General features: G+C 34.0%; 5 protein-coding genes across 6 annotated transcripts; 3 read left to right on the top strand and 2 right to left on the bottom strand.

The window, feature by feature from the left end:
* Window positions 1–7,788: 7,788 nt before the first annotated feature.
* LOC132068350 (uncharacterized) lies at window positions 7,789–11,182 on the bottom strand. Its single transcript, XM_059461925.1, has 4 exons — window positions 10,537–11,182; window positions 9,767–10,044; window positions 8,563–8,719; window positions 7,789–7,859 (listed from the first exon to the last, which is right to left on the bottom strand). The coding sequence occupies exons 1-3, from the start codon at window positions 10,811–10,813 to the stop codon at window positions 8,618–8,620; spliced, it is 657 nt and encodes a 218-aa protein (XP_059317908.1). The 5' UTR covers window positions 10,814–11,182; the 3' UTR covers window positions 7,789–7,859; window positions 8,563–8,617.
* Window positions 11,183–31,889: 20,707 nt separating this feature from the next.
* On the top strand, window positions 31,890–39,129 carry LOC132068348 (phosphoinositide phospholipase C 2-like). The gene is made up of 9 exons (XM_059461923.1): window positions 31,890–32,301; window positions 33,470–33,666; window positions 34,603–34,738; window positions 34,812–35,039; window positions 35,139–35,362; window positions 36,631–36,748; window positions 37,988–38,140; window positions 38,238–38,324; window positions 38,557–39,129. Exons 1-9 carry the CDS (start codon window positions 31,984–31,986, stop codon window positions 38,848–38,850), a joined length of 1,755 nt encoding a protein of 584 aa, XP_059317906.1. The 5' UTR covers window positions 31,890–31,983; the 3' UTR covers window positions 38,851–39,129.
* An 802-nt stretch (window positions 39,130–39,931) lies between these two features.
* On the top strand, window positions 39,932–40,839 carry LOC132068349 (tyrosine-protein phosphatase DSP3-like). Its single transcript, XM_059461924.1, has one exon. It carries the CDS (start codon window positions 40,213–40,215, stop codon window positions 40,759–40,761), a length of 549 nt encoding a protein of 182 aa, XP_059317907.1. The 5' UTR covers window positions 39,932–40,212; the 3' UTR covers window positions 40,762–40,839.
* Window positions 40,840–45,179: 4,340 nt separating this feature from the next.
* Window positions 45,180–49,760, top strand: LOC132068347 (LIM domain-containing protein WLIM2b-like). Of its 2 annotated transcripts, XM_059461922.1 has the most exons (7): window positions 45,180–45,423; window positions 45,594–45,604; window positions 45,905–46,114; window positions 47,236–47,335; window positions 47,427–47,473; window positions 47,577–47,666; window positions 49,283–49,760. In XM_059461922.1, exons 3-7 carry the CDS (start codon window positions 45,980–45,982, stop codon window positions 49,490–49,492), a joined length of 582 nt encoding a protein of 193 aa, XP_059317905.1. In that variant the 5' UTR covers window positions 45,180–45,423; window positions 45,594–45,604; window positions 45,905–45,979; the 3' UTR covers window positions 49,493–49,760. The 2 variants fall into 2 exon arrangements, with proteins under 2 accessions (XP_059317905.1, XP_059317904.1); XM_059461921.1 differs by lacking the exon at window positions 45,594–45,604 and having other exon boundaries at window positions 45,180–45,438.
* Window positions 49,761–52,737: 2,977 nt separating this feature from the next.
* LOC132068346 (probable sugar phosphate/phosphate translocator At3g11320) lies at window positions 52,738–59,483 on the bottom strand. Its single transcript, XM_059461920.1, has 4 exons — window positions 58,648–59,483; window positions 55,332–55,435; window positions 54,980–55,208; window positions 52,738–53,260 (listed from the first exon to the last, which is right to left on the bottom strand). Exons 1-4 carry the CDS (start codon window positions 59,095–59,097, stop codon window positions 53,114–53,116), a joined length of 930 nt encoding a protein of 309 aa, XP_059317903.1. The 5' UTR covers window positions 59,098–59,483; the 3' UTR covers window positions 52,738–53,113.
* Window positions 59,484–72,089: the final 12,606 nt, after the last annotated feature.

Here is a 72,089-nt window from a genome sequence, read left to right as displayed (position 1 = left end):
AAAAATTAAAAGAGAAAAGACATTATTTGACCCCTGAACTTGGCACGAAAACTTAGTTTAGCAACTAAACTTAAGTTGTATTTATTACCCCATACAACTTTCAAGTTAATTAAATGCTACCAATTTACTGGACCGAGGTGAGATTTAAGTGTTGTTCACCACTCGCACAGTGATTGGTCCACGTCATTAAATATTTTTTTAATTATTTTTATTTATTTAGTTTTTCTCTTTCTTCTTCATTCTTTCCCTATTTTATTATTTTATTAAAAATGGACCCCATGACCACAACCCCATTCTCCTTCTAACCCCCGACCCCGCTCCCCTCTCTTCGTAGCCTTCCCCCCAATATTCTTTCTATCTTCTTCTTTCTTGACAACTTCTCTCTTTTCTTTTTAAAATTTTTCTCTTTGAATTTGAAACACAGATTCTTGACAACTCTATCGGTAAGATTCCTTTTTATTAGTTTTCTTCATAATTCATAAAACATTTAGAATCAAATTTATGTTTTGTTCTTTGGGTCAATTCGTTGTTATAGTGGCTCGCGGTGGAAGGAGAACAACGATGGTGGTGGTTGGCCCGGTCAGCCGTTATCCTCCTCACAAACCCCCCACCTCACACGCTCACATCCTCTCATAGCACCGATCCCCGTTTGGGGAATCCGCTAAATCAACAACATCAAACTATATGACATCATATACTTCTCTCCAAAACGTCATCTTTTTTTACCCGTTAATATTATTATTAGCAACTCCATTTCTTTAACCATTTTAGAGCTCTTCATCAAAATTAAAAGACCATCCCGTTTGAAGGACAAAGCTGTGCAATTTCTTCGTTTTTGTCTTTTCTTTCTTGCCCAAATCCTCCGCTCCCCGCTCGCACCCTCTCTCCTCTCTTCTTCCCCGTCGTTTCAAGCATACCACAGTGATTCAAGTGAGTTTTTTTGCTTTGTGTGCTTTATGTGAAGATATGAAGCTTCAAAGGACGAAATTGTAACAAAAAGTGGAGAAATAAGTGATTTAGATAAGTGGGTATTGTTTAAATTGGGGAATTTTCAGAAATTGGGTTTGAACAACAACAACAACATACCCAGCAGTGTATTCTTTCTTAGTGGTAATAAAGTAAAAGTGAAGGAATTGCAAATGGCATTAAAATCAGTACTCGATTCTTTAGTTATTAGGGCAGAGTTCATTAGTTTCCCTCTTATATTTGTTATTCAATGGCATTAACATTAACTTATTTTGTTCTTCATAGCATTAACGTTAACTTATTGTATCCGCTCTCTTCAATTTATCTAGAAAAAGAAAGGAAAAAAAATTAAAAAAAAAGAAGAAGAAAGAAGATGAGGATAGAGAGCAGATACAACGAGAGGATGGGGAAGAAGGAGATGGATGGCGGGTTTTGGGGGGGGGGGGGGGTTGGAAAAAGGAGAGAGGGAAAACAATAAGAAAGAAAAGGAAAAGGTTAATTTAAAATGGAAAATAAAATATTAAGAAAATCTTAATATATCATCCAATTAGAAGATGACATATCTACAGTTGGGACCACTTTTAGTGTTATTTTTTTCCTCCCACGCGCTTTTAAGAAATTGGGTACACTTTCTTGCCACGTCATCCGCTAAGGGGGTATTTAATTAACTTGAAAGTTGTTAAGGGGGGTAAATAAATACAACTTAAGTTTAAGTTTTCGTGCCAAGTTCAGGGGTCAAATGATGTCTTTTCTCAAATTAAAATTATATATTTAGAAACCACATAAGTACTATAAGTCATGATAATTTATAATTCAAATAATTTCAAAAAAGTGTAAATAAAACACGGTCAAAGAATCACGTTATAGACTAGAATAATAATAGGTTCACATAAATTGAAACAGAGGGAGTATTTGTTGTGAGGGCCAAAAAACAAGGACCAGTAAAAAATAGGGACAATAGTGCAAATGACCCCGAGACAATCTAGCCCAACCTTCCTTTTCTTTTGGGCCGGTTAATTTTTGTGCTTTATCAGAGTCCTTTGTTTGAACTATAAATCAACGGGCAATTTGCAGGATTATCCTTCGCTAGGGGTGGTCTTTAATTTTGTCCCTCAAATTGGTGGTCTTTAACTTTTTCCCTTCGATAAATATCCCTTGGTTTCAAGTTCAAACACCTGCTTAATCAAAAAAAATTTAAAAAAAATTCGCAAGGCTGAGTAAGACAGAATTTGCATGGATAGAATTTTGCAACATTCTGAAGAAAAATTCTCCCTTGCGAATCCAAACATCTGCATTGTGATTTTTTTTTTTTTTTTTTTTACTGAGATGGAGTTCGAGCCCACAACCTCGGGGTATTAGGCGAAGGACAAAACTTAAAGACCACCAATTTGAAGGACAAAAATTAAAGACCACCACAAATGAAGGGCAATCCGAGCAAAAAAATGTAAATTAACAGTTCCCACACCCCCAAAATCCATCCCCAAATGGGAACATATTTATTTAATCTACTTTATGTTATATAACCAGGTGCAAAGCTACTATCAAAGAAAACAACAATATTAATTGCACCTTAACTCCAAACTAATTCCAGGGGCTATGAGTTGTTCACATAAGCGCTTTTGGTTCTATAGATTATTCTATCAATTCTTTAAAAGGAAAGGAAGGAAGATTAGACAAAACGTAATGAAATTCTTTGCATTTTTTTATAGACATAAATATTTCTAAATAATTTTAGGAAAATATATATCGATTTTTTAGTTTTTTACCCAATAATCGGTATCGGCATTGGAGTCTGACTAAATCCGGATTGCGCGTTGCAGGGCCATTTTGGATGCAGCGCTTCCAATAGAATTTTTTCCATTTCCAGAGCTCAAACCTTAGATCTCTGGTTAAGGATGGAGGAACACCTGCCGTCCCACCACAAACCATGTTGGTCTTAATCTCACATTTGCTCTAGGTAACTTCATTTCACATTGATAGGTACGTATTTTCGTATCGCCCAACACTCTAGCTACCATAGCATTCCTCTACTCATTCTCATAATCTAGTTCTATGTAGACGTCTTTATCTATCATAAGATTCTTCTAGAACACTCAGCCCAGCTATACTTGAATTGTCAATATTTTTAGAGTAACAGTTCATCTAACCTCACTTCAAGTTTATTCTTAAGATGGAGGCTAAATTTATAGTGCACCTGTTCTTTCTTAAATTTCTTCTACTTATATCTTAGTCTTTAATTACTCTCCGTAGTGTTTCTTTTAGTTTTGTATTTTCAATTGATCTCATAGCTAGTTTAGTAAATTGACTCAATATCATGTGCACCACGAAAAATGTTCTTTTACATAAGTAGCTTAAATATTGGACGTAACATCTCTTTTAAATAGGGACGAGTTTCACACTTTTAGAGATCCTATATGCGAAGAATGTACTTCACAGTCGGACTTTTTTTTTTTATAACAAACATCCTCTATAATAATATTTTACAATATATTTTCAAATTTTATTTGAAATCGATTTTTCTTATTTTTATGTTATGGTATATTACTTCATATAGCTATTACCTATAGATTATAGTAGTAGACATTTATACTCCCTTCGTCTCAAATTATCTATCGTGTTTATCTCTTACACACCCCTTATAAAAATATTTTAATTAGGAGAGGTTTTGACTATTTTACCCGTATTTATGTCTTAAGATATAATCTCTCTTTATTTAATATTTACTCTATATATGTTTCATCTCCCCATAATTCACGAACCATTACTATTAAAGATAAAATGGGAAAAGAATATTGAATTTTGTCTTGAACTTTTAAAATGATAAATAATTTGAGACAGCTATTTTAAGAAAACACGATAGATAATTTGAGGAGGGAGTATATATCTGCCCCCTAAACCACATGTTTCGGACAATATAAGCCACATATAAGCTGAAGATTAATGCCTTCAGCTACTAAAGTACTAGGCAAAATCTTCCTAGAACCCTAATTGATTTGATCTGCAAGTGGTCCAATTTTCTTCATGTGCAAAGGCATTTTGTTATTTTAGGGGTGGGAATAATTAACTTTGAGGTGGGACTTGGACATATTGTAGGTAGTAGTTGCATAATGCTCCAATTAACTACTTCTTGTTGGGGGTGGGGTGGGGTGGGGTGGGAGTACTGGGTATTATATTTAGGGAAAATACCATAAATAACCGTCCATTCAAAAAATTGTCGACTGAGAATAATATGCACATAATATATGTAGTATATATTATTGTATACTGCTTAGTGGATGTAAATTTTTTTGGTCAAGCAGCCCAATGTTCAACTATCCTATTATTTAGCGGAGATAAAATTAGCCCATGAAAACATGACCCTTCTAACCTGTTCGAGTATTGACTTATCTATTTATTAACTCGATCCTTTTTTGTCTCGTCCAATTCATTCCTTCTAAAAAATAGATTGATATGTAGCTCAAATTGATTCATGAAAAAATTTGTCCAAATTTTTTTAAAAAGAATTCTTTTGTTTGATAAGTTATATATAGACATAATAAAATAAAATGTGGTAATAGTTGGGTGGTCGGCTATGAGCCTATGACCATTGTTTAGTGGGCAATTCGCAGAATTGCCCTTCGTTTGGGGTGGTCTTTAAATTTTGCCCCTCATATTTGAAATCTTTAAATTTTGCCCTTCGCATAAACCCATAGGTTCCTGTGTTCGAACCACGCGCGGTCAAAATTTTTAAAAAAATTCGCAAGGCAAGTTTAAATTTCGCTATGCCCCCCGGCAAACACTTGTGAAGGAATTACCAAAGTTATGCGGGACCGGCATACTTATGCCTTATGGGCGGACTTAGCGTAAGTATGCGGGTCACGTACACTTGATAATTCATTCAAAAGTTTATCGCATCCGGCATAAAAGTTTGCCCGATTAAAAGTATGCCCCCCGGCATAACTTTGTGAAGGAATTACAAAGTTATGCGGACACATACTTATGCCTTATGGGCAAACTTGGCATAAGTATGCGGGTCCGGCATAACTTTGATAATTCCTTCACAAAGTTATCTTGGTCCAGCATAAAAGTTTGCCCATTAAAAAGTATGCCCCCAAGCGTAACTTTGTGAAGGAATTATCAAAGTTATCGACCCGGCATACTTATGCCAAGTACGCCCATAAGGCATGAGTATCCGGGTCCCATTTATAAAATGTGTAATTCCTTAACAAGTGTATCTTTGTTGGCGGCATAGCGAAATTTAAACTGCCTTGCGAATTTTTTTTTTTTAAAATTTACCGCGCGTGAGTTCGAACACAGGACCTATGGGTGTTAGCCGAATGGGCAAAATTTAAACATTTCAAATATGAGAAAATTTAAAGACCACCCCAAAAGAAGGGCACTCCGCGCAAAAAAATGTTGTTTAGTCCACTTTGTTGATGAGCCCTTTTCAGCTCAATTGCCCAAGTAACCTTGACCTGACCATTCCTCAACTCAATCCATTTTGATCCGTCCAAAATCAATTCAACCCAGTCTTTAGATTCTCCTAGTATTATTTAACTTAGAGGGTCATTATATATTTTTTTAGATGACTAATTAGTATGATCTGTAAAATTTTATTTTATTGTAATTTATCTTTGTGATCTGTAATTTTGTAAAAATAGGCATATCCTTTTTCTTTTTCTTTTTTTTTTAATTCCTAAATATCTCCTTTCTAGAGTATCATATATAGCTAATTAGCTATCACTAGATGTGCAAGTTGGCAATCCTTTATCAACGGTGGGTCGTTAATTATTCTTTCTTAAAGTACAAATATGAAGCTATACAGCCTAGCTCTTCTTAACTTTTGCATTGTCTTGGAAAAAAGGTTCTCAAGGAATTATACAAGAGGTAGTTAGTAGATTCTCCCAGTTGGATAAAGTACTAATTATTGATTTCTCAAGGAATTATACAGCAAATTATTGGACTTTTTGTTCATGTTAAAGTAGTTGTTATTTCTAATATTTGGATTTTGCTAAACATTTTAAAATCATGCAAGTCTACTATGTTGGTGTATTTGATATTACTTGTTTTAATTATCACGTAGGACAACTAAGAGGGACGTAGATTATTCATATATATTTAGTTATATCTGTATTAGATTCTTGAACCACTTTTAAGTTGTAACACATCCAAAAGACTAAAGTAGGAAACATTTTCTTGTATGGGGGTTTTTTGCAAGCCATTCAAGATTATGGTCTCATGTTCAAACTTTCCCTCAAGTTTCAAATTTAGGGTGTATAATTGGTATCAATGAAATATTTTATGAAAAACATTTTTCTATAAAGTAAGTAATTTTCTTACGTATAGTAGGAAATATTATCGCAAGAGATTTTCTATAAAGTAAGTAATTTTCTTACGTATAGTAGTAAATATCATCTCAAGAGCATTTATATATAATCAAGCAAACACTATAAGAGTGGAAACGGGGCTCTAGTCACAGAGTGTGGTGGTGTTGTGGTTGTGGGTACTAGGTGAGGGAGCGGGGTAGGGGTGTGGTGTTGGAGGGTGGAATGAGGAAAGTCACTTATGAAATTGTTTTTCCTACTCCCACCAGGGATATCATTTCGGCATTTCCTTATTATTAAGCAACTTGATTTTCCTAGAGAAAATATTTTCAAAATATTTTGATCAACGCAATAAAAAAATTAAAAATATTTTCCTTCATATCAAATACACCCTTAGTACTAATTACTTTTCAGGTCAAATTGAAGTAAATATGCACTTGTCCACTGTTCGTGGAGAGTGGAGTGCCCGTTATAATGATTTTCTCTCTGTTGAGCCCCTCCTATTGCTATAGCCGTAAGCGATGACAACTCCAATTCTACAAGCGCTCGGCCAGCAAAGCAAGAGTGGCCTCAACAGTCAGCCTTCTTTCGAGTTATGTTATGGGGTCTTGGCTTTTGTCAGATTTCTAGAACTACAAGTCCTCCGTCTTAAATGTCATCACCGTGGTCAACAGGTTTAGTAGTACTACCAAAACGTCTTATGCTTACTGTTACTGATGGTTTAATTATCTTGGACCACGAGGACCCGGTCATGCTTTTGGTTTTTTATAGCTTATTTCCGCCCTTTTACCATCTGAGGCAGTGATACCTCTCTGTTATCCGTGCTTGTGTTATGCGACAAATATTTTTTTAAATTATGAGTAAAGATTTGGGGAAAGCAAATAAGACAGACTGGTGGATAATGTAAAGGAAGAGTCGGCTCATCCCGTACTTTCGAGTGATTCTCCTGCCAAGGTAGAACTTGTTCTTTTCATCTCAAATAGAAAAATATTTAGAATAAGGTCTTACATGTGATCAAGGTGCTTGTAAGCTTAGGTTAACAGGTTTTAGCTAAGAGAACTGCTAAAAGAATGGAACCTTCAAGAAATCATGACTAGTATACCAATTGAGGAAGAATTCACCCTAAAGCGGATTTTGATCGCTCTACTCATCTTCATCTGTATTTTAATTAAAAAAAAAAAGAAAAAAAGATCAGAGCTTTTTAAGATAAGTTAGGTCGATAAAAGATATCTATCCATTTTAGCCATGTGCCTACTGTTAAAAAAAAAAAAAGATGGAAGTTCAAGACGTCTGATACATAAATAAAAATTAAAAAATAAAATGCTAGATGCTAATCTGTGAAACACAATTGGCATTAAAATAGAACAAAATATCTGTACAAGTTGCGTAAGCGGAGCAATGGGTGCTGAATCATAATGCTCTTGTCCTGTATCACTATCTGCTGATACAGAACACACCACATTTGCACATATACATAATCTTGAGTAATATATTGTATTTTTTTATATATATATATATATATATATATATATATATATATAGACTATTTCTCTTGACCAATCAGGCTTCAGATATCTCCTTTGGATATACCTGCAAAAGCAGAACAGTTGTAAAAGAGTCGGTCAGTTATGTACTATGACTGGAAAGTTTAAAAGAAAAAACTAATTCATAAAAGAGTAAATGAAAAAAATAAAGCAATAATCTGAGTATGAATCTGGTGGCAGCACATGGCCTATGGTACAAAAAAAGATTGTTCGGTAAATTTTGTAAGTTGGTCAAACTAATCCATAAGTAGTTTTGGCTTATTTAAGTGTTTGGTAAACATAAAAATCAGTCCAAAGCATAAGTTGGTCACTCCTGACTTATGATTTTAGTTTGACCAAACCTTTTTACGATATTATCCCTAATATCTTTTGTAATATCCTAAATACTCTTCTTAAAACATACTACTTTTAATTATATCTCAATTTTATTACTGTCATTCGTCCTTGTATGTAAAAAAACCTTTATATTTTCTAAATAGTTTCTAGCGACATTTCGATCATTTCAAAAGAAAAAATGCTTATCTGCATCTTTTTACCAACTAATTGCTTATTATCAGTTTCAACACTTCTATCCAACTACGTAACAAATTCTTTACAAAATTAGTTTCAGACCCTAAAAGTGCTTTTCCAGCACTTGATGCTTATCGCCTACTTTTAATCGGTTAACCTAATCAGGCTTAAAAACGTAGTGCACAGTGGATCAAATAGAATATTTTCAAAATTAAGAAGATGATATGGCAATTAATTACCTGAAACCTGCCCTGTGGAAACTGGATTTGGTCGAAAGAAACCAGAAGAACAATTTCATGTGCATATGGACTCTGTAGATTTGAGTTTAACTTCACTCTTTCTGCTGGGAGTAACTTTAAGATATCTATAAAATGATCCGGTCTTGAATGCTGAGACCTGCATTCATGTAATAATATGATAATTAAAACACAGAAAAATAGAATAAGAAGGCCTAATAAATGAGAGACATGTGTTTTCATTAGCTACATGTGTTTTCATTAGCCCTTAAACATGATTAATAAATCTGTTTATTTAATTCAATTTATCAATTAAGGATAGTAAATCAATATCTAAGTAAAGTATTTCTTCAAACCAAATGTGAACAAATCAAAAGGCACATGGAAGTTGCAATTGGCAAGTGGACAAAAACCACATATTGCTGACTCTTTACAGGTTCCAACAAGTCACAGGCGGAGCCAAGGGCGTAAAGGGGTTTATCCAAATCCCTTTTGCCGGAAAATTATATATATACAAGGTCAAGATTATTTTTATTTACATACAACAGATGTTAAATTTCCTTAGCTTCTTTATATTTTGAATCTCCTTAATGAAACTGCACCACTATCTCAAGCCTCTCGAAATACAAAGATCAGAATCCTATCACAATTCTATTTTGGAATATAACTATTCAAATTTCGCATGAAACAGTATACAAGGCAGATGCTTTAAGTCGGATCTAATTTATATACACTGACAATGTAAAAAGTGTTAACACTTCCAGAGTTCCTGTGTAACTTAACCCGTTGTAGCATGTAATTCTTTTGTTTTTCCTAGATTAATAATTCCAGTTATTATAAACAGTTGCTTGTTATCTTTCAGTTAAAGTGTGATTTTTTTTTTTTTTTTTTTTTGAAACTGGTAAATTTGAAGTTAAAGTGTGATTTTGTAGCATGTCAAGTTGGAACAAGTGTTGTCTTTCTTTCTCAGCACATGGACCCAACCAACTTGTAATTCCATACCCATATTCCTTCTAAATATAATCTTCCTTAGTCCCTACTTTTCAAATTGGTTGTACTATTTCTAGTAAAATAAATCAAGTTGGTGATTCTTTTTAAAAAAACCTTGCTGAACTGGCCATGTGAGTCTTCACTCTTGACATGTACCAAAATTTGAAAATTTGCTAAGAACAAGCAGAAAATAAAGGGATATGATAGATTGACTTACAGCTTCAATATCAATTTTGTAAACAAGAAGCTTTCTTCTTTCCCTGCAGCTAATTCGATACGCCACAACTACATGTGCAACGGCTAGCGCTAACGAGCATACGAATAACGCCATCTCCATAGCTCGAACGTATCCTCCTCGATCCAAACTCGAACTGTGTGCAAACACATATGAAGCCTTCAAAGATACAAACACCAAAGATGACACTGAACAAATTGTGGCAATTCCCAAATATGGTCCTCTTGATAGCCTTGGTCCATCACATAAGCTATAAACACCTATATCCAAAATCACAAAAATTCAATCTTTTCAGTATTCAACATACCAATTGATCATAACATGTTCGACAAAAATGTCTGAACCAATTTTACACACTATAAGTAAAACTACAAAATTACTTTTTTGACACGCTAAATGAACTATGTTTGAATTTTCTCAAAAAATACAAAGAGTTAATGATAAAAAAATACACCTGAACTATCACTTTTTCGTGATTCCTACCGGAACTATCACCATATATGTATTAAAACACACCTAATTGAGTAATCAGGTAGGGAAAGGGAGCAATTGATAGCTGGCCTAATCAGCTTCGAGGTATATTTTAATACATAAATGGTGATAGTTCAAGTAGGAAAAGGGAACAATTGATAATTAGAGTGTGAAAACTCGCGAAAAAGTGATAATTCAGGTTTTTTTTTTTTTTTTTTTACCATTATCTCAAATACAAACGATCGAAATATCAAATGTTGAATTAAAAGGTATATACTTACATAAAATGATGACGGACCTAATGATGGAGATGAGAGGAATATCAATGAGTGAATACCGAAAATCATAATTACTCAGATGAGAAGTAAAAGTTTGAACAGATAGATAAGATGGTGAAATAGAAGCAGATAATAATAGTGAAGGAAGAAGTGTATCTGCAATAACAAGAAGAATTGGGGCAGAAAAAAGTAAAAGTGAAATCAACATAGAAATCAAGAAAAAAATAGTTTTGACCCATCTCAAAACTCTGGTTTTTTTATCTTCTTTCAAAAACCCCATTTCTATTTTTCTTCTATAAATGGAGAAATTGATTTTTGTTAAGTTTTTGGTGCTGAGAAATGGTGGAAAAAGGGTTTAAAAGAGGAGAATTTGTGGATTACAGAAAAAGTGTTTGATGAATTGCCTGAGAGAAAAATTGGGTAAAGTGACTTGAAATTTACACGCACAAGGTTCTTTTTGAAAAACCCATCTCTGTTTTTCTTCTATAAATGGAGATTATGATTTTTGGTGAAGAAAAATGGTGGGAAAAGGGCTTAAAAGAAGAGAATTTGTGGATTGAAGGCTAAGTGTTTGATGATTTGACTGAGAGAATAATTAAGGAAGATGATTTGAAATTTTCAAAGGTATCCGTCAAATATAGGAAGCTGCACTAAAGTTCTTATTGTGTCATTATTGTCTGCGCCAAAAAAAAAAAAAAAAAAAAAAAAAAATTGGGTTTCTTATGTGGACTAACGGCAATTACCGAATTAACTTTCTTACCAATAATCAACTGCTTCAATAATTAAGTGCCTATTTTTTCCGTCTCAGTGTGAAGAATAATTGTATTTACTCAAACCTCAATAGACAGTCAAACATCTAATGATGTCGTTTGTCGCTAATTTTTTTGTTGCTATGGTGAAATGTTAAAAAGTTCGGTTAAAAAGAAAATTTGATTTTTATAGTGAAATTTTGTTATAGGAGATGATTGTTTAGAGAGGTCTAATTGTATCTTTGAATGTTCTCTACATAAAAGATAGGTAGTAGCATTCTTATATATAATAATGCAAAATCTAGTTTGACTAGAAAATGGAAAACCTATTTCAATATTATTTTGGCTATAGATCATATTTAGATATATATCAAATAACTTAGAATACCAAATCTTAACTAATTTAGATTTCCTACTTCAACTTGAATTAACACTTTTAAATTTTGTGACCTTATTTACATGTTATACCCAAAATACCATTTCAATCCGTAAGGTTAAAATGAAAGTATTGGAATTAAAATTTATTACGTGTAAAAAGATGTTTAGTTTAAAACAGTCTAAAAATAAAGTAAGACCTAAATATAAACAGCAAGAGATAATATTTGGAGATACAGTAAAATGAAAAGAATATCACATGAATAGATATTATGAATTTTTAATTCGCACATTTTTAAATACTCATAATAGTCAATGTTGGTGGTGGCGTAATGCTCAAAGTTCGTGTTCTTTTTTATTTTATTTTTCTTAATTCATAAGATCAGTTGAAATGGAGATATGGAAACTTCTACCACAGGTTTTATCAAATGAATTTAGAATACAAAATTGGAGAAAAAAAGAATCACAGCATGTTGAATCGCGTATATCACAAAATTTAAATAAATATTCTGACATTTTTCATATATCTAAGTTTCTTGGAAATAGTATATGTGCAAATCGCTTTACCAAGTTGACTTTCATCTTAAACGTGTGATTTTTGCATATTTACTTTTAAAAAGTCTAAACAAAAATTGCTTCAATTCTCTCTAGAAACCTCTCGTTCTGACCTTGGGAAAAAATCAATATACAAAAGATCATAATTTCGACCGTAGCATCACAAGTTTGAATCCCATTCAAATTCTTTCTTTCCTTTAGTAACCCTACAATAAAGTTCATTATTCGCTATTTATTTAATTTCCTCATAACTAATACTTACCTTCAGAATATTAGGTCTAATTACCTACCCTTCGTGAATCTTGAATTATTTGAAGAGAAATCATTTAAGTAAGGAAATCAGTTGCTCTTGTACCTATCAAAAGAGATAATCCCCATTCTATGATGTTGCTTGTTCAAAATTTCAATATTTGTATAGATGCTAGAACCTCCAATAGTAGATATTCGCTGGTGATCACCAATTATAACTTTTTTTTTAGGGTCAAAATTAAATTGAAAGCTTCTTGACTAAGATATAAAGTCATAATTATGTCAATAAGATCTTAACCGCTAATTTGTTTATTTGTGACAAAAAGGTCTTCAACTCAAATTTTAACTTTATACTATACGTAGCTATTTTGGTATTTATTCTGTTACTTTAATTTATTGTGTAAATTGCACTACAATTGGTTTCTGAAAAGGGGAAAGAGGAGGGGGTGGGGGGCGGACTTCAAATTAAGTCATGAATGGAACATGTGTTAATAATGCTTCAATTTAAGATGATTATTAATGTTGTAATACTAATAGCCGTCAACAAATTGTGAATTATTAATTTCAACCTATATATTAATTTCGAACCAACTGTGAGAACTCACAATTCAAGCTCAACTATCAAAATATTGTTAGCTTTGATACGATTTTTCCAAGTCACCTCAAATATTCTAGACCTCACGGTTTTGTTCTCTTAGATTTAAACTTGAAATAGGCCTCAACATTTGAATCCAAAATACATCCTTATTATAAAGCTCCTATATCTCTTCATGATCTATTACAATTGCCATACGAAAATATTTTTAAATACTATGTCCCATGATACTAGAAAGAAGAAAGGAAAAGACAAAGAATTGGTCGGTTTCTTTTGCCCTTTTGTGGGATAAACTCAAACACAAGAAATTCTATAACATGTAAAATTAACATAGTATGTGCCTTTGATTGGGGAAATTTGTGTGTTTATCACAAGGGTTGCTAATCTAGTTCGATGAATCTTGCAGGCATGGCCAGCCGCCAATATTGGAATAGATGAAATAATTGGACCAACTGAAATTTAAAACCGAAAATTGTCTTCATTCAAAACTTATGGTGAATAGATTATTCTTAATTAACTAGATTGATTGGATATTACAATAATGGTTTTTCGTCTTGGAATTTGAATGACACCATGTGGTCACATGTAAATTGGTTCTTCCAAATCTTTCGTCTGGTTTGCTTTTTTAAATTATATTTAGATTTCATAGTTTAATCTATTCACAGTTGGATTTTGCGATCAGTGTTAAGATGTTTGGTATTGAGACATTGCTGTCAAACTATTTGGAGATTAGTATGGTCATTATGTGTGTTGTATACGTGGATCGTGGTGAAAAATGTCACTATTAGTGCACATTGAACTAGAGGTTCTTCTTTTTTTCGATTGAGATGGAAGTAGTATATTATAGTTCTATCCGCGGGGAGGGGAGGGGGTTTGAATTTCATTATACGAGATGTGGTAAAAAGATTTATTCAACAAGATATGTCTGCCTATCGAGATTTATGGTTCTCTCGAACCAATCAAAACCCGGGCCATCTGGGTTCGATACTTGCTTTGGAGTCCGATATCCAGATCTGTGCCTTATAAGGTCCATTAAATAAATAAAAAATCATATCAAGATCTTTTTTCATTCCTAAAATTAAAACCTGAAACCTCTGATTAAGAGTGAATAAATTCTATGCGTCTAACTACACCCTTAATGATAAATTGCACTAAAGGTTACTTTTGAATTAAGTACGACTTCACTCCTCTATTACATGAAAAAAAGAATCGTACTTAAAAAGAAAATAATAATAACTAGAGATGGTAATGGGTGGAACATAAGAAATACTCTCCTCTAATATATTGGTGATACACTTATACATGCATTTACCAAAGAGGAAGTTACACAGTCGACCTTTCAGCTAAAAATATTTACATTCGCTAGTCAATATAATAATAACTAGAGATGGTAATGGGTGGAACATAAGAAATACTCTCCCCTAATATATTGGTGATACAAAATATTTACACCTTTCGCTAAAAATATTTACATTCGCTAGTCAATATATATAAATTATATATTAATATTTCGTGTATTACGTATTTGTCGACTATTTTCTTGGATAGACGGCTATCTAAGTTAATTTCCATCCATAAAAACAATAATTACGGGTTCGGATTACCTCTGACACATATCCTCCAATATTTTTTCAATGGAGCTTTGAATTAAAGCCATGTCTTTATCTAACGATTTAGACTGAATTGCATTTCTTCTTTTTCTTTTTCTTTTCATTTTCTTTTTTATTGCGATCTTCTGCAGTAGTTGAGAATTAAACATAGATGTATGTAGAAGGATAGTGGTATACTGCAACACGTAAATCAGATAATTTGGCAATTATGGAAAGCAAAATAAGACTTTTACGCCTTGCCAAGGGAAACGAGAAAGAAATTTCATTACAGGCTAAGGTGTGAAACAGAAGTTAAATAAGGACAAATAACGTTAAGAGGGCTTTTTCGTGACTGAGGCTCCTAGACTTCTAGACTTCTAGACGTTTGTTAGTACTACTCCCTCCAATCCTTTTTATTTGTTTTTTAGCATGTTTTATTTTGTACAAAGTAATTATTATTTTTTTCTCAAAAATCAAGGAGGTATTAATTTCTTTTGCGAAGTTATTCTTGCTGATAAATGATCTAAATAAATTTCAAAAAAATCTTTACAGTTTTCTATGAGTAAATATGAGAAGAGAAAACGGTTAATATAGTCAAAAGAACATCGGTAAATATTATATCCGAGCTCATAATTTTAAAAATATAATAAGTTTGGTACTAAATATTTAAAAGTCGAATTCATCAAATTAGAATCTTAGATTCATCTCTAATCAAGCAACTTGCTTTAACAACCTCTTCTTGAGAGAGCTATATATTGTATATAATGCCTTGATTGAGGTTGCACAACCTCAGAATACGAATACTTTAATCAATGAATGCATTTTATCAAATCAACATAATTCCTTAAAAGAGAACAATATGTTGACTCAACCAACTGAAAAGGTCATTTGACTGTGGAAATACGCACACTTCATTAGCCTTTCTCAACTATTGAGGCATTCAATTCCATCCTATATTATATAAGACATTTTATTTTTGATGTCATCTACTAATAAAGAGCTTAATTTTATTTCGACTTACAAGACTGCAATTTCTTTGTATTAAAATATTGATAAACTATATTCAGTCAAATACCGTTAGATAAATGAAAATGCAATCAAATAAATTGAATTGTCCAAACTAACTTAATAGTGAGGTCACCGCATGGTGCATTAATGCATTAAAGAAGCACCCGTTTGATTGTAATATTTGAGTAAAGTCCACAATTCTACACCACATGAAAGATAGTCGTTGACATTTGCAGATAGCAAATCTGACGATTATTTGTTTCATTAATGTAGTGATAAAATTATTTTAAATAGTCAACACATCAAATGTATAAAATTCAAACAAAAGATCAACACATTAAATATAAGATCCTAACAAAAAAAATACTTTTTGTAGTTTTACTTTAGAGAAGGAAAACTCTGAATCTCTTGACCACATAAATTTTAGAAAGAATTCATATCCAACCAGTAAGGGAGCAAATTAAAGATCCCAATAACTAGATTACTAGAGAGAACGAGAGAAATGAAATAAATAAATACATAAAATAAAAAGGACTTTTCCTACCTGCTCGAGAAGGTTTATGAAGAGATATAAAACTAAAATTGACTTTTCTAGAAGGAGGTTGGGAAGTATTTCAATTTTCAAACCAATAGAAATGTGGGTTTAGAACGTTTTGACCTTTTTCAGTTTAAAAAGTTAGAGTCGATTATATGAATTCTGATCATATTTCTTCAATTATATTCATCTCACATCAATATATTATTACACGGAAAAAAAGTACCACTATAAATTTTCTATATTATTTGTTGTCATAAAATTGTCCGTAGGATTAAAACACTCCTAAAAGCTATATATAGGAACGATTGTAAACTTACTAAATGACTAAAATATATATTCTCAAATATTTGATATTGCTTATATGAAAATTTCTTTCATGTTACATTTTTCATGAATTATGCATTTATTTAAAAGATTGTAGGTTTTTCAAAGTAATCTTCTTAGTTAAATTTATTTCATTTTCTTTTTAATATTTTTGCTCACTCATTATAGTCGTCTCACACTTAACGGAAATAACTTCTCTACCTTTTAAAGTAGGAATCAACTCTGCTTGCACTCTATTTTTTTCATACCCCACTTATAAAATTAAGCGGGGTATGTTGTTATTGTATTATAGTTTCGCACTTTCGAACTGGTGGAATCAGTGCATGTGGAAGCTTTACATTTTTATATTATTGAAACTATTGACACATTGTCCGTCCAAGGGCTGCTCCGAGTATGAATTGCCGCATGTTACATGTCGGCTTTCCCAGAATGAAGCTTGTGAATTTGATCCATCTTTCCAACTCGTTGACGAGAAAGCGAAATGCTGCTACGTACGCAGACATTCCAAAGGTTGATGAAAACTTATTTAACACTCAAATTTGAGAAACTTCAAATGCATACTACTTTCTCCGTCCTATAATAAGTGTCATCTTAGCAAAATTAATTTGTCTCATAATAAGTGTCATCTTAAGAAACCAAGACATAAATTAACTAGTTTTTTTCAATTCTATCCTTAGACAATAAAGTAACATCTAAATGATAATTGGAAAAGCTAGGTAACATTTTTGGTATTGTTGGATTGAATGTGAAAAGCGTATACTCTTCGTCATGCTTTAATCAAAAGGTAAACGTAATTTATTTTTATTATAAAAGGGTAATTTGATAAACTTCACATTATATTATTGGTTTCTTAATATGCGTGTTTTTGGCTAAGGTAATACTTATTATGGGACGGAGGGAGTATTACTTTTCCCGTCTCAATTTAGATGTCTTGCTTTTCTTTTTGATCTATAAAAAAAGAGTATATCTTTCTATATTTAGTAAATTGACAATTCAAACATCTACATGACAAGTTATATATTATAACCATAAGATCAAAGTACATTTTAACACATCATATACATCTTTAATTTAGGACTACAAGCTGATTCAAAAGTTTCTCTTTATTTCTTAAATGTCATGCCTAGCAAGACACTTAAAACGAGATGGATGGAGTACTGAGGTTTTTAAGCTTTTCAGAGTGTTTGAAAATCTAATTTAGGAATCCCCAAAAAAAAAAAAAAGTAAGATATTTTTGCGAAAAAAACAACTCACCAGACAAACATTTTTTTCCAAAAACAATGATAAATTGTCATTTATTAGGTTTCGTTAAAACAAATGTCATATTCTAAAGTCCCGCTTTTTCAATATTCCCTTCGTCCTAGTTTATGCATCATAGTTTTTTTTAATCTATCTCAAAAAAGAAGATCGTGCTTTTTTAATTTATTTCAAAATAATTTAACTTTAAACTTCTTATTTTACCCTTAATCAGATAGTCTATAACTATAAAAATGTTTATGTCTTGCTTTGGATCACAAGTTTTTTTTTTTTTTAATTCTTTCTTAAATTTTATGATCAGTCACACACTGACACATAAATTGGGACAGACAGGACCCTGAAATACGCCAAAAAGACTCCTAGTTAAGGTTGTCTAAAGGCATGAAACGATTGGCATGCGTTAGTCTGTTTATACGTACGTATTAACTTGCCTTTTGTAAAATTCGTCGTTGGTCATGCTGGAATTTTTACTAAATACGATTATTGAGTAATGCTTATGATGACGATTGATCTACAATCACTACTAGAAAACATGGAATTAGCTATGGAATTTGTCGGTAATCCCTAGCTAATCCGACGCTAAATAGCTCCTCGCTAATTGTATTTTCTTACAATTCATAGATAAATGACATGAGCATGGATTTTTTGTTGTTTAGCTACGAAATTTTGTCCGTCGCTAATTTCCTGTTTTCTAGTTGTGATATATTCAATTGTTAATTCCAATCTAGCCAGAATAATGCTTGTGATTTCGATTTTTGCCTAGTAAAAATGAACTTAAGTTACATATATACTGGCAGTGTAGTTATTTGTTTATACTACAAATGAGTTTTAATATGTGTACTAGTAGCTGGTTAGTTACTATTTTTATCAAATTACCAAATAATCTCTATTAAGAATCTATAGTTAACTAATAAGTGACCTAATTGTATAAATATTTGTATATCATCGGTACGTAAAATTGGACTCAAATTCAATATAAATCTCTCTTTCCAACAGGTTGACTGAAAATGAATAGTTTAAGCCAAAGGCTGCTATATATGTCATTCAAACCCCATGAAAAATGAGTCTTTCCCTTCTTTTTCCTTCTCGTTATTTCTGGTTATTGGCGTGCAACAGATCGAGTTCACTTTTATCAACTAATCCATGATCCTTTGTAGTGTGAATTTTGTGGTAATGACAAAAGCAATGACGCTGTTTCAACCTTTAATTAAAAGTAGGATAAAAAGAGTATTAGGCTTTAGCATATATCTGACGTGAGTGTTTGATTATTTTATTATCTTTGTATATATCCAGAAGTTGATCCAATATCTTTATGTAAAAGTTGTTTTATGCTGGGAGTTATTTTAACATAAAGACAGAGAGAATATTTTGAGATTTTCCATTTGGTGAAGATTTTAAATGAAGAAAGTGTATAATTATAACTGCAAGTGTCATGGCTATGTAAAAAGTACTGATGATACAATGCTGATATAGAAAGCTTTAGATATGTTTATGTTATCAATTTAAATTAATATACATACTCACGGATAATGTGAAAAAAAAGAAACTCTATCCGTGCATCTTTTCACTGTATAACAAGTCACCTATCAGCGCAACTTATATACTTTTAACTGTTAAATTACTACTCCCATGCTTTTCAAATTACCAATCTATACTTGCAATAAATAATTATTTATCGTCAAATTTAGTATTTTGATGGTGTAAAAATTCAGTATACTGTCGGCATATCTAAATCAGATGTACTCTTGTTCGTTCAACTTCAATAGTGAGTAGAAGTATTTAACAGGGAAAAAAATTCATAATAAAGCCTCTTGTCAATTTTGGAGGGCTCTTTAATTTCGTGTCTGAGAGACTGAGATTCTGAAAATCACAAATTAACACTCCTAATCCATGGTTCATTTGAAATTTTAATTGCCTTTTTTCTAATAATGTATCAACAATAACTATGATGGAGACCTTATTGAGGCAACTTCCATCAAAAATTTTTATCACAACATATTTGATTGAAAGTTAAAACACCCTGCAGGCCCCAACTGAGCTAGATTTTTGAGTGTTGGGGAATTCAGCCACGTAATACAAGAAGAATCTTATAAATTATAATCTATCCAAAGCTAACACTTATACTATAATCCATATGGTGATATTGATAGCATCTTAATCAGTCACTTTAATTTGTCTGTGTTGGAGTATGAAGAAATAAAGGATTTATTAGCCAAAGTTTGATTAAATAAGGAATAATGACATCGACGTACACGAATATCACACGGAGAAGTTTTACTATGCGGAAGAATTGTGAGCCCCATTCCACCAACCATGTCTCCTTCTAGAATTAAATTAATGCATGTCAAACCAAACAACTTAATAAATTATAGTTGGTTCGGATTATTTTTTGAATGCTACAGCGAAATATTATTATCGAGGACATTTAATTCAAGTATAACATTAAATATCGGTCTTAATTATAAAAAAATTGACCATTATAATAAAAATAGTAGTATAGAGAATGATTATTATAGAGTGGTCTACCCAGGGGCGGACACACCCTATGCCCAGGGGTGTCACCCGACACCCCTTCGTCGAAAACTTTTTGTAAATATATGAATATATGCAATCTGAAAACTGGAACATATAGGACAAATAATATAAATGACACTGCTTCATCAAACGAGCTTCGTTGGCTCACTGGTTTGGCGCCTTGCTATTGCACTAAACCTCCCGAGTTCGAGCCTGAGCAAGCACATTGCGCCTTCACTTTTTCGTAAGTGGCCCTTTGTCTGTACTAAAAAAGTTAATGTTGCTAGCGAGATTCGAACTTCCAATTCCTTGTCAAGTTAGTACAAAGTAAACCAGACTGACCAGAGGTGTTGAATCTAATCTTCAGAATAGTATTTTTATTAACATAATGTTGTTATATCAATTATTCACTTGTTTTTTTTTTTAATTGACGACACTGCTTACAAAAAATCCTGCGTACGCCACTGGGTCTACCTATATATACCTAATTGACCAGTGGAGGCGAAGCTAGAGCAGATTTTGTAGGTTCAAATGAGGTCATTATTTTTAATTCGGATTATCATACATTGTCCATGTGAAAACTTAGTTTGATTAAGATCACAATTGAATCTATTGGTTTTAGGGATTTTCATGGTGCTTTTTTATCCGATGTTTGTAATTATTGATTTTTAAATATGTTAAATTGTTACCGAACGGATAAGGTATCGATTTGATATCAATTTTAATGGTTATCGATTTGGACAAGGATCAAACGAAGATCAATTTATGTAACAATTAAACATTCACCCCAAATTACGAAAACATGGATAATTTTTATACTGTCAATTTAAAGCTAGACAAATCAAGTAATCAAACTGATTGCAACCTGAGTTGTTGGTGATTTGACATATTCTATAAAGGTGGGATTATCGGTTAAGCCGATAAAGAAATTGGACACATGGATATCCGAATCGATAACCGGTTAGTCATATAATTTCAGATTATTCTCAACCATTAGTTCAATAAGTCGATATTTTTAAAGCAATAACATTTTTCTCGGTTCAAGTTGAGCGTGTTCTTAGCTTTTTTAGGGCCACCGACCATAAAGGCTCCAGGGTTACACTCCACAGTGTTAGCTGTCTAATTCTCCAAGGAGTCCAAAAAGTAGGGAAATCTAATCAGTGTTTTAATGTTACTATCGGCCATGGCCACCTAGAGTGTCACCTATCAAAGTCCCAGAGGAATCCCAATGTAAGGGAAATCTCAATGTTCCATATTGTTACTATCAGCCATGGCCCAAGGAGCTAGCAACACGTATTGGACGCTCAAATGGAGCTAGCAACACGTATTGGACGCTCAAATGGAGTAACACTCTTGAAAACCATCCAAAAATTGCAAATCAACAATAACAACAACATACCTATTATAATTTCATCAGGTGGGTCTGAGGAGAGTAGAATGTACACAAACATTTCCCTGACCCTGTGAAGGAAAGGAGGTTGTTTCCAATAGACCCTCAGCTCATGAAGAGATGCAGTGATAAATTGATCTTATTACATTACATCTTCTAAGTAAAAATATTACTTAGATTACAAGTGTTTTTATGATTTAGCTAAATATATATGTACTTAATTTGATACATAAAACTTTGGAGTGCCTATTCGTCGAACTTTCTTTTATTCCAACACTTCAAAGTTTGACCCTTTTTAACCAAGCTTCTGACTTCACCTCCGACCGGTTGGGGTTTGGAAATGGTAGAGGAGGAGGAGAGTTAAGATGTGAGAACTTTTGATGAAATTGAAATCACTCTACATGAATTAGTTACGAAATTGAACTCACTATATATGAATTTGTTTTGTAATCAAACGAAAATTCAAACTTGGGCCAAAAAAGTGTAACCGCTGTTTCTATCATAACATATTATTAGGCTATTCATCATTTGATAAAACGTACGTAGCACGTATACTTTGTGCGGAAAATTTTAATAGGCCATAGGACCTGGATTTTTCTTAAGGAAACTTACCTTAAATGTACCCTGTGCCATCTAGTTTATCAAACATGGTTGAAGTATACACTGTCTATATACTTCGGTTGTATAGGTAGTGTATATGTATGTATATTATCTTATAGGTATGTATAGTATATATATATTTACTATACTTTATACACTACCTATACATTGTTTACATAATTTGTAGACTAGATGACCGAATGATATTTAACAGTAACTTTCCTTTTTCTTAATAAGAAAATGACCTAATAATACCACTTAAGACCCTATATTACAAAACATAAGGACACTTTTCCTTATTTACAAAACATACTACTTTTCCTTATTTACAAAACATACCAATAAATTATATACCAAATTTGTGCTTAATGGGATATCCACGATTTTGGACTTTTTTTTAGGAAGAGAATCTGATTTTAAATGGGGTCATTTACCCTTCAAAGGCACTGATCTTTAATCTTTGTCCCTCGAACTGGTGGTCTTTAATTTTTGTCCTTCGCCTAATAACTCAAGGTCCTGGGTTCAAACCCCGGCTCAATTAAAAAAAAAAAAAAGGAATTTCGCAAAGGCAGATTTTCGTAACAAAATTAGGCCTATTCGGGCAAAAGTTATGCCTTAAGGCAGAGTTTGGCAAAACTTAAACTGAATAAAAAAAATTGCCTTAATGCAAACCTCTACCTTATCTTAAGGTAGCGTTTTGCCTTCATTTATAAGACAAAACTCTCCCTTGAGGCAGAGTTTGCCTCAAACTCTGCACGTAGCAAAACTCTACCTTGTGATTTTTTATTTTTTATTTTTAATTTTTGAGTAAGCGGGAGTTCGAACCCAGAATCAAGAGATTTTCAGTGAAGGACAAAAATTAAAGACCACCAATTTGAGGGACAAAAATTAAAGACCAGTGCATTTGAAGTTTGAAGGACATTCCGCACAAAAAAATTCTTGAAATGATTTCTGCTTGGGCCTGCCAACTTATACCAGCAATTGCTGATGCAGCGAATTGGGCCGTCACTTTGTGGCTGGTTGAACATTTTTTTTTACGGATTGACGTTCAAAGGTTCTGGTCTTTAATTTTTATTCTCTACTTAAAAAAGTAGCCAAAAATATTTCGAGGTTTTGAGTTCGAAACCCCGTTCAGTAGAAAGAAAAAAAAAATTCGCAGGGCAGGGCGTTGCGAAAATTCTGCCTTAATGCCTTAAGGCAGAATTTGCCTTAAGACGAAAGTTTGCCTTGCGAAATTCTAGAAGGCAATTTTTTTTTTTACTCTGCTGAAATTCTACAAAAGTTAGGCCTTACTTTTGCCCGAATAGGCCTAATTTTGCTACGAAACTCTGCCTTGTGATTTATTTATTTTTTAACTGAGCCAGGATTCGAACCCAGAACTTCAGGGTATTTTAGGCGAAGGACAAAAATTAAAGACAACCCCCAAATAAGGGTAATCGTGCAAATTGCCCCTGGTTGAATGCATTTCGAAAATGGGCTGTGTAGAAGAGATCCGGATATAATCAAGTGATTAGAAATGACATCTTAATCATTTAGATGTGCTTTCAGATTAAGAAATCTTACCATTAATGAAAACAAATTATTTGGCTTTTTAGAGTTAATTCAGATCAAATCACTTGTTTAGTTAATTTGGTTTAACTTATTGCAAAATTCTGGTTAAAGGAAATAAGAATATTGAAGGAATATATGAGGAGGAAGAAAGTAAGCAAGGTGGTGGCTTGAAAATCAGGAATTCAGGTTCAATTATTTGGGTGAGTCGGATCAATACACATGGGTTGGATAATTTAGTTCACATTAGATTAACACCTACACCAATCATAATTGTCACATTGCTTTTTATAAAGCCTCATCTAGTAAAGTAGTGAATCGTTAATTTTAGGGGCATTTATACGGCAAAAATAATGTTGATGGCATTTTTGGTCCAATAGATGAGAGGAGAGTATTTTATTTTATAGCCAAATTCAATAGGTTAAAGGTCATTTTTTACACTTTTCCAATATTTATAAAACTTAATCACCTGAAATCTCTTTTGAGGTGTAAGATGTAACAAGTTAACAACCAAAGCAATATACCTTCTCTTGTTCCTTAGCAAAATCGGTCTTTACGCTTTTTATTTATAATTCACCAAATCTTCTTCTCTCATTCTTGATAATTCCCCTGTTGACAGGAAATTCCAAGGAATAATTCCTTCTTATTTGGTAATGATCTTGTTACTTTTTACATATGAGAATATGATGCCTCATACGAGGATGATTTAATGATAAAAAAATGGATGAGTCTTTTTTTTTTTTTTTTTTTTTTTTTTTTTTTTTTTTTTTTAACAAGCCAAAAACGTGAAAATATCTTTTAATGTGACCCAAAAAGAAGCCCGATCCAAAATGATCAGAAGTCTCAAAGTGTGGTAATGTCATTTTTTTTTTTTTGTGCGGATTGCCCTTCTAACGCACTTGTGTCTAATTTTTTTTTTCAAATTCTTTGGTCTATAATTTTTCTTCGTTAAAAAAGTGGTAAAAATATCACGAGGTTAAGGTTCGAACACTCGCTAAAAAAAAAAAAAAAAAAAAAAAAAAGAATTTCGCAAGCAAGATTTTCGCGAAACCTCTGCCTTAAGGCCTAATTTTGGGCAAAAGTTAGGTCTTAAGGCAGAGATTTTATGCATTAAGGCCTAATTTTGGGCAAAAGTTAGGCCTTAAGGTAGAGGTTTTATGCCTTAAGGCCTAATTTTGGGCAAAAGTTTAGCCTTAAGGCAGAGGTTTTATTTAAGGCCTAATTTTGGGCAAACCGCTGCTTTAAGGCCTAATTTTGGGCAAACCGCTGCTTTAAGGCTTAATTTTGGGCAAATCGCTGCTTTAAGGCCTAACTTTTGCTCGAACAGACTTAATTCTGCTACGAAACTTTATCTTGCAAATTTCTTTTATTTTTTTACTGACCCGGGGTTCGAACCCAGAAACTCGGATATTAGGCGAAGGCCAAAAATTCTGAGACCAGCAATTTGTGGGACAAAAATTAAAGACCACCCCCGAATAAGGGCAATCGTGCAAATTGCCCTTGTAATGTTAGCAAAAAATTCACTTGCTGTCCATTTTTGGAACATCTATTAGTAAATAACTCTCATTTTATTTTCTCTTACAATTTATGAAATTTTTAGATCATGATCTTAAGTTCAATTTTGAACAAACTGAAAATCTCATGAGAAAACCGTTTTGGCCACAGCCTATAAATTTGTGAGTGATTGCAAATGTTAGATGTGTCTTGTCTGTTAAGTTTGAGAAATATATAAGCAATCGCTATAACCGATTTTAACATTGTCCGTGAAAATAATTTTTCAAAGGCTATATTTGTACACCTTTTAAAAATTTAGCCAAAATCTAATTAGTAACTAAAAAAAAAAGGGAGGGATATTTGCATAAATCAGCCAGTTATTACCCTCTTCAAAAGCGGTGAGCTAGGAAGTTGCAAGTTCAATAGTTCATCAAACTCATCCTAATTACACAAGCATGGAGTTGCAAAATCAATTACTCTATATGATTTGGTCATAAAAATCTAAGGTCGTCGGTGACTTTCTCACCTCATCAAGTGGCTATATATAGGTGTGGTTAATCTGTACCAAGCCTTTTTCTAATCTAATAAATTACTGGTAGTCTGGTAGATCGTCAGTTTTCAATAGCTACTGTAGTTTGTGTTGGTGTCTTGCAATGATTGTATACATATGGGGTCACATTTTAGGATGTAGATCCAGTAGCTTGCAAAATATAGTGTCAAACAATATTAAATTGACATATTTAACCTGTAGGACTTTTTGGTTGCAAGCAAATCAAACAAAACAATCAAAGCCAGCAAATTACATCCTAGATACGTGCTTCATTTTTCATGTAACTATAGTAACTTATAAGGCATATTGTAATTAGCACGTTCCATATTATCTGGCATCGGTTCGAACTTTAAGTGTCAAATGAATTTTTCTTTAATCGCGATTTTTTCATATGTATTTTATATATTTTGGATGTTAATTATTATGGCTTATAATATTATTTGCGTAGTTTTCAAAATATGTAAATTTTATTTCAGAAAACTTAGAGATTTTATGTCATGAATTTACGGTCAAATTAAAAAGTTTGACTCTCAAAATCCTAATAATGCCACATAAATTGAGACAGAGAAAGTAATATAAAAGGAAAATAACGATTTAAATCCATGAGTTATTGTGTTATTTAAGTTTTAATTCTTTGTTATTCGACTAAATACATTTAATTCTTAATTAATTCAAAAGAATAATATCGGTTAAAACTAATTTGGAAATGGAAAATGAAGTAGCTCCCATGATTAGCAAGGGGATAAAAGATATATACTTGTACCAATACTTGCAAGAAAGTAATAAATGCATGTTATGTGTTTTTTGATTAAAATTTTATCAAGTAATTAGGACTAATATGTAACGCCCCCCCCCCCCCCGCCCTCCCAACCCTCTTCTCGAATTATTTGTTGTGTTTTCTAAAATTAGTTGTCTCAAATTATTTGTTGTTTTAGAAGTTTAAGACAAAATTAATTATTGTTCGCACCTTAGTAGTAATTGTTATTGAAGACTACAGACACCACAATTATGGGGCCATTGTTATGATTGTTCAAATATCAATAAAAAATTAAATAGTTAAAAATTCCTCCTTCTTTATATTTTTCAAAAAATGTGTTAAAGAGAATCACGACAAATAATTGGAGATGAATAGAGTAGCTTTACATTAATCATCGTCTAATCAATGATAATTATCATGATTTGATTCATGCACTGAATCGGTTTAATTTTCCTTGGAAAAATGTCAAATTTATCCCTGTACTATTTGAAATTGACAATTTTACCTTTCGTTTGACTTTTGGTGTAATATTGTCTCTATCGTTAGGAAGAATTCTCATTCCGTTGACCCCTAGCAATGCTCCAACTTTAGGGATATTTTGATTCATAATCAAAATTTGAGTGGTAAATTTGATTTTCTTTTTTTATCGAAATAATCAATAGGGGTGTCAATGGTTCGGTTCGGTCGGTTGTTTTTATAAATTTGTATCATACCAATTTTGTGGTTATTCTGTGGTGTATAACCAAAATTAGACTTTTCAAAATCGTCCAATCGTTTTGGTTTCTCTTTGATTTCGGTACGGTTCGGTTAACTCTCAGTTTTTTAAGCGTCAACTAACGGCTATCACAACCAGTAATATTTGATAGAATTAAATACCCAAAAGTTACAATAACATGGAATGGAAATAATTTCCCTTTATAATATCCTAACAATGTGTCACGCCCCACAACCCACCCTAGGCGTAACAGGCATCCGATGTTATGAACAACACCGGAAGCACCTTATAAAATCAATAATCATCGAATCTCTTTCGAAAATCTTTTAATAAATACGAAAATCATTCATTAATAAATTGGATAAAAGAACGATCATACTTTGATATAATCCAGCGGAAGTCAAATCAGAGACATAGTAAATAAATGTGGCAAAATGCCCGACGAGTCACACGAACTCAACACACTACCTGATACGACAGCGTTTGTATATGGAGCTTCTAAGATAATAAAAGGCGTCTAAAGACATCGGGACGCGGCCGAAACAAAATACGAAAAGTAAAGATAGAATGGTGCCCAGCGAGCAATCATGTAGGCTCGGAATAGTCTCGAAAGCAACAAGTTCTCTTAAGTCGTAGGCGTATCACGAACTGCTCATCGATGATACCTAACATGCATAAAAAACAACAATGGTATGCACAGTGCGGGTACTCGGTGAGTGTCTAAGGGGCACTAGTTAACAAAACAAGCTATGATGAATAAAATCGATAAAATGATATCAATGAAAATAACGGTTCAAACCCGGGGAATAAAGTAAGTCGGCACCATTAAAGAGTCGTAATCCAACGACGAGAGGATACATTAACTTAACTCCTTGCCGTTTCGTACCACGTATTTCACTTACAAATTCAATATCGACACAAGCCAACCGTGACAAAATATCAATCACTCGATACTTCGGCTAACAAGACACGGAGCCATCGTCTCACAGACTAGCACGGCAACAAATGCACCGGGCGACGTAACTCGGAGGTCGTCGTCCTGCGGGCGACACGCAACCGATAGATACTTCGGGTTGGGAAGCAACGAGAGGTTAATGTCGTCCTCTGGGTGACACACTGATAGATATCCGCTGGGAAGCAACGAGAGGTCATATCGTCCTGCGGGCCGACAAAGCGATAGATACTCGGAGCTACGAAGAAACGAAGGTCGATCGTCACTGTGCGGTCACGGCAATACTCGTATCGATACGTTAGGATCCATAACGGCTAATCGTTCTCTGGACTAGCACGACTTGCCCGTACGAGGCCCGAACACCAACAAAATACAAATCATGACATATTGCAGAATCATTAATCATGGCTTAGAGCCGAATCTGCTTCTCGGAGTCATCGTCTCAAAATAGAGGCATTTCAAGTCATAGCCGGATTTAGAATCTTATTCAAATCTCTTATTCAATTTTCAAGTTCAAGAAATCCGTTCAACGACAAAACAAGTTTAGGTCCCAACCTTAGAAAAATGAGTTGATCATCCAATAATAGGAAAAAAATGAGTTTCAAAAAGTAGAATAGTTCGTACAAGGTTCGATGTGGGCTTGACCACACACGCGCATGACCTTGTTTAAAGAAATCATCTTTAATTCCCAAAAGAACTTCCACCACCGTAAAATTTATAATCGTGTTCATATTTTAAGGAAGATTTCAAGTCACAAACAATCATCCACATGTTTCAAGCGAGACGACATACTTGAAAAGAAGGATTTTTAAAAGTAGACATCTTGACAAAGATTTTTGGAAAATCTAGATATCACTCAAATCCCGCTCAAGCGTAATTCCCAAGGTTGCAATCACGCTACAATAGTTTAGATGAGAAAAGATTAGAACTTGAATCGTTTCTTGAAGTTTTCTTGGAATTTCGAAAACTAGGGTTTTTCGTAAGCCTTATAAACGGGTTCTTGAACCCTTTCATGAATCCTTAGATTCCAACCTTGTGAACTTCTCTAACCCATTACTTTATTAATACTAGGAAAATTTAGAAACTTTACCTCTTAGGCAAATTTCCTTTATCTTGGGAGAATTCAAGAACTTAGGGTTTTAGAGAGATGATTTGCTATCAAGAGGGGATGGATATGGTGTGAGAATGATCAATATTGAGTGAAAACTTACCTTATGGTTAAAGAAACTTTTCTAGGGTTCTTTTCCTAAAAAATATTGATTTGAAACGAAGTGGGAAACAACACAACGAAGTAGGATTTAAAGAAAATTCGGAACCAGAAAATATTCCCCTTGTGCTGAGTCCGCGTCGTGGATTCAGCACCTGATCATATTTTTTTTTTTTGGTCTGCAGCTAAATTTTTCCGTGCTAGGTCCGCGACGCGCGCCCAGCACATTTTTCCGACAATCAATATTCGCTCAGTAAAATGATCATAACTCCCTGTAAGTAGCTCTGTTTGAGCCCTACTTTATATGGTTGGAAAGGTATTTTAGAGGCCTACAACTTTCATTTTATAAGTTTTCTCAAATTCCCAACGTAAATACCCTAAAACTGGACATAAGTGAAGACTATCTCAGATTTAGACGAATTTAGAAGCGCTTAAGAACTTCAATTGTTGGTTTGACTTACAAACGACCATCTTCCACTCGAATTCATCAAGAATGGATTCATATAGATAAAATATCATCTTAACAATAGATTTTTACACATTCACACCTAGTTCAACTTTACGGGGTGTTACACAATGGCAATTGACAGAAGCAATACACTCATTATGTTTACCATAATCACATGATGCACCACTCTTATTATGAAGAAGCGTATCAAAATTTATACTATATTAGATTCAAATTGGTGTCTATAATTGATTTCGTTGAACAATTAAGTTTGTGTACTTTAGCATCCTTTGTAATGTGGATAGTCTATTTTAACTGTATGGATCACTATATATCAAGAAAGTGTTTTGGTATATCTAGCTGACCAAAGAGGTTTCATTAAGAAGTGAGTATATTTTTTGAAAATATGATAATAATCTATAGTTGAATATCCAAAGTAAATATTGTGGGAATCTCATCTCAAAGTAGAGTAGGCTCAACTATCGCCGACGGATGAGTGTGAAATTTACTGTTGTGTTGAAACTTAAAGTTTAAATAACCACGAAGAACAAAGTATTGTTGAGTACTTGAGTTGTTGTAGCAGCGGCAATAAGTTATTAGAGTTTGTATTGTACTCCCTTTTAACAAAATTTACCTCAAGGCCCAAGGCAATTTTTTTAATACTTACTATTTTAAATTTAACACACACACACACATATATATATTCGATTCGGTTTGAAATTTTTTTAATATTTTTTATAAAATAAAAAACTCAATATAATTTCGATACAGTTACAATTTCATACCAAAACCTACGATTTAAGTAAAAAAAATCTAAAAATCAGTTCGGATTCGGTTGGTTTTTAAATTTTTTCTGACGCCCCTAATAATAAAATGGGGGGTGCACATTGCCAGTTGGAGACACATGTACCATATCTTACCATCTTAAAATCAATATTATCCCTAAGAAAGTGTACTTCTAAGCATTTATCAACCTGGCCCAATACAATAAAGCCAGCAGAGCCTGCTGTAGGCCCCACCGTACTTCTGGAAATCAACGGAAATATCTCAACTAATCCACAAACTTCGCTTCTATCACATACAACCTCTTTTGATAGGTCATTTGAACTTTTGCCGTCATAACAAATACTACTTAGTTTCGATTTATGTGAGCGATTTATGGGCGTGATATCTAAAAAAGAGTGAATAATTTTGGAACTTATGGTTAAAAATAAGTTTTAAATATTTGTGTGGCTATAAATCATTTCATAAAGTGAATTTGTTTTCAAATTAGGAAAGAGATCATTCATTTTGGCACGAACTAAAAAGGAAATAGGTTCACATAAGTTTGCATAAGTTTTATTTTTTTGCATAAGTTTATATCTTCACATTATAATATTCAACTAGTTATATTTTGTATGGCTTTTTCCCATTAGAAATCTTATGTCCTATTCCCTCTGCAATAAATTTATCTGATACTTTTCATTTCTCGATAATCAAATAATTTTTCTCTACAGCAATTTTCCCTTTAAATATTTTAAATTGTTAACAATTATGACTTATAACACTTTTTATATAGTCTATAAATATGTAAATTATTTTTCAAAAATTTAAAAATTGTATGTTCAAATTAATCAAAAATAAAAAAACGTTTAGCTATGAAATTGAGCGTATGTCATAAAATATGATAAAGAGAATAATTATTTTTATAAACATAAATTTATATTTTCACATTGGAATATTCCATAAGTTATTCCTTATCCTTAAAAAAGCTTGTATAGTACTTGGCATAAGTTCCCAAGTTCAATGCTAGAAAACCAATCCATTCGAAGGGCAAAAATAAAAAACCAGTCTATATTTGAAGGGCAATTCGTGCAATTTATTCCCTTTTTGATACGCGTAATTAACCACCATAAGAACTTTTATACCTTCCCTTCTTCCTAAGCAAAAAAACCGTTACACTTCACATCCACACATAAATAAATACGTAATAAACTTCCATTTCTCATCTCTACAAATTCACCCTCTCCAATTTTTCCTCCTTTTTCTCAACAACAATGTCGAAACAGACATACCGTGTCTGTTTCTGTTTTCGGCGGCGATTTCGTGTAGTCGCCGCCGAGGCACCTTCAGATGTCAAGAATTTATTCAATCGTTACTCCGATAACGGAGTAATGAATGCTGAAAATCTTCAAAGATTCTTAATTGAGGTTCAAAAGGAGGAAAATGCAACATTAGAGGATGCTCAAGGAATTATGAATAATCTTCATGATCTCAAGATCCTTAATATTTTTCATAGGAGAGGTCTTCATTTGGATGCTTTTTTTAAGTATCTTTTTGCTGATATTAATCCTCCTCTTAATCCTAAACGCGGGGTAAGAATTAGATACTGCTGTTCAATTATTATGTGTTTTTGAATTTTTAATAGTATGTGGTTGAGATTTTATCCGGCATAAAATTATTGTTATACTTGGTTTATCCTGTGCGCACCTGAAGGTAGCGGCTGCAGGTTCCATGTCATTAAAAAAATATAAAAAATTATTGTTATACCCTATCCTGCCCCTTATACATAATTTATAAGGAAATGTTATGCTCTATGTTTACCGGGAGAAAATATTTAGGCCATATAGCCCATGTTTTGAGTTTGTTGCCTGGCTTAGCCCATATTTGTTTATAAACACCATTTATACACAATTATCACTTTTATACAAGGTTTATACATTATGTATAATGCTTTTCCCAGGTATAATGTTGTATAATATTGTATATTGGTGTACGTGTTACAAAGCACTGGAAATTGATTTAAAAGTCTAAAACTAAATTTGAAGGTAAAATTATCTTTGACAGAAAACATTTTTGGTAGCAAACATTTTCTTTCGTACCAAATTCAGCCAAATGTTTATGCTTTGTGTGTTCCCCTTTTATCTTTTAATTTGCCTTTATCAACATGACCTGTTTAGAATATGCGAGTTATAAAGTCCTAAGGAGATATAATTTAACTATCGAACTGTAATTCTGGAGGAGAAGTATTTAAGCTTTTAGATTTGATTATCAAGTGCCCACTTGTGGGATTACGCTGGGTATGTTGTTGTTGTTGTTGTTGTTGTCAGGTGCTTCTCCTGTTGATTTGACCTGTATGGAATGCTTTTTAATTTACTTGTGTTTGTTGTTACTAAAAGTCGCTTTCGTATCTCGTTTTCATATTGCTTTGAATTGCGTGTCCTTATCGGACCTTTTTTTTTTTGCCATGCTTTCTCTTGAGCCGAGGGTCTTTCGGAAACAGCCTCCCTACCTTCCAAGGTAGGGGTAAGGTCTGCGTATACTTTACCCTCCCTAGACCCCACATTGTGGGATTTCACTGGGTACGTTGTTGTTGTTACTAAAAGTGAGCCTCCCTCGAATCATTTGTATGGACATGTTCTTAGTAACAGAATGTAAAGACTGCTAATCCAGTTGGAGTATCTTATTTATTTCATTTCATAAATTACTAGCATATTTGATGTATATCTTGAGTAATAAATTCTCCTTTTTTCTTATTTTCAGATTCACCATGATATGAATGCGCCTTTGTCTCATTACTTCATATACACAGGCCATAATTCTTATTTAACTGGGAATCAGCTGAATAGTGATTGCAGCGATGTCCCCATAATACAAGCCCTGCACAAAGGTGTACGAGTAATTGAATTGGATATATGGCCAAATTCCGCCAAAGATGATGTGGAAGTTCTGCATGGAGGGTATGTCATTGATACTGGAATGTCCTAGTTATCTTTGTTGTGCTTTGATTCAGAAATTTGTATACTTCCAGATGAGTGAAAAGTTGCCAAATGCTGTGTCAAATTATACAGCTTAATGACTAATTTATTTGAAGTAGTCAAACACTTCTCTAATTGTTTGCTTTTTATTCTTTTCTCTTTCACTACAAATTGTTACATTCAACTGAAGCCCAAAAAACAAGCTTGACCGTTTGCTCATTAGCATACATGTCTATTTGTGCCAACCATGACTGCTGCTATAGCCACCCAATGATCTGTGCGTAGTACTTGAGAATATACTGGGCATGAATATGCTAATAATAAAGTCCATGTCATGGGTAGGCTAAAGCTTTTGAATGAGGAGTGATAAGAATCTTATGCTTTAGAAATCTTGCTTCTGTTGCAACTGAATTCTTTTTCTATCTTTGACATACAAAGATGATTCCAGATTATTGTATTAGCAGGTTGCTACATTTTCCATGAACTTATTATATGATATCTTGAAGTGTCTTATGAACCCCATGTTTAATTGGAGGATTAATACATGCATCAGAAAACTATTAGTAGTATATTTATTGTCTTTGGTGACAGTAATCAAATTACAACAGTTTTTCCTTTGGAATTCATTGGAAGTTGTCAATGGTTATTAACATATTTTTAACAAACCGGATCAGTTAGTGTATAAACACTTTTCAGGTTTGAAAGGGCAAAAAGAAAAGGAAACAGCCTTAAGCTTTGCTGTGTATGTTCCTGTCAGACTAGCCAGAATTGGAATTTAATTTCATTCATATTTCTTGGACTATACTTCTCATGAATTCTTGGATCACCAAAACGCATGATCTCCATTGTTGAGCTCTCCCTATTGTGCTTGTACTTTTCATTCTTCTTGTAGTTTTTAATTATACCTTTTTCATATAGAACATTGACCACTCCAGTTGCGCTCATCAAATGTTTGAGGTCTATCAAGGAACATGCCTTTTCTGTATCTGAATATCCTGTGGTAATAACACTTGAAGATCATCTAACTACAGATCTTCAGGAAAAAGCTGCAGAGGTATGTACGTTCATATTCTGGATATGATACCATCTTTATTGATCCTAATAATGCTTTTGTGGCAAAATACTAGATGATCACTCAAACTTTTGGAGACATGCTGTTTTCTCCCGATTCGATGAAAGACTTTCCATCCCCAGAATCACTGAAAAGACGTGTTCTAATATCAACTAAGCCACCCAAGGAATACCTTCAAGCGAAGGAAATTAAGGAAAAAGACCCAACGATAGGAACGGATCAAGCTGATACAGAAGCTTGGGGAAGGGAAATTTCAGACCTTAAAGCCAGATACAGGGATAAGGTGTAATAAATGCATTACCATTTATTTTGACGCACTAGAGTATGTCAACTTCTTCAATTGAACTCTGTTTTTGCCACATTCTGACACTGTTCCAAGCAGGATGATTCTGATGACGCAGAAGCTGACGAAGATGATGAAGGAGATCCCACCTCGCAGCAAACTACAGCACCAGAATATAAGCGTTTAATTGCCATTCATGCTGGAAAGGGGAAAGGTGGACTGTCTGATTGGCTGAGGGTTGATCCTGATAAAGTAAGACGACTTAGCTTGAGTGAGCAAGAACTTCAAAAGGCTGTAGTTACTCATGCAAAAGAAATTATCAGGTATTATTTTGCTGCATCCATCAAATTAATTACGTACATTGTAACCCTGTTCTTTGAACCAAGGGTATATCATTTTAGTGATGTATACCTTGTGATATGCGGAATTAGAAACCATTATACTTAGTTTTATGTGATCAAACGAGGGAAGATTGCTTGAGACGGTTTGATTGCTTGAGACGGTTTGATCATACCCTATGTAGGCCTAAAATATAGCAATGTGTAGGTTCAATGATGAAGGTGTGAAAAGTGACTTGACCTAAAATTGCATGTAAAGGAAGTTGTCTCAAACGACCTACAATTTCTCAGAATCCAAGCAGACATAGGAAGAAAAGTACACGATTGAAACAAAAGATCCATATAGACAGAACAACTAGTTGAGATTAAGGTTTAGTCATATCCACGGTTATCAAAATAAAAATAAAAATAAAGGTTTAGTCATACCGGTACACTTACATTACCTTCATTATTTGCAAGGATCTTTTTACTCATTTTAGAGATTTGTATGCCCCTGGTAAACGTGAGAACCTCTAGTGTTAGAGAACCCCATATTATTAATTATTGGAATGACACAAGTGCTGAAAAAAAAGATCCATATAGACATATAGTTGGGATCAAGGTTTAGTCATATCCACGGTTATCAAAAAGGTTTAGTCATAGCGGTACACTTACATTATTTTCATTATTTGCAAGGATCTTTTTATTCATTTTGGAGATTTTTATGCCCCAAGTAAACGTGAGAACCTCTAGTCTTAGAGAACCCCATATTATTGATTATTGGAATGAAACAAGTGCTGAAGCAAAAGATCCATATAGACATACCAACTAGTTGAGATTAAGGTTTAGTCATATCCACGGTTATCAAAAAGTTATAGTCATACTGTTACACTTACATTACCTTCATTATTTGCAAGGATCTTTTTATTCATTTTAGAGATTTGTATGCCCCTAGTAAACATGAGAACCTCTAGTGTTAGAGAACCCCATATTATTGATTATTGGAATGAAACAAGTGCAAATGGAGCGACATGGACATTGCATTTTTCAACCACAACTAGCTTGGGACTGAAGGGTCATCGTTGTTGTTGTTAGTGTTCTTGTTTTCATGTGTGATCGAAGGAGTTTCGGATGACACAATCCAACTCACTTGACAAGCAGAATTACTTGTCATAATGTGTCATGTAATTGATCTATAGCCTCTGTGTGTATGCCTTTCTAAGGTTTTACCAATTTGTTCATTCCATGATCATGTAATTATGGTATGTTTACAGGTTCACTCAGAGGAACTTGCTCAGAATATACCCAAAGGGCATACGTTTTGACTCATCCAATTACAATCCTTTTGTTGCATGGACACATGGAGCTCAAATGGTAGCATTCAATATGCAGGTTATTGTTCTTTCTTCATCTCCGCAAGAAACCCCCCCCCCCCCTCTCTCTTCCCACAACAAGAACAGGAAAGCAGTTTTAGAATTCGTAAGAGAAAATCGTAATGCAAAGTTAATATTTTCTGCTGTGTTTTAATTAAATTTGAGAAAAATCATTCTGTAGGAAAAAATAAATTCAGATAAACCACAATGTCAGATAAACAAATACAATTTAGTGTTTGATCTCAGTGACCCTTTTCTTGGTTAGACCACTGCTGGATTACAAGATTCACATCTGGCGTTCCCTTCATGATGTAACAATTGATTTAGAGGAAATGAGTGAACTCTTAATCTTTGTTCTTTTTTCTCAAGGTGAAGGACACAGCAATTATAAGTACCTATCAGAACCCAGTTACCTATCCTCAATCATGCATATAAATGCTAGGACTTTCATTTGTGATACTTTTGGTGTCCGACACATATCACACTAGAATTTATTTGAGCTTTCTTAACACTTGCATGTGTACCGTGACTCCAATAACTGAAGCCTGATACTTTAGCAGCTTGAATTGACGCCTCGATCTGTCATATTTCAAATGATTTGTCTGGAAATGAACTTGGAGGAGGAGTAACTATACTAGTAATTAAGGTAGAGCTAGAAGGATGGTGTGACTGATATATCTTCCTCCACAATACCCCTTTAAGCACCCCATTAACAAGAAGGAAAATAGATTAAAATAAGGTCACTTCGTTGAATGGTATTTTATTTATCTAAGTTCCTCTCTGTCACACTTAATTTTCACTAAATAGCTTTATCTGTTTTCAATATCTTTTTCTTCATCAACACATTTTTTAGTCTTTGTTCTTATCTTGACATGTAATGAACTTAAGCATGTAGACATGCTTAAGTGTGTGTCACGTTTAGTAGAGAGCTAGAGGCTGAGTATCATATGAACTAGCACTTCTATGGAAATGCCTTTATAGATAGACCCAATTATAACGACAATCTAAATAGTGGAACTTTTCTATGTAAAACTTTGATATTGCTGGATCCTTCCTTCCACTATTGTTTGTTGTGGCCTCTTCGCATTCTCCTCCACCCTCGGGTTGTTATCCTTTGGGATATAAATGGACCTGTTAAATGAACTGTCCTTAACATAAGAATATTGACTTGTTTGGTCTTTATCATTTACCATAAGTTCCAATAATTTGCTTGTCATAGTCTTCCAAGGAAAATGCATAAACAAAAGTTTTGTGGCAGGGCTATGGAAGATCACTTTGGTTAATGCATGGTATGTTCAGAGCCAATGGTGGTTGTGGATATGTTAAGAAACCGGATATACTATTGAAAGCAGGTCCCAACAATGAGATCTTCGATCCACAAGCAAATTTGCCAGTCAAAACTAAATTAAAGGTGCTTGAGTGGATCTAGTTTTATAGCTGGTTTTGTTGGATTATGTATGGTTTGATCATGTTGATGCAACTAACCCAAGGCTTCCTGAATTAAGCAGGTCACTGTATTTATGGGTGAAGGGTGGTATTACGACTTCGAACACACACACTTTGATGCATACTCTCCTCCAGACTTCTACGCAAAGGTTGATGGATATGCTTAACCTCCATTATTTTTCTTATTATTATTGTTAGTTGGTTAATTTGCTTTTTTAAATTCTATATTTGCAATAACTATCCCTCAATACACTCTGGGGTTGGGAGTTGGGCCTAAAAGATCACAGGAAACTGTGTTTTTTCGTGTTTTCTAATGAATTGGCCGATGAGTGAGGTTGAAAAGGAGAATCTGAATGGTTTGGTGTGTATAACTCTATGCAGATAGGAATAGCTGGAGTTCCTGCTGATGTTATAATGAAGAAAACAAAGACTCTTGAGGACAACTGGATACCAACTTGGGATGAACAGTTTGAGTTCCCATTAACAGTTCCTGAATTGGCTCTACTTCGCGTTGAAGTTCATGAGTATGATATGTCTGATAAAGATGATTTTGCTGGCCAAACTTGTTTGCCTGTTGCAGAACTAAAACAAGGTATCCGAGCAGTTCCACTCCACAACCGCAAGGGAGAGAAATACAACTCTGTGAAGCTACTTATGCGTTTCGAATTTGTCTAACTGTGTTTGTTTTGTGTTGTTCTGTTTGTGGGAATAAGGATTTTGCGTGCTTTGCAGGCTTGCTTCTGTGTGTATTTTGTGGTAAATTCTGCATCTTTGTCAATATGTGCTTTGAGATGTAAATAAGTTTGTGGTAAAACGTGTGCAAATATTTTTTGTAAAATCGTTCGTCTCTTTGTAATCTACGGTAAATTCTGCAACTTTGTCAATGTATATGTTGAGATGTAAATATGTATGTGGTAATATGCGAGAGATTAATATTTGTAATTTTATTTTTGCAATTTCCGTTGTGGTTTGTATTGCTACAATACAAGTAAAACATATAGCACTATCGGAGATCAGAATTGAAATTCCAGCAGGGACAAAAAAAGTATTACTCCTCTAATTTCTTTCCTTTTGTCCAAGTATGGGTGAGCAAAGTTATTCGGCAGTTGTGCTTGTGGGAGGTAGTACATACTCCGTTAAATAATTGAGATGTGCGCAAATTATCCGGACACTACTATTATATAAAGATGGTTTAACGTATACGCAAAGAAAGATACAGAAATAAGCAAATATGTAACAATGGTCTCTCTGTTTTTTTTTTTTTTTTTTTTTGTGCGTACCCAATTACTGTGAGAATTTCTTTTTCCATCCAATTATTATGAGAATCAAAAAATTGAATACTCACGAGAAAGCTACAGTTTTGATTTCTATTCCTGCCATAGTACAGGTATGGCTAGTAATGACATTGGCAGTCAAATACAAGGTGTTTATTTATTAATTTCACTTATTTTTTGTTCTCTTTTTTACTGAATTTATTTCTGTAATTCCACGCCCTTTAAATTATGAATTGTGTTGCACTTACTTTCTCTAGAGGTTTTATTGGAACAAAATATGTTGCCATGTTTGATTTAAATCAGGATTAGTAATCCGAATTTATTTTGGATTTGGAAATTGTTAATTTTCAATTCATGTCTAAGCTACATTCTTGGTTACAACAAGCATAAACCAACTCAAATTCAATTTTCCAAACCAAACTATATAATATACTTACTATTGCTTTCTCAAATCAGTCCATTTCACCAATCAATTATCTTCCTTCTTAATTCTCTTCTCTACAATCATCCAAACACCGCCCTATACCCTACATCCTTCAATTTTCACGCCTTCTTAAAATTCAAACTCTCACCTTTCATACCTCTTTTCCTAATTTTTTCTTTTCTTTTTACAATCATCCAAACACCTCCTTACCCTAGCTTCCTCATTGCAACTTTCATGCCACCCTTCAAACTTTGTTATACATCCATTATGATGAAAATAATTGCGATAACTCATTCGCGTTAGCGTATTATTGGTTGAGAAAGAAAAAAACCTAGAAATATGAGTGTGATTCTTGATTTCAAAGATGATAGTTATGATGATATGGTACTTGTGCCACCAACAAACTTTTGTCCTGTAGAAAATAACTATATTTACAGATCAGGATGTCCTAAACCTTCCAATTTTCCTTTCCTCCAATCACTCAATCTTCGTTCTATCATATACTTATGTCCAGAACCTTACCCCGAAGAAAACCTCGAATTCCTACGTAATAACAACATCAAGCTATACCAATTCGGTATCGATGGAACAAAGGAACCATCAAATATGTCTAGTGATATCATAATGGATGCATTGAGAGTGATAGTTGATGTGAGGAATCAACCTGTTTTAGTACACTGTAAACGTGGAAAACATCGAACAGGTTGTCTTGTTGGATGTTTGAGGAAATTGCAGAACTGGTGTTTGGGTGCTGTGGTTGAAGAATACAAGCATTTTGCTGGAGCAAAGTGGAGAGAAACTGACTTGAAGTTTTTGGAGAGTTTTGATGTTTCATGCATAAGGCTTTGCTTGAGAGCTTTGTTATCTACAGGTGTACTATGGATTTGAACTTCAGATTATTATTTGAGTATTTAAAATACTTCTTGTAATATTTAACTATTGGTAAGAATTATTTTTACTCATAAATCTTTCAGCTTAGAAGGATTGCCTTACACCAACGGTAAAGTTGTCTTTGTATGACCTATAGGTCACTGTTTTGAGTCGTGGAAGCAACCAATAATGCCTGCATTAGGGTTGGTTGTGTACGTCACACTCATTGAAGTACGGCCCTTCCGTACTCTACTAACACGGGATGCTTTGTGCATCGGGTGTGTGGCCCTTTATGAATCTTTCAGCATACACTTTTTTTTTCAAGTATATTTTTCAAGTATAATCAATATCCAAATATAATTTTAACTTCAAAATATTTTATTGTACTGTTTTTTCAACTTTAATGTCAATTTTTTCAACTTCAATCAAATATTCTCCAAAATATATAAGATGCTTGATATACCGTCCAAATGGGCCCCTAATTTTCTCTGACATAATTTTTCAAGTTTATTGAAATAACGTTTATTTATGTAAAAAGTATATAACAAGTACTAAAAGATCACAATAGTTAATAATTAAAATATTAAATTAAAAGTTACTAAATTTGTGGTTTAAAAACTCTATTTAATTGTGATTCAATTTGGAGAAATTTTCTACTTACGCCCTAAGACATAAGAACATCCAAAAGATTGAGATACACGCCACATAATGCTTATGCGGGGCCATTAAGCTTTGGTGCTTTTTTACCTCAACAGAATTGGAGCCTAAAGTGAAGCTTTAATTATAGGTCTAAAATCTAAACAAACTTCATATATATTTTATTTGAAATCTATTTTTCTAACTGTTTTTTAGATGCAAAATTATTACTTAATAACTTTTCTATTATCCATTTCTTTGAATAATTTTGTTTTTCAATTGTTAATTTTAAGATAGATTTTATCGATTTCAATGTTGAAAAACATGCTTCTACCGATGCAATCATTACAGGAACTGTTGAATTGACCTAATTCTATAAGCAATAAGTTGACAAACATTAGATAAAAATAAAAGAGTTAGAACAATAGAATCTGATTCAAGAAGTCGATAACTTGATATACCCTACTTTAATATGTTTACTGCAATGCTTGAAAACCTAAGAAGAAGCAAAAAGAGAATTTGCAATTCACTTTATTCAACACTTTACGATTATTGATTCTTACTTTGACAGAGTATTACTCTAACTTATTAGAAATTTGAAGAAAGAGAGTCCAAAAGGAGTTAAAAAGAATAAAATAATGTGAGTGTTAGCGGACAAAATGTAAATAGGCAAAATAACATTTTCTTGATTTCTTCTATTCGAAAAAAGTTAAGGAGAATTTAATAATATAAAATTTATAAAAAGATGTACTTTTTATCATAAATAATTAATTTCTTTAAGGAAAAATTAACACATAATTTGAACTTGGTAAAATTTGAGGTCCCCCAAAATTGGGGGCCTAAGGCATATGCCTTACACTGGCCTATGGCTAGAGCCGACCCTGCGTTTTTACCATGCCTTATCTCGAGACTCGCCCCCGAAATTGCCCAGACGCGTTTAAAACACCGTTTGGACCAATGACAATGCCTTTCCAGCGGAGAGTTATAAACAGTTAAAGGATAATATGATGAAAAAAACAAGAAGAAAGAAACAATATCACTTCTTCTCTTTTAATTTACCTCCACTCTTTTTGACAATCACTAAAAAAAGAGAAGTATGGATGTGTATATTTTCTGTTTGCTTCCCTCATTCATCACTGTTATTCTTTCCATTTATTAAGTATTTTTTTGCTGAATAGAAAGCTTTACATGAAGTCTTAATGAATGAAAAGAATAAGAGTGGCCATTGACCAACATGGGTTGTGGTGGAATGATTGGGGTCGCTCTTAATCAAAGGTTTCGGGTTCGAGCCTTGAGATGGAAGCAATCATGTTGAAAGTGCTGCCCCCAAATGGACCCTACATCACATGCGATCCGAATTAGTAATTCAATCTGATACAGCAGGCGTGGGATTTGACAAACCTAAAAAAGAAAAGAAAAGAATAAGAGTAATGATTAAATAAGGTGCAAACAAAGTGGTGCAAGACAAAACATTATCCACCGAATCTTATAACAACGCGTTTGTTCTGTGAACTTTAGCCTAGCCATTAATTTGTATTATTCGATATGATAGTGCTGCGTTGGATTTTCAATATGTATTATCAGAGTTTGTTTAAAATCTATATAAATATGGAACAAGTTCATCTTATTAATGAGTTGAGACATTACGAACGTTAAACTAATATTTGAATTACTTGTGATATTATAAATAATGCGAAGCATCTTACTGACAGAAATTCTTAATAAAAATTGAAATGCGGTAGATATAAAGTTTCAATACTTACTTTTATTGTTTCTTACACCTTATTAAATCGAAAGAATGGCAGTTGTGTTTGGAACATGTAAGTTCCACTACAATACATATAACAAGGAATAAAAATTGGAAGCCATGTATCCTTTTCTAGTAAAATACATATGACAAAAAATAGATTTTGAAAAGCTTATACACTTTCCAAGTGGAAGAAACCTTCCAATCCAGAGGAGAACGATATGCAAATGTTAGGTATATCATATTCCTTTTACTTCACACTGTTTGTCATAATTTGACTCGGTATATAATTTAATAAGAAAATATTTTTAAAATTTGTGATCTTAAATATATAATATGAAGGGATAACATTAAAACTATACGTGATTTTAGACATTTCGGGCCCTATTAAACTTGTTTGAATAATTGACTATAAAGTGTGTTTCACTCTCTTTGAGAGAGTGAAAAATAAGAAAACTTAATTTTTTTTTCTTAAAAATCTGCATTTTCTTAAAAAATATATATCATTATTTAGTTTTAAAACCGGGTTTTCCACATGTTAAGAAAATTTGAAAATTTTATAAAAATTCAGTTTTTTTCACATTTTGGCAAGAAAAACATTTTTCCGGATTTTATTTGAAAAATAAAAGTGGCTTAGAAAATGAAATCATGAAAATCAAGATTTTTGAAGACATTTTAAAAAAATAATCAAGTTTTCCATATTTTTAACAAATCCATTTTTCCATATTTAAAAAAAAAAAATCATTTTTGCTTTTTTTTTTCTTTTTTATGATTAAAAAAAAAACAAATTTTCAATTTTTTTTTTTTCTAATTAAAAGAAAATAGCTTTTTAATCCATGTTTTTAGTTTTTTTTTTTTTAAATTAAAAAAAAATCAAATTTTGTTACCAACTCATTTTTTTAATGAAAATTCAGTTTTTTATTTTTAATTAAAAAAAATTGACACGTGGCCGAAAAAAATTAAAAAGAAAAAGAACAAAACAAATAAATACACATAGTAAAAGAGTGTATGTCACTCTCCCATTTCAATTTGAATTATTCGTTTTAAATAAGTTTCGGGTAATTGACTGGGAAAGGTAAGGCGTGTCGTAGCAAATCGGGTATAAGTAATGGTGCCTTATCCCTAATATAAATATAACTTTTAAAACTCGTGATTTTAGACAATTCATAAATTTGTATGACTATAAAAGATTCTTACTAAATAAGAAATATAAATATATATCATTATTATTTAACCAGATAAATAAGAAAATAGTACTCTCTCAATATTAATTTATGTGATAATGTTTGATTGAGTAATTTAAAAATGAAAGGACACTTTTGAAATTTATGGTGTAAAACAAGTCTTAGATACTTGTATGATTAGAAATTATCTAATTAAGAATAAATATGAAGTTTTAAATTAAATTGTTACCAAATAGTAAAAGATACTCCCTCCGTTTCAATTTATTTGTCGTTTTGACTTGACACGGAGTTTAAGAAAGTAAGTAATACTTTTCAATCTTGTGATCTTAAATTAAAATACGTAGAATGTACCAAAATATCTTTTATCTTGTAGTCTTAAATATATCATGTGTAAAGTTGAAATTGAAGAGTTATAAAAAAGGGTAAGATATATCTTTTTTTAAACGGACCAAAAAGAATTAAGACAAACAAATTGAAACGGAGCAAATCATTTCTCTTGTAATATCAAAAATAAGCTCCCGTTTGGCCACAGATTTAAAGTTGAAACTTGAAAATTTGAGTATTTGAAGTTGTGGTCTTTAGAACTTAAAGTTGTGTTTGGACTTGCATTTTTTAAAGTTTTGTAAGTCGAAACTTAATTTATTTATTTTTAAGACAAATTTTCAAAATCTATGACCAAACAAATATTTCAAGATAAATTTTCAAAATTTTATCCAAAATTTATGATCAAATGCTAGCTAAAAAAAAGTGGCACGTAAATTGACAAGTTGTTGTTAAAAAGTGACAAATAGGGAGCAAATTATGTATAAACCGGATACCTCGGATAGAATTTATTGTGTCAAAACTCAAAAGTCTAATACTACGAGTCTACATGTTGTCCATTACATTTTTGTAGTCTACACCATTCATGATTATAGTCAAAAAAACGAGGAGCCAATTACTTTCTTCAAACTAAGATATTTCTTGGCCCCCTTTCCTCTCCCACATCATCATTCCTATCTGGCTCACACTCCTAAAAAAACATTCTTTATCTGCTGCATCACAAAATTTACAACTTTAATCCACACATAATCTTTGCCCTGTAAATCAAGAACTGCAACATTTTTTTTTTTTTTTTAATCTTCCAATGTATGTACCCTTTGACTCAATACAAATATTTGTGCTGATGATTCAATTGAAATTTGCTTTGTAACTAAGCTGTTTTTATCTTTTTTGTTGCATCACAAACTTACAACTTTAATCCACACATAATCTTGATCAAGAACTGCAACATTTTTTTTTTTAATCTTCCAATGTATGTACCTTTGACCCAATGAAATTGTTTTTGCTGACTAGATTGACCCTTCCTTGTAATTTAGCTGTTTAATCTTTCTTTTCTTGTTGTTACATCAGATCCACAATTTCAGTTACAGGTTCACGTGAATTCAGTAACTTTTGTCCAGATTCTGTATATATGTGTAGAAATATCTATAAATATTCGACTGTGTAGCAGTTATTATTGTATGTATTAACTTCAAATTTTGGATCCCCTTAAGATATGTGTGAGAAATAGTACTAAAGATTGAATCTTTTTGTTTTTGTTTTGTTTTTGTAGAGTGAAATCTTGATTTGTAGGAAAAGGGAGGTTTTTGAGGATCAGATCTAGAATATTTTTGTTGTGTTGGAAGTCATGTCGTTTACAGGAACTCAACAGAAATGCAAGGCATGTGAAAAGACTGTTTACCCAGTTGAGCTTTTGTCAGCTGATGGGATTAGTTATCACAAATCTTGCTTCAGATGCAACCATTGCAAAGGAACTCTCAAGGTACTAATTTATGTAACACTTTTTGCTTCGTTAGATTCAAACTGTGTGAATTTTGACCAACATTTTAAAATATATTCTTCATCGTATTGACATGAGAAGAAGTGCAGCTTATAGTTACTTTTGTTTAGTTTTTGAATATCTAAATTTTAATCTTAAAATGTTGAGTTGATATAATTCAATTTAGCTTCGAAAATTATGTCACATAAATTGGGATTTGTATTTCTTGCCTGAATAAAACAGAGATCCCAACTTGTTTGGGATTGAGTTGTAGTTAATTGACTAACAAGTACTTGATTTTTGTGGAGACCAACATAGATTTCTGGGATTTTTCTTTTAAAAAATCTATTCAGGCAGAAGTAGAGATTCAAACTCTTAGAGTTTAAATGTGGAGCAAACCCCTAAGTAATAGATTATAATTATTCATCCTGATTTGTCCTGTGATTTGAGTTGGAAAATTGTCAAAGGGTAAACTTTTATTATCCTGATATTGGAGCTGCCGAACCCGTGTCGGATCCTCCAAAAATGCACTACTTTTGAAGGATGCGACACACGCCCGTCTACATTTTTGAAGAGTACAAGCAACATACTGCATTTTGATATAGGAGTTGTAATTTGAGTGTCAATGTCTCTACTGGCTCGATCATTTAAGAAAAAATGTCTTAGTATGTGTAGTATATGTATATCTTTTTTTTTTTTTAATTTATAATCGTTGTGTCCGGGTGAAAAAGAATAGAAAGGCGGGGGGCTCATCTGAACAGAGGAAATAGGTTGCTAAAGAAAGGAAAAGTCACCTCCAATTATGCCCCTATCCCGTAAGCCTACCATCGTTGCAAGCCCAAGCTTGCGCGCACCTCAACTAATTCCACGGGATACCAATCACCTCCCACCAGCAACAGGTACCAGGTAACTCTGTCCACTAAGGCTAGGACAAATAGGAAGGCTTAACCTAGTGATTTTGTCTCTGCTGAGATTTGAACCTGAGACCTCATGGTTATCAACCCACTTCGTTGACCACTAGGCCACACCCTTGGGTGCTTATATGTATAGTACCAATGTTGAAAAGATTATGGTGTTTTGATGCATACTAACTGGTGTTATATGTTTATATGATCTTTTCATAGCTGAGCAATTACTCTTCAATGGAAGGTGTTTTGTATTGCAAGCCTCATTTTGAGCAGCTCTACAAGGAGTCCGGCAACTTCAACAAGAACTTTCAATCCCGTATGTGTTATTTATTTCTTGCTTAATTCTTTATTCAACGTTAAAGTCCATTTACTTTATCTAATACACAAATGCATTTTACTCGTGACAGCTGCGAAGTCAGCTGTGCAGTCAGCTGAGAAGTTGACTCCAGAGCTGGTAACTTTCTTTGCAACTACTTGTACCTAAGATTAACAAATTGAAAAAGAAGAAAAGTGTATTTTTTTAAGATCTGAAGCAATGTTGTGCTTTCGCTACACAGACAAGATCTCCGAGCAAAGCTGCTAGCATGTTTTCTGGGACACAGGACAAATGTGCCACCTGTGGTAAAACGGCTTATCCACTTGAGAAGGTACAAATATCGAATTCTCAAAATTTCACCCTATTAAGATGTCGTTGTTGAGGAATAAATTGTACTTTTCCTTTGATTGGCCTTGGTCAGCACTTTGTACCTTATTCAGGAAAGCGTTGCTGAGTTGTTTATTAACTTTTCTTTCTGGAGTTAGACTTGTGTATCGAAAAGTTTCATCTTCCTCCTCTACAAGCGATGGCCTCTAAATTGATTTTCGCTGTGATATTGTGCACCATGGAATACTCTTGTAACTTCACTAATCTATTTAGTGGTTCATGAGAGCAGGTTTAGCGTTTAAGTGGCTTTGAGTGTAAGTATACAAGCCAGGATTCTAGTTTGGACTATCTCTCTTTTGATTGAAAAATGCATGTTGCTGAAGGACGACAACAACAACAACAACAACAACCCAGTGAAATCCCACAACTGGGAGGGTAGATGTAAAACTCCTACCAAGGTAGGAAGGCTGTTTCCGAAAGACCCTCGGCTCAATAAAAAGCATAAAAAGAGGTCAGATAAGGCTAAGAAATTCAAGGCGATATGGAAATGAAAATAACGAAAGCGACACAAATAAAATAGGATAATCAAAGTACAGGAAATAACAGATAATAGCAGAAATCAAAGCACAAGAAATTACACTGTGATAATGCGACTACTAATAAGGAAGGATAACGAGACTATCTACTAGAATGGTCCCCCAAACCCTCCTATCTAATGTTGCTGAAGGACGACGGATTAAAATTAATGTACCTAAATGAGTGGATGGTAGCTAGAAGATATTTACAATGGTTGAAGTTTGCACAGTTGAGAATTGTTCTAATGTATCTGCATGTTTCCTTTAAAATAAATACAGAATAGAACCATATAAGATATTCCAGTATGATCAGTTTGTGGTAGTGGCAGCAAATGTATAGTCCATCCTCTGAAGGCTTACAGAAAGTTAACTTAAGCATAGATGAACTGAATTCCCTAAAGTTCGAGCTTATTTGCTCACATAAATATCATCTAGTGCTCCACCCCTCTGTTCTACTTTATTATTACACATCCCACTGAATACTAACTCGGAAGTTACTAGGTAAGTTCATCAGTGACCTTTCACTTTTGAGTTGTAAGCTAGTAAAGAACTTGAAGTTTATTAAGGTAAAGTCTACTGTGCGGTATGTTGCACAAAAAAAAGTAGCTGAGTCATCTGACCCTTCTATATGTTCATTTTATCCAGTAGCCAGGAAGCTTAATTTAATCTCGTTATGGTTAATATATGTGCTCTTGAAGATGTCTAAATGTGTAGCCATCTGTGAAGGTGGAAAATTTCAAAGTGAACGTACTTTTTGACTTGTTTATGAAAGTTTTTGAGTTCAGGGTTCCTTTCATTGTTTTAAATTGTTGACAATGTTTACTCTTGTACTGCTGCCAGATTCTGGCAGTGAAGAGGTACATGATGTTGGCTATAGATTGTTAGTGTTTTATCTTCTGGAGCGTGTTAAATCATGAAGAAAAAAGGTTCCTTTTGGACTATTTGTTTTCCAGCACTCCAAAACTATAGTTTTCAACCATCCACACTTGTGCAACACTTAAATTTCTGGATATATCTAAGTATGAATGTTGCACATTTTTTTCAGGTGACAGTGGAGAGCCAAAGTTATCACAAGTCGTGTTTCAAGTGTTCTCATGGTGGATGCTCTTTAAATCCATCGAATTATGCAGCCCTAGATGGGATTTTATACTGCAAACCTCATTTTAAACAACTTTTCAAGGAGAAGGGCAGCTACAATCATTTAATCAAGTCTGCTTCGATGAAGCGTCCAGCAGCAACTGTTCCAGATTCTTAAACTATATCTGATGTCAACTATTTTATTCACGGGGGCTTGGTCTTTTTTTTTTTTTTTTGGTTGTTTCAATCCTCTTTCTTTATATCTCCAGTTGGTGCATCATTTTGGTTAACTGTGTGATCTGATTTCCATGATTGTGAAAACTATTATCCTATTGTTGTTCCATTAACTTTTGGATGTTAAACGTTCCTGCTATTTTCTCATGACCTTTAGCAGGGGTACATTGTGCAGTTCCTTCGAGTGTTGGTACATGTTAGTCCTCTTTATCTTTGTTTCGGTTGAGTTGTTGATATACATTTTCCAGCCATGTTGCTAGGACTCTTCAAAAATGTGACAGGTGTGTGCTAGATCCTCCAATAGTAGTACATTTTTGGTGGACCCAACACTGTGCGACAACATTTTTGGAGAATCTGAGCAACATAGCTTTCCAGTTATTCAAAATATCTTTATAATGGTTAAGCTAGGAAATTGGAACATATCTTTTTGGCTTATCTACCTACATAGACATGTCAAAGGTAACCAATGACGGGTTGAACTTCAAGTTAATTCATATGTAAAAGGAAACCAGTGATGGAACATATCCTTTAGGCATTAATAGGCTGATTAGCAATAAATAGTGTTGCATTACTAATAGATTCTTTTTCGTTCTATGCTCTGCATCCAATGTCTGAAATCCACTGGATCAACTAATCTGTATTTTTACGTTGAGTAGGCTCAATGGCGTTACTTACCGAGAGTTCTCTGTTGACAAGGTTCTAGTATGGCGTTACTTCGAGAGATACAAGGTTCAAATCTAGTTAAGGGGTAGAAGGATTACAAGTCACAACTATTCCACCACGCCATTGGTGGTACTATTAGTGGTCGTTTGGTAGTTAGTCAAAATTATTCCGGGATTATAATCCTGGGACTAATTATAATCTTCTTGGGATTATTTTATCCCATTTGGGAGATGGGATAAAATAATCCCAAGATTAATGGGATAAGATGGGATATCACCATTAGGATAATCATTTTGTAAGTTTAGGAGGTATAAATGTATTTTATACTTTTGTTTGGTACAAGGAAAATTTATACCTTCTACCAACTTAGAGTTCAATCACACTGTTTTCAACTTAAGTAGGGTAATTTCTACCACCACCATAAGAACCATAAAAATAATGGTGATCCTAATTGCGAAATCAAGTAGTTAAGTGTCAATGGCTATCACTTTCATTTTGCACATTATTTATAATCCAAACCCACCTGCCATTCTTTAAATTGTTATCCAGAGTAAAGAGTTGCTGATTGGATGGTAAGTCTAAGGCCATAATTGCAAACAAAAAGGGATATGTAGAAAGGTTCTTCCTATTGTTCATGACAATATTTTTTAAAGTCCGTGTTAGAAAAGAATTTGCTTGATTATGAACGAGCATTTTACTAAAGGGCTCTAATCTATTCTTGTGTGATTCCTATTAAAGCATATATTCAGAGGGCAATGCAGAGCAAAATATTTTAAAGTGAACACCCCATTCATTTGATAGAGAAGATCACCAAGACATGATCACCAATGCACTACCAAATCTATTCCAATTTCAAGAGCTCGGATCGAATCAATATTGATCTGAACTTTCTTATTGCAATGAGCAATTCTCCATATTAGGCCTTAAAGAGGACTCAAACAAACAAGATTTTATCTCCAGTAACTTAAACTTCTCATTGTCCCTCAATGATAAGCTTTCATAATTATACAAATATGTAATATATTTCAAACCACAAGTTCCAAAATAATATTAACCACACAAATGTTATAGCATTTCTAAGACCACGAGTTTTAAATATATTCTTTTTCTTAACATCATTATAAGAACTATATCATATAAAATACGGATGGATTAAAATATCTTGAACTAATTGCAGAAAATCAAGATAGTTCCAAACATTTCAATCAAAAATAAAACTTACATTTGCACATTATTTATAAGTTGAAGATTTACAATTGCCATTTCGGTGTATCTCGTTTTTGAAATACTTTTGAAAATAAACAACACGAGCGTGGTTTAAAGGCTATATTTATGGCAATAAAAATCTTTTTCAAATTATATGGTAAGTCTAATGGTTCCATGATTTACGCAAACCTCATGAGGTTCCATTATATGTTTCTCTATCAAAATCACTCCATTCAAAAGTTTTTTCTTTGGTTTTTGTTGTACGAATTTCGTTTTTTGAAAAAATCAAAATTTGTTAGAAAAGAATTTGCTTGATTATGAACATATTCTCTTTTTCATTTTAAATGGGTCAAATTCATATATCTATTCTTGTGTGATTACTCCATTAATCTTTTAGCATAAAGTATACAGGGAATACAATGAAATATGGTTGATTGTTTAAAATATAAAACCCCAGTATCGTATATTGATGGAATATAATGAAATGTATCGAAATTGTTTCATAAATTAGAAATACATTGAAATATAGCGAAATATCCAAATCGATAATCGAATATATAGAAATATTTTCAAGAAAGGTACATTGGATCGAAATATACTAAAATAGAGAAGATCACCACAACCACAAACATCGCGAATGCACAACAACGGAAAAATCTCCTTCCGCCGCCTTTCTTTCAAGAGCTCCACTCCAAAATCGACATCAACCGGAAAAAATCCTGCCTTTCTTCGATCCACTCTCTTATTGAACCACCACCAAACCCATTAATTCTCCATATTACGAAGAACTAGAAGAGGTTTTTTTCGAGTTTGAACAAACAAGATTTTATGGTCCAGTAACTTAAACTTCTCATTGTCCTTCAATGATGCTTTCGTAATTATACAAATGCCCCTCATCATCATAATTTCAAACCACAAGTTCGGAGTAAATAATATTATTCGACTAGGAAGCAAGAATAACAACTTTGCAATAACGATGTTGCTACGAGCTTTCTAAGACCTCACGATAGTTTTCTTAAACAAGAGAGGCCGGAGATAGAGAAAGGGAGGGGAGAGAGGCGGCATCAGGGGAGGGGAGAGAGAGAGAGAATTTTCTTTAGGGTTTGGAGAAGATAAATCTTAAATGTGTCGTGAGGGAGAATAGCGAGTTACATGTATTTGAACTCTTATGATATGTAATTTTGAAAAAATAAAGCTAACAAAATTAAATAAAAAATAGTTATTTATAAACATTAGAGATGCTATGACAAGTAAATTTTCCAACCAAAAACAGAATGTGATAAAACCTTTCATCTCTTTCCCCTCTCATGAAATAAGTCATTAATAAATTTCTAGTTTTGAGATCCTTTTCATTAATAAATCAATTTGACAACTGTAGTAACATATTGTGTAGTCTCAATTTTACAATCTTTCTGAAAGAATAAAGACAAAAGATATCTATACTACCCAAGCCAGGGAAGAATGGATAGACAAATCAAGTCACTTCTTTAAGACTTGCTATTCAGCCTATTCTTGTCTCTTGGCTGATATAGATGGAACCCTGTTTCACAAGTTTCCGAGCAAAAGATACAAATTTGAGGGAAAAAATCCGTGGCACCAACTGCAACAAGCATGATCTGACTTGCCTCATGAAAGTTGAACCATTTCTTGAACAAACAATTAATTTTAAACGTCACAAGTGGATGATTTTCGATGTTCATTTACTACGTTTTTTCGCTTCACTATAGAGTATGACTCCACAAACTGTAAGCGCATAGCCAAGCATCCCTGTAACTGATACAGGATTTTTAAATATTAGGATTGAGATGACAACAGCTACAGCCCCTTTTGCGTTTCCCAGGACCTGTAAAAGCAAGCATTTTTTGTCAATAAGGACAAGGAATCTATAGAAGAGATTAAAAAAACAGGCACTCCTCACACCACCAAGACCATGGTAAATGCAGAAAAATTACGGAAACACAATAATTGAAGGGAACGAACATAACTAGTGTAGAGCATTCAAGTCAATTCCTATCCAGTCCATCAAAATACGTTGCACCTTTATTCAAATGAAAAATTCTTCATTTCCAGAATGTAAATTGATTTACTACAATTGTAAAAGATGTGCTTCAAATTAGATTCCACTTTTTCTCCACTTGCATTGAACACAAAGCTCTAGCACCTTTTGTATAACCACAAAAAGTTACATGGCTCAACTTCTCCTGGCCAAAACTATTTCATGAAATAAGATAATCTATGTTCCTCAAACCATGAAACAACAACATTTTCAATTCTTTCCTTTCTGTAAAGTTAGTTTGGGACAAATCATGAAATATATTACAATAGTTTTGGCATGTTGTGACTTCTCATAAGCAATTCAATTATTGTTTACAACATATTTCCATGCTCTGCGAAAATGAACAATTTCACTTCTTTGCTTAATGCATGTGCTAGTTACTGGGGATCCTCTTCTTAGGTGTGAAAGCGGAAACCTTAGTACAACTTTTCTTCGCGGTTCATTATTACACGGCAATCTCCACTGAACTCTAAAAGGATGAGTCTTGAAGTGAAACTCTCTTCTTCTTTTTTTCTTTTTTAACAAGTAAAGACAGGAATATTGTGAAATGAAAAGTTATCTCCATTAACGGGTTTGGAAAAAAATCCCTATATGGGGTTAAGCTCTATGGAAATGAACCATTTCACTTCTTTGCTTAATCTATGTGCTAATTACAGGGGTTCCTCTTCTTAGGTACAGAGGAACCCAAGTACAACTTCTCTTCGTCATTTCATTACATGACAATCCCCACTGAACTCTACGAGGATAATCCTTGATGTGAAACACCTTTTTTTCTTTTCTGGTTTTTATTCTAATAAGTAAACACAGGAACATTGTGAAATGAAAGTTTCTCTGCATTTATGTGTTTGTCACCAGAAGAGAAAATTTCCTATAAGGGGCTAAGTGGGTGCCCTACATTGTATAATCTTTCCAAGTTTGATTAACCAGCCAGATGCCTCATTTGGTGGTTTCTACGAAGTATAAGGGGAGAAGTGCAAGCTCATTCATTTGCACATAAAATTCCTAGCACTGGAAGTCTGGAACATTCAATTAAAAAACAGCACATAAAAGGAATCCAAAATGTTTGAAATAACAAATTAATGGTAAAACTAAACAAATCATAGATGAAAACACCAAACCTCCACTCAAACTGTTTACCAGGGGTGCAGAAGCTCTCCCAAGCATACGGAATTAAAATTTTAACATTTATCAGAAGTTAGAGTCTGAAGAGCAAGACAATTAGAAATGCCTCCCAGAATATCAAATGATCAAACTAAGTAAGACGAGAGCTATATTCGATAAAGCAAAGAACAGAGACATGATTTTTGAATCCATGCATAATTTGTAGTGTGATCATCAAATTCAAAGACGAACACTTTCACATCATAGAGAAAAAATCACATCATAATTTCTTTATCAGATTGCAGCAATTATTTATGAACTCAACCAGCAATACTCAACCTTACTGACAATATTAAAGACTAATTCATACGAAAAGAAATCTGACTAGTGAATGAGGAAGAGTACCTGAAGTGTTAGTGCACTGGTGTGTTTTGTCACCAGAAAGTTGGTCAGATTTACAAAATATGCAAGGGCGGAATTGAATAGCAAAAGCCAGATGATTCTACTATCATCTCTTGCAAGTGCCAATGTGATGCCAACTACATTTTCTTCCATCAAAAGTGTTGCCGGCAATAGAAACACAACTGCTATAGGAGCCATATAGAGTAGAAGGTTCATGGAATTCAGCTTCTCACTTCATTCAAAAGGAAACATTTCAGCATTCATATCCTACGCCCAAAATTTTCACATCAAAAAGCACAAAACATGGCTACAGATTCACTCGTATATAAAACACAAAAATCTATGCAGTAATTACCCTTCAGAAGACAGCAAAATCCCCTGAAGCACTGACTTGAGTGCTCTTGCAGCTGTTGCACCGACACACATTATGAATCCAAATAGATGAAAACTTGGTTCACCCTGAGAAGATAAGTTGAAATGAATCAGACACAAATAAATTTCTCCAACAGTATTACACAGATAACATTAAACTGCTAATATAATTTTTGATGAAGGAAACTGCTGATACAATTTAGGGTGTATTTGGTAGATTTCTCCAATTTTCCTATATTTGGTTGGTCAAAATTTGGGAAAATATTTTCTCTAGGAATTCCTTAAAAATGAGGAAAATGACTTCCCTAGTTTTTTTGTTTTGTTTTTTTTTTTTTTTTTTTTTTTTTTTTTTTGGTTGGGAAGGGAAAAAAGACTTCCCTAGTGCAAGTAGGAAAAACAAGTTTCATAAGTGGCATCCCATTCGTCCCTATCCTCCAACACACTCCATCCCGCCCCACACCCTTACCCGCTACCCTCACCCTAGTATTTGCCTAGATTATACATAAATGCTTTTGGAACAATATTTTTTGCTTATTTACCAAACACCAGAAAATAAGAGCCTGTTCGGACTGGCTTGTTGCATTTGACTTAATTTTGTTATTAAAAACATAAGCACTGTTTCATTTTTGGAACAAAATGCTTAAAAGCTATTTTGACTTAAAAGCACCTAAAATAAGCCAATCCAAACAAGCTCTAAGTAAGAAAACCACTAATTTTCCTTCATGCCAAACACATCCTAAGTCATATAGAAAATCTACACAATCCTTTTCATAAGCCTAGCTCAAATGATACTTCTTTCACACCCTAAACATTATGCTACTATTAAAAATATAATCTAAAGAAAGAACAGCTTGCTCTTAACCATAGATTGACCAGAACCAATCCCACTAACAAGGAAATAAATACTAGAACACTTCTCTTTTATCAAATTCATTCATCAGAACACAGACTTATCTGACCATATTATGTTAATATGATATATAAAGACCGGTTCTACAGACAACATTACACCCTTCATCATGAAATATAAAGCAAGCTTCATGGACAATATTATCTTCACAGCTAACACAAAGATTCCCACTCTTACATATTCCACCAATCCCACCCCTCCACTCCCAAAAAGAAAGAAGGAAAAACAAAAAAGAAAACAAATTCCAATAGAAACCATGTCAGTTTCTTAAGTAGACATGATAGATTTTCTTCCACAGCATTAGACTACAAAAACTAAAATGCTAATCATATGGAATATCAATGCGGTCCCTTTTTATGAGGAAAGCTCAGACTATATATCTTTTGGCACATTCTAAATATTGTTCAGCTGGACAAAGAATAAACAACCCGACTTTATTGAGCTAAGGAGCTGGTGGTACTTAACCAAATCACCACTATTATTCCCAAAGTTCATACTACTATATTAAAAGAGTGCGAGTTTAAAGTCGAGTTGATTAAACCAACCAAAACAGACCAAGATTAACCGTTGCCCATTCCCCCCTTTGGCTAAACCATCAGTTCACGCTAACCCTTTTGCCTGGCTGGGGCAAGCGTTCAGATATATTATGACATAGCCTTGAGGCGCTCAACTGACCTTTTAACCTTCTAAAACCTTTTTTTGGGCTTTCGATAAAACTACAACAACAAGAACAACAACATACCCAGTGGAATTCCACAAGTGGAGTCTGGAGAGGGTAAGATGTACGCGGACCTTACCTCTACCTTTATGGGGTAGAGAGGTTGTTTTCGATAGACCCTCGGCTCAAAAGAAACATAGTCAATGCATAATTGCAAGAGAAATAAGACAGCAAAATATCAAGATACAGAACAAATGGAGCAACACATAGTAGGCGTTTGGACAGAATATCTCTAATTTCATCTCATGAGATGAAATCCCAAATCATCTAATTTGGGATTTATCATGATTTCAAAAAATATAAATACAAAATTTGGAGATGTTTATATTTTGTAAAAAAAGACCCATAAGTTTGGTAGATATATTTAGCCCATGTTTACCTCACACAGATATATTCGCGACCATGTGGGAGGATTATATTCAAGTTACATTACTAATGTTAAATTTTCCTTTTTATTGAACTAAAGTTTGATCAATTGATGTTGTATTTTTTTAGAAAGGCCTTCTAGTAGCGTATTAATTTTATTATGGTCATGTCCATTTTAAGATTTTATAAGAATTGGAAAATTTTTGATGTCCTATCTAATCAACTTAAGAAATCTAAATTGCATGTCCAAACATGATTTCATCTCCGATTTCACCTCTCGTAATCCCTCTCCATAGTAATACACACATAAGGATAATGAACCGCTAAAAAGGAATCTCTCACACCTCTCTCACACATCGCGGCGCATCTTCACTACCTACCTCTTCACATGCCCGAACCATCTCACCTCCACTTCAATCATCTTGCACAGTTGTGCCATGGCCAATCCGACCTTGTCCCGTATATCTTCATTCCTTCCCCGATCTCTATCCCTCCTCGTATGACCACACATCCATCCGAGCATCCGCATCGTATATCTACCTTCATCTCTCCGAACATGACCACACGTTAAATCGATCATCATCCGCATCTCCGAACGTTACGTTCATTTCCGAACGTGAACGTTCGCCCTATACAACAATCTTTCGGTCTAACCACCACTCTATCGAACTTACCTTTCAACCTAGGCGACACCTTCTTATAACAAAGCACCCCGGAGGCTAGTCTCCATTTCATCCACCCTGCTCGAATACGGTGTGCGACATCATCGCTTTCGATAAAACTAAAATGCTAAAAAAACTAGGTAATATGGAATATTAATAAAGTCCTCTTCATAAGCCTAGCTCAGACGATATATCTTTTGGCACATTCTAAATATTGTGCGGCCACTGAATAAATAACCTGAATGTATTGAGCTACGAAGCTGGTGGTACACAGCTGAATCACCACTATGATTACCAAAGTTCAGACAATTATATTAAAAAGTACGAATCTAAAGTCTAGTTGATTGAGGGCAAGTTACACATTTGGCCGGTTGGACAAAAATAATTACATTCGCTAGCCAAATATACAAAAAAAAATATACAAACATATGTATCAAAAATGTATATTTTATGTATAAATATACATTAATATGTATCAAATTTTGGTGGGCAGCTATTTATGTCAATTTCTCATTGATGAAACCAACCAAAACAGACAAAGATCATTAGACATTGTACCACAATTCAACTACATTTCAGATAAAAAATCCTTAAACAATACCACAATTCAACTAAAATTTGATAAAATATACAAAGGGCATACCCCGCTGGCGATAACAACCCCGGTAACAACTGGAATTAATGTGACATAAGTCAGCCATGCTTCCCTCTTCAATGTCATCAAATAAGCAAATACAGCAGTGAAAAAAGGTGTAGTAGCACCAATAGCTTGATTGAAAGATACTGGCAAGTATCTAAGTGATATATTTCCACTAACAACAGAAGTACAAAAAATAAGACTTAAAGCAGAGATCTTTAAAAACTGAACCTTAGATCTTATAGTTTGCATTGGGACCATTTTCATCCAAGCAATAGCTACATAACTTAGTAAAGAACAAGCTGTCATATGACACATAGTAAGAAATATTGGATATTTAAACCCATAATTACTTAGTAAATACTTGTTTAATAATAAAACCCCAATGTTTGATGAATACCAAGCTGTTACTAACCCAATTGTAAAGAATTGGCCTGTATTCTTGATTGCTGACATTATATAAAAATCTAGTCAATACCAACAACTCAAAATCTCACCAAAAACAAAACCAACAAAGAGAAAATTGTATAGAGTTAAAATACACAAAATAAAAATCAAGAATTTGGGTTAAAAATTATACTATAAGAATCTAGTCAATACCCATAACCCAAAATCTCACAAAGAACAAAACCCACAAAGGGAAAATTGCATAGAGCTACAATACACAAAATAAAAATCAAGAATTATTATGAGAAATAAAGAGTTAAAAAAGTGGAGATGCAGTTATGTAGAAAGGAGAATGGATCTGCCAGGTGTAGAGAAAGTGAAAACAAGAAGTGAATTTGAAACAATTTATGTCGCTTTTTTTGGTTTACACGGCCCTTACCCGTTGTTTGGATTTCTTAATTACTTTTCTCTATTTGGTTAATGCTTTGACAAAACATACTTTTTATTTTTTTAGTTTGTTAACACAAGTAATTTAATTGCACAAATTTAAATAACACACTAAGGGTGTGTTCTGTCCGGAGGAAAATAATTTTCACGAAAAATATGATATTGGAAAATAAGTAAATTTTTATTTATTTTCTTATGTTCGGTTGGATAACGAAAAATGAGTGAATTTCTTACTTCTTTTTTCATGTTTAGTTGGTTAGTAGAAAATATTTTTGAAAAAACACCCACTCAAGTCCCCACCACACCACACCACACGCCCACCACCCAATCCCAACCAAATCTCACTCCCACGCAACCACCACCATCAAACGCACTTCATCTTGACCCAACCCCACCCCACAATAACACTCTCCCCAACCCACCCCCATTCCAAAATTTCTATTTCTTATATTTTATTATACTTTTATAAAAAATAAAAAAAGGAAATTTTTTCTTACTCACGTCCTACCCGTCAACCACCCACCCCCACATTAACACACCCCACCACCACTCAACTACCCCTTCCACACACTACCTCCTCACCATCACCCACGCCCATCGCCCCGCCACACCCCATTTTGCCCCCACCTCCAACCACAACCCACCAACCCCCACCCCACTTGCCCCCACTACCCACACCAATTTTAACCACTCAAACTATTATTTTTATAAATTCTTTATAAAAGTAAAACAAAATATATAAAGTAGAAAAATCGGGAGGTAGGGGGAGGGGAGGATGTGGAGGAGTGGGTGAAAAAAAAAATCATAGCTTTTTTTTTTTTAAAAGAAAGTTAAATTTTTTTTGGAAGGGTGGTTGGATGTTGGGTCATAGGAGCTTGCGGGGGGAGGGGTTGTAAAAACCAAAAACAAAACTTTTAAAAACTTTAAAAAAAAAAAAATTAGGGTGGTGGGAGTTTTGGGGGGGGGGGTGGTGTAGAAAATTAAAAAAAAAAAAAAACCTTTTTTAAAAAAATAATTTTTTGAAGGCCCGAGGGGGAGGGGGGTGTGAGTTGGGTAGGGGTGGTGGGAGTGTTTAGGGTTTGGGGGGGGTTGGGTTGTTGGTGGTGGGGTAGTTGGTTGAATGCCACTTGTAGGACTTGTTTTTCTCTACTTTTATTAGGGAAGTCACTTTCCTCATTTTTAAGAAACTTATTTTCCTAAAGAAAATGTTTTCCAACATTTGACCAAACAAACATGAGAAAATTCAAAATTCCTCCATACCGAACACACCCCAAGACACTGAAACAATCACTAATTTCCTGAAATTTTTATATCCGTAATTAATTAATGAAAGTTGTTTAAAATGAAGAAGAATAATGACAAGAATAAAAATGTTGAATTGCTCTTAAGTATAAGTTATAATTGAGCGAGAATAACATCAATTAACGTAACATTCCAGTCATTATACCAACGCAGTGCACCGAAGTACAATTGTACGCAGAGGCGGATGTAGCCTTCTGATATCGAATTCCGTTTAATTCAATATTTTTTGCGCAAAATATAAAGTTATATGTAAGAATCAACTAAAAGATTACAACAAATAGTAGATAAAACTCATAATTTTAGATATATATAATGAGTTCAATGCTAAGAACCTTAAAAGCGAATGCATAAAACTTAATTCTTATATCCACTTCTGACTATACCAAGCATTAAATGGAGAAGAACAATATATGAAAGGAAAAAAACAATTGGTGGAAAAAAAAATTCATGACCAAAACTGATCTAGATGAAGTATCTTTGTAACACCTCGTACTTTAAACTAAGTTATGCTCATAATTCAGGACTTAGAAACCAAGACAGAAGTGTTGGGATTAAAATTTTCCCTTGGATCAGTAAAAGGATGGCTTACGTCAAATTGTACGGGCCGTACTTTTGAGACGTACCTCACATGGGAAAAGTTAAAGTCACTGGAATTTGACATTCTAGGTACGGGCAAGTTTTTATGGGACGTACTTCTGCTACAGACTATACTTTTAAGACATACATTTTATACGGACCAAACTTCAAAGTACGGGCTGTACTTTTTAAGTCGTACCTCACTAACGAAAAATCTTAGTTTCTGGAATGTGGCACATGAGGTACGACCACAATGTACGGGACATACTTTATTGTACAGGCCGTACCTCTAGTCCGTACTTCTCGCCGTTTCAGCAAAAGTATAAATATGAGACTTAAGTTCTTTTTCTTATTTTTCATTCTCTCCAAGCCCTAGAACAAAGTCTTCTTCTCTCATTATCAAGATACACCAAGGTAAGTCTATTCTAAGCATGCCAAGTGAATTCTAACATATATCCATGATTAATAAATAGGAATTCATTGTTCCTAACCTACGGTTTTCAAGAAAACCCATCACAAAATTCAAGACTAAGGCTTTTGGACTTCTTCTTAAAGTTCAGACTTTTATACAAGTTTTGGAGCGTTTTAGATAATGTAGGGTTTCACATGTGGGAACATCATTGTTCTTTCCTACACCAAGTTCATCCATGAAAACACGAAGTTCCATAAACCTAGGGTTCCTATTTTAAATTCATGATAACCCTAAGTTACAACTATCATGCTATACCATGTTTGTATTACTAATTCGTTATTGTAGTCTTGACACTTCACTTTGGTTGTTGAGAGTCCCTCTCTAATCCATGAATACCCATGCTTTGCATTCCATGGGTTCTTAAATGCAAGATATGAACTATTATGCTTATTTTCATGAAATTCTACATGCTTCCGTATTTTCATACCAATTCATACTATATATCCATGCTTATGCTATATATATTACTTACGAATCATGTTTGTATAATTCATGGGCTTCTAAGCCAATTATATCCATGTTCATGTTTTGGGAGTTGCACATATTATCGAGAATGTTTACTACCTGAAACTACGTATGCCAGCGTAGCATAAGGATCGGTCTGCCTAGTTAGGACGATTCCTTCATGTTTACCCATTGCGGGTTATTGGATCCATTCATGTCATGTTCATGTCTCGTACCCCGGCAAGGTATGAGATGGCTTAGCTGATCGGGCAAAGATCAGACGTCACGTGCTCACGTGGTGGTTACATGTCGGTTATACCAAGGCTCTCCCACTCAAAATGTTTTACTCATGTTATATATATTCATGTCAGATGATTCTCATGTTCATGTTCAGCTTACAGATACAGTTTCAGTTCTATTACTTCGTGTGCCATGTTTATTTCATTTAGTTTCTTTACATACCAGTACAATTCAAATGAACTGACGTTCCCTTTTATTTGCTTGAGGGCCTACATTTCACGATGCAGATTTACAGGACGACGGATCAGCTCATTAGGACTTTGCTCGTATCATCTATTGGAGAGCCCCATCTCATTCGGGGTTTTATCTTTATTTATTTCATATCAGTTATGCAGTTAAGGTATGCCTCGGGCCTTGTCCGGGTAAACAGTTTAGCAGTCAGACTCATGTCAGTGGTTTTCATAGACTAGACTAGTTCAGTTATTCCATGTCAGATATTCAGAGTCTTATAGCCAGTATTGGCTTGGCATTTATTATATATATATTTTCAGACTTATGATTATTTAATCTCATGTTTTACTCTCGCCACGCATGTTTATATTATATTCCATATCAGTACATGCCCCGTGTTAATTCAGCAAGGCACGTGGTTCGCTCGGTCACATGCAGCAAGGCACCAAGTGTCGTGTTACGCCCAAGCCAGGGTTCGAGGTATGACAATCTTTCACTTAGATGTCTCAATTTATGTGATAATCTTCATTTACCGAAAGTTAATTTAATTACTTTTTGAAAATAAATTGAATTAAATCAGCTCAATAGTTTAAGATTAAAAATTTAAATATTCAAAAGCTTTGCAAAAAATACTACTCCATAAGTTGCAATTTTTTCATGTTAATATGATGAAAAAATACATTCTAAAATATTGTTCAAAGTTCACATAATTTAAATCTTGAAAAACAAAAAATACCACATAAATTGAGGCAGAAGGTGTATGTCTTTTACGCATGCGTTTATGACTTTTTTTCGTTTCAGTATTGCATGAAAACAGTGCCAAAACTTACGTAACTATTTGCCAGGATCATCGGTGTGCTCTTTCCACTATGTTTAATTGGGGAGTATTTGGTGAATTTAAGTGCCTTTAAAAATGATGGATCGAATTACTCAGAGAACGAATTAATTTTATAGTGTAATCGTGTTAGAATAGAAGAGTTAGGGGAGAAATAATAAGGACTTTCAGTGAATGAAAATATTAAGATAGGGAAGCAACACATTTGTTTGAGTAAATAAATAAAACATCTGTTTAGCAACTCAAAAAAAAAAAAAAAAAAAGCAAAGCAGTTGGACAACAAAAAATGGAAAGGGAAAGAAATAGAGGCTAAAGTGGGACCCCAAGTCCACTTGGCAAACTATGAGAGGAATCTCATACAACTTTTATCTGCCACCTAATATTTGTGCCTTACCCACCATAAAAATTTTCTTCATTAATGTATTATTTTTTATGAAACCATGTTTACTTCCATGGTACTTATAATTATGTTGTATGGTGTTGTAAATCAGGTGTAATTCCGTGGTTATATAACCATGAAAAAGCTCAATTTTTATAATCACGAATTTGGTGATTTTTGCGTGGTTACATATTTCATTTCCCCATTATACCCTCCCCCACACCCAAACCCACCCCATCCCAACCCCCACCCCACAACTACCCACCCCCCTCTATCACACCCAAACTCACCCTTACCCCACCCCACTAGCCCCCACCCTACCACCCACCACCACTCACTCTTGGCCACTACCCACCTAGTCCATCACACCCAAAACCCACTCCTACGCCGCCAACCCCCACCCCCACGCTGCCAACCCAGTCCCACCCACTACCCCTCACCATCACCCACCACACGCCACCCACCCACTAATCACCTTCTTATTTTTTAAAATTTCTATTTTATCCTTTACTTTAATTTTATTAATATATATAAACTAGTTTGTAATTAATGGTTAAGTATATTTTAGTAAACTTACATGTTATTAGACAATGCCATACTGTCAAACCAAACAATAAAAAAGTTATTAGACCATAACAAACGATACAGTCTATCCAAATATTGTATTCATTAGTACAGTCAATACAATATAATACCATACTATACAATACGATATTGTACATTATGAAATCATGGGTAATGACCATACAAATAGAGTGTTAGGAAATACTCCCTGTGGTTCATAAAGAGTGTCCACTTAGCCTTTATTTTTTGGTTAAAAAAGAGTGTCCACTTACCAAATCAAGAAAGAATTAACCTTATTTTTTCAAATTTTCCCTTATTAAATATTAAGTGGAAACTCTTTTTTAACCGGAAGGAGTATTAACTAAAATGTGTATTTGACTAACTTTACCCTTATTTATATCTAAGTAATAATCTCTTTCCATTAAATATTTACTCTATTTATATGTCATCTCCATTGATGACAAAATTCTACTAAGAATAAAGTGAAAAAATTAATTAATTAATTATGCCTTGAACTCCCAAGACGACAAATAATTTAAGACAACTATTTTTACTAACCGCAATAGATAATTTGAGACGGGGGAAATATATTTTACTCCTATGTTTAGTAAGTGGGAATTTATTAATTTGTTTTATTTTTTTAAAGTAATTTTTTGTTGGATTCTTGTGTTTGTTCTTTGATTTTTTTTTTTAATTATTATTTTAAAGAATAGGCGTAAGTTTGTGGATTGCAGGAAAGAAAAGTTAAAGAAGATGAAAATTTCAACCAAACTTTTGACTAAAGAGAGAGGCTCTGCCTTCTCTCTAGTTTCTTCTCAAACCTACTAATCCTCCACCTTTAACCACCTTCTTTGACTAGATATGACTGACCCCACAAGCCTATCGGCGGATCCCCCACCCCAAATTCTCCCAAAACCACGCATCCCCACCGTTCTGACATGGAAGAGGATAACCCTCTTCCACCTTCTGAACCCCTTTCCTACAAAAGTGTTGTTCTAGAGAGAAATGAGGACCTTGAAATCTCCTATACCCACGAACCAAATCAGTACCAAAATCTAGAAATGGAAGATCCACTTGAGCCTCATCAGATCTCGATGCTATAACCCTTACCTTAGAAGAACAAGATCGATTATACCTACCATGGCAATACTCCGTTATCGTCAAAGTTTTTGGCAAACGCCTAAGCCATCAGTATCTAAAAAGGAAACTTGATGACCTTTGGAATATCGATGAGCCGTTGGTCTTAATAGATCTGGGGTTGGATTTCTACATGGCAAAATTTAAAGAAGAGGCAATTCTGGCCACTGTGCTATATGAGGGACCATGGTTTGTAGCGGGTCAATTCCTATCGGTTAGACGATGGGAACCGAACTTTGTACCAGCAGATTCAAAAATTGACACCGCGACAATATGGGTACGTCTACCACAACTACCAACAGAATTCTATGATAGAAGAATTCTTGAAAAAGTTGGAAGAAAAATTACTCAACTTGTTAAAGTAGATGCATGCACCTCGGCTACCTTGCGAGGAAGATATGCTAGGATATGTGTTGAAGCCAGTCTTGATGTTCTTGTCAAGACTTTCATCATGATTGGGAACCACAAACAAATCTTAGTTATGAGGGGGAGGGGATTATGTGCGTGGGCTGTGGTAGGATAGGCCATACTGTCGAAGCCTGCACCTTTAAACCACCCACTATTACACCAAATCAACCAGGCGAAGAATCATCTGAACCATTAAAGATTGGGGAAAGCGAATGGAAAACAGTCACCTTTGGGAAAAGAAGGAAGAGTCCTCAAAGAAAGCCAGAAGCAAAAGATAGGTCAGTAAGTCAACATCTGAAAGGTAAAAAAGTCCAGGTAAATTCCTACGATGGGGTAACCGGTAAGTTTCAAAACTCTCAGAATTTTCATTACAAAGACCAGTCAAATTCCGGCAAAGGAAAGGGGGAGGCAAACCCTAGAGGCCAGCCAAATGCCACAGATGGAAATGACCCAATTAATCAGGTCCTAAAGGATGTTGGGCCAGCTAACATGGCCCAAAAGAAAAATGATCCTTTTTTACAGAGCCCAAATCCTACTAACTCTATTTTTACTTTTGGGCAGGAGATGAAAGCAGACCAAGCCCAATCCTTAAGGGCCCAATTGGGTAAGTTAAAACTGGGCCCAAGGAATCCGAGGAAAATCAACCAAGGATGGAAATGCAGATGGCCCAAGGACCAATATCGATTTTTCTTAAAACCGCCTTTCAGAACAATGATGGGCCACATCAGAAAAAAAAGGGAATCTAGATAACTCATTTAAGTCAACTGATCTCATCAGCCAATCAGAACTAAACCTTAATAATAACGAGGTAAGAAATATTTTTCCTCATTCTAAAATATTTCCACACTTCCCAAAATCACTTATTTGAAAGCTAACTCAACGGATTACCCAAATCCAATGAGAAATATGACTCGTCCACCCCAAACTAATCATTACGCTGGGGCAGACCTGAATATAAACTCCAGCAACGAGGAGTTTCTCTTCAGAAAATCCTCCTTATCTTTATAAAGAGATTAACTTGCCTTGTTTACATAAGCACAACTTTTTCACTAATTTCAACGAATTCTCTGCTAATCACTTTCCTTCAAAACTCTCTTATGAAAATAATAATTGGAGAACCCTGAACAACCTACTACTGCTTGTGTTCATCACAACTCCACCACCTCCAGATCATCTTCTAGCCTCGTGGCTAGAGATGGGTCTACAGGGACACTCTGTAGCTCTCAATGTCCAGGTGGAGGGGAGAGATATACTTCTGATAGTGAAAGACGCAGGGATTTTAGCCCACATTGTGACGCAAGGGATGAACAATGGCATGGCCAATTATAGACACAATGTATGGCTACAAACCCTGTTATAGACCATACACCAAATGACCTCGGATGCCATGCAGGCGAATCTCCTGTCAAATATCATAATGAATGTAACCTTAGCCTCTTCTCTTTCAACTTCAGGACCGGAGTTCTTCACCACCCTGTCCACCTTTCGTGCCGTAGACTCCCCCTCCCCTCCTCCACAACTTCAAGACAACATAAATGGACTCACCATAGTAACCACGCACTCGAACCCTCGGGGCTTTTCCTCCCAAAACCACGACCTTACAAGCTCTGAGAACACAAACCAGGACCTGGAGGAAATGGTGACCTTCATGTAAGTGCTAAAATCATCGGCAATAACCCTGGATGAGCTTTATATGGTGGAGTTCAATGGCCCTCGAAGCGAGCTACTGATAGTAATGTGTCCCCGATTGTTACTAAAGTTTAGGATGGGGTTAAAATTTTGTAGACTCCATGCCAGGGGAACTTTCTTTGTCAAGTCTTGAACCCCCAACCCTGGCTAACCCAAGAAAGCTGCGCTGAACACCCAACTCTAAAGCGGAAGGGGAAGGGTGTGAGAAGGGAAACCACAAAGACTGAACCTTGTGAATTTTATCATTTGGAATGCTAGGGGAACCAACAACCTTGAATTTAGAAGGAATTGCACTGCTATGGTAGGTTTACATACACCTGATATGCTTGTTTCTTTGAAACAGACATGACTGAGCATAAGCACATTGCTCAACAACTAGGCTTTAGCTCAGTAATCTAAAGCCCTGCTGTGGGAAACTCTGGGGTCTAGTCATTTTATGGAAAGATGACTACCTCAAAATTGAAGACCTTACTATCACCAACCAGAGTATCCATGCTATTGTCAAGGTAAATAACTCTTCTCATCAATGGTACTTTAGTGTTATTTATGCTAGTAATAATTTTGCTGAAAGAAAGTTGTTATAGGAACAACTTTGTACCTTCTCTTAATGGTAGCTGGTTAGTAGGAGGTGACTTTAATGAAGTCTTAAGAGCTTCTGATAAATTTGGTGGAAATAGTATTAATAATAGTAGGGCCAACTGTTTTTGGAAATACATCAACCAATGTAAATTAGTTGACCTAGGATTCAAAGGTAGTAGATATACCTGGACTAATAAGAGGTACAGGAATAGGCGTGATCTTATTCTTGAAAGACTTGACAGATGCCTGATGATGAGTGGCTTCAACTTTACCACCGACGCTACGATTTACCATCTCTAAGAACTCGTTCGACCGGCTGTCCTCTCCTTATTAGACTTACAAACCCCCAGTTAAATCCTGATGATAAACCCTTTAGGCTATAATCTATGTGGTGCAAACATCCAGACTTCAAACATATACCTAGGGAAAGTTTTTAAGATTCCCAAGACCTTACCAGGGATACCAGATCCTTCAGACATAGGGTAACTCACTGGAACAAAGAAACTTTTGGGAACATTTTCCATAAAAAAGACACCTTCTAGCCAGATTAGAGGACACTCAGAAATCTATAAACTATCCCTACAACTCTTTTCTCCAAAACCTTGAGAATACTCTTCAAAATAATTTCAATGTGATTTTAAGACAAGCGTCTGAATTTTGGAAGCTTAAATCCAGAATCTCTTGGTTAACTGAGGCAGATTCCAACACAAAAAATTTTCATACATGTACCCTCAATAGAAGAAGGAAGAATAGGATCATTGCCTTTAAAGATGATGTTGGTAATTGGATATATGAAACTGGAGCCATTAAAGATACCATTTCCATGTTCTACCAAAAACTTTATACCATTGAACATTACCAAACTACGCACACCTTAACTCTAATCCCTCAATTAGAGGTACCCTAACAGATGATGAAAGGAACCTCCTTAACAGACCTCTAATGACTAATGAGAGTAAGCAAGTTGTCTTCTCCTTTAAACCCTTTAAGGCACCAGCACCTGATGGCATACATCCTTTCTTCTACCAAAAGTTCTAGGACCATATAAACAAACCTTTAGAGAAGTTTTGTAAAGAAGTGTTCAACAACAACACTATGGAGGAAGAGGTGAACACTACTTACCTTTGCTTAATCACCAAATATGCCAATGCAACCATTCTTAAGAACTTCAGACCCATTGGCCTCTATAATACCTATTATAAAATCGTCACTAAAATCATTGTTCACAGAATTAAACCCCTCCTTGCCAAGATTATAGGACTTACTCAAGCTAGCTTTTTAGTTGTTAGGAGGGATGATGATAATGCTATCATTGTTCAGGAATACATTAGCTATTTCAATAGCATGAAAGGTAAACATGCTAATATGATTCTGAAAATTGATCTAGAAAAAGCTTTTGACAGAATTGAATGGTCTTTCATCAAGGATACCCTAACCATCTTTAACTTCCCATCTGACCTTATAAAGCTTATCCTCTCATGCATCTCTACCTCTTCCATATCTGTTCTTGCAAATAGAGGGAGGACAAGTTATTTTAAACCTACCAGAGGTATTAGACAAAGTGACCCCCTATCTCCCTATTTATTCATTATGTGCAAGGAAAGACTTTATAGGAGCATTAATCATGAAGTAGATATTCTTAACTGGCACCCTATCTCTAGTAGTAGAACTGGACCAAAACTTTCTCACCGCTGAGATGACCTTACCTTATTTGCTAGAGCAAATTATAAAAACTGCCACTCTTTCATGAACACCCTTAATAAGATTAATTCTATATCTGGCCAAAAAATTAACATCGCTAAGTCAAAAGTTATGTTTTCTAAGAATTGCAGCAATAGTGACAAGGACAACTTATCAAATTACCTCTCTATAAAGGCCAGTGACCACTTTAGAAAATACATAGGCTTTCCAATTCTCTATAAGACCTTGCAATGCTAATTTTCAATTTATGCTTGATAACCTCAGAGTGAGACTTGCTGGTTGGAAAACCAATTTCCTGAACATAGCTAGTAGGACTGTCCTCACTAAGGCTTGCCTAAGTAGTATCCCTAACCATGTTATGCAATACATCAAACTTCCTACTAAGATAACCCAGCAAATTAATAGGGCCCAAAGGAATTTTATTTAGGGAACCACAGCTGAGAAGAAAAAAATGCATCTATTAAGTTGGCAAACCATAACCAAACCCAAGCCAGAAGGGGGTTTAGGCATCCAAAAATCTAAAGTAAAAAACAAACCCAACCTTACTAGTCTAGGTTGGAGACTGTTAAACAAACCTGATTCACTTTGGGCTTCCACCCTCATAACTAAGAACTGCAGACTAAACCCCACAAGGCACCCTACTAGAACTTGGAAAAACATTTTAGAAGGATACAACCACTATAGGAAAGCCACCCAATGGGTTGTTAATAAAGGCACTAAGTTAAATCTGTGGCATGATAATTAGATTCCTCATAGTCCTAGCTTAAGGGAAGTTATTGAGGGACCCCTAAACAGAAATGAAGATTTACAAAAAGTGTCTGACATAAACCATAATGGGACATGGCATCTTAACAATCTCTCCTTTGAGTTGCCTGAAACTATCAAAGATGTTATTGCCAATACCTATTTCAACCCTTATAGCACTGAAGAAGACTATAACCCTTTGGAAGCTTACTAGCAATGGAAAGTTTAGCTCTAGCTCAACCTATAAAATGCTAGATACTAGAACTACTGATAGTGCTCCTGAAGCCTTTATGAACTTTAATGATATCTAGAAACTGAAGGCTTCAAGCAAAATCAACTTCTTATTTTGGCTCTTGAACCATAATAGACTGCCAACTGTAGCGGCTCTATTTTTTCCGATTCGTGTTTGCACTTGCCTCATTTAAAAAGGAAAGTGTCCCAGGGAAGTACGATTGTCAATCGTACCGGGAAAAAGAAAAAAATATACTTCTACGTGGATGGTGCTCTAAATTGACTTATTTTAGAGTCGCCACCTAATTTTTAGAAAATTAGGAAAACCAGTTCGAAAAGGGTTCATTCAAAACGGTTAAATTTTAAAAGAATCCTAATTTAACCAAAGTATGGGTAAGGGTTCTGGTGATCCCCCAGGGAAGGTGTTAGGCACCTCGGTATTAAGGATCCGTAAAATACGGTTGACCTGCGGGTTCTAATAGTATGCCTTTGTAGATATAAATTGCTTGTGATAAAAACAGTTTTTGTTTCATATTTCCGCAAATAGAAATTAGTCATTCATGCCAAAAACACTCCTTTTCAAGAAACGAAAAATGGTAGAGTTTTGCCCAAAATTGGGTGTTTTTTGGATTTCGAACTAGAATACCTAGGTTAAAAACCGAAGGCGTTGACCCAAGTAGAACATTCCGTAAGCCTACCCGAGTTTAGAAAAGGATTTTTTAGAAAAAATATTTTTAAGTATAAGAAATAGTTTTTGAAAATAGTTTTTATAGGCATATATACTAATATACTCCATAGGTTAGCCATATTTTTAGAACTTTTATCCAATTCTTGGTTTTGATCTTTACAAAAAGTCTCAAAGTTAACTCATTAGCCTTTTTAATAGTCAAAACAGTTCACCCAAAATGATAATCCAAGTTTACAAAACATCTTTTCCAACTCAAATTTCAAATCAATCATAGTAGTTCTAAAGTTTGCCTATAAGTTCAAAATCATATCAAAGGTATCCAAAATCTTCAAAATCATCCGCAATCCTAAATTTGCCTAAACGATTTTTTTTTAAAAATAAATTGAAAATCAAG

Source organism: Lycium ferocissimum, chromosome 8 (assembly GCF_029784015.1).
Source record: "Lycium ferocissimum isolate CSIRO_LF1 chromosome 8, AGI_CSIRO_Lferr_CH_V1, whole genome shotgun sequence".
NCBI lineage: Eukaryota > Viridiplantae > Streptophyta > Magnoliopsida > Solanales > Solanaceae > Lycium > Lycium ferocissimum.
This window is presented reverse-complemented; position numbering and strand designations above follow the sequence as displayed.

What these genes read in the sequence shown, in the direction of transcription:
- LOC132068347 (XM_059461922.1), top strand. Translation starts at nt 45,980, where the DNA reads ATGTCGTTTACAGGAACTCAACAGAAATGCAAGGCATGTGAAAAGACT. An exon ending in CAACAAGAACTTTCAATCCC is followed by an intron (nt 47,336 to 47,426) that starts GTATGTGTTATT and finishes TACTCGTGACAG; the next exon opens with CTGCGAAGTCAGCTGTGCAG. An exon ending in AGAAGTTGACTCCAGAGCTG is followed by an intron (nt 47,474 to 47,576) that starts GTAACTTTCTTT and finishes TTCGCTACACAG; the next exon opens with ACAAGATCTCCGAGCAAAGC.
- LOC132068350 (XM_059461925.1), bottom strand. Translation starts at nt 10,813, where the DNA reads ATGGGGTTTTTGAAAGAAGATAAAAAAACCAGAGTTTTGAGATGGGTC. An exon ending in TAGGTCCGTCATCATTTTAT is followed by an intron (nt 10,045 to 10,536) that starts GTAAGTATATAC and finishes TTTTGGATATAG; the next exon opens with GTGTTTATAGCTTATGTGAT. An exon ending in ACAAAATTGATATTGAAGCT is followed by an intron (nt 8,720 to 9,766) that starts GTAAGTCAATCT and finishes ACATGAATGCAG; the next exon opens with GTCTCAGCATTCAAGACCGG.
- LOC132068349 (XM_059461924.1), top strand. Translation starts at nt 40,213, where the DNA reads ATGAGTGTGATTCTTGATTTCAAAGATGATAGTTATGATGATATGGTA.
- LOC132068348 (XM_059461923.1), top strand. Translation starts at nt 31,984, where the DNA reads ATGTCGAAACAGACATACCGTGTCTGTTTCTGTTTTCGGCGGCGATTT. An exon ending in AAGCCAGATACAGGGATAAG is followed by an intron (nt 35,040 to 35,138) that starts GTGTAATAAATG and finishes TGTTCCAAGCAG; the next exon opens with GATGATTCTGATGACGCAGA. An exon ending in TGGTAGCATTCAATATGCAG is followed by an intron (nt 36,749 to 37,987) that starts GTTATTGTTCTT and finishes GTTTTGTGGCAG; the next exon opens with GGCTATGGAAGATCACTTTG.
- LOC132068346 (XM_059461920.1), bottom strand. Translation starts at nt 59,097, where the DNA reads ATGTCAGCAATCAAGAATACAGGCCAATTCTTTACAATTGGGTTAGTA. An exon ending in ATTTTGCTGTCTTCTGAAGG is followed by an intron (nt 55,209 to 55,331) that starts GTAATTACTGCA and finishes TTTTGAATGAAG; the next exon opens with TGAGAAGCTGAATTCCATGA. An exon ending in CCAGTGCACTAACACTTCAG is followed by an intron (nt 53,261 to 54,979) that starts GTACTCTTCCTC and finishes TTGCTTTTACAG; the next exon opens with GTCCTGGGAAACGCAAAAGG.